Source organism: Apteryx rowi, unplaced genomic scaffold, assembly GCF_003343035.1.
Source record: "Apteryx rowi isolate R43461 unplaced genomic scaffold, aptRow1 scaffold_824, whole genome shotgun sequence".
In the NCBI taxonomy this organism is placed as follows: Eukaryota; Metazoa; Chordata; class Aves; order Apterygiformes; family Apterygidae; genus Apteryx; species Apteryx rowi.
In genome coordinates this window covers 126,734-197,266 of record NW_020451121.1, presented here as the reverse complement: position 1 = coordinate 197,266, position 70,533 = coordinate 126,734, and the positions used below count along the sequence as shown (strand labels likewise).

General features: G+C 37.8%; 4 protein-coding genes across 22 annotated transcripts in view; 3 read left to right on the top strand and 1 right to left on the bottom strand.

Moving 5' to 3' along the window:
- Positions 1-2,915: 2,915 nt before the first annotated feature.
- On the bottom strand, positions 2,916-15,065 carry KDELC1 (KDEL motif containing 1). 4 transcript variants are annotated; one of them, XM_026089652.1, is made up of 10 exons: positions 15,001-15,065; positions 12,673-12,878; positions 12,082-12,287; positions 11,193-11,270; positions 6,669-6,841; positions 5,354-5,591; positions 4,553-4,762; positions 4,032-4,121; positions 3,382-3,486; positions 2,916-3,157 (listed from the first exon to the last, which is right to left on the bottom strand). In XM_026089652.1, the coding sequence occupies exons 1-10, from the start codon at positions 15,006-15,008 to the stop codon at positions 3,140-3,142; spliced, it is 1,332 nt and encodes a 443-aa protein (XP_025945437.1). In that variant the 5' UTR covers positions 15,009-15,065; the 3' UTR covers positions 2,916-3,139. The 4 variants fall into 4 exon arrangements, with proteins under 4 accessions (XP_025945437.1, XP_025945436.1, XP_025945439.1 ...); XM_026089651.1 differs by lacking the exon at positions 15,001-15,065 and adding an exon at positions 14,547-14,992; XM_026089654.1 differs by lacking the exons at positions 12,082-12,287; positions 15,001-15,065 and having other exon boundaries at positions 2,918-3,157; positions 12,673-12,752.
- Positions 15,066-18,761: 3,696 nt separating this feature from the next.
- Positions 18,762-35,193, top strand: BIVM (basic, immunoglobulin-like variable motif containing). 8 transcript variants are annotated; one of them, XM_026089639.1, is made up of 11 exons: positions 18,762-18,959; positions 20,914-21,501; positions 23,021-23,147; positions 24,002-24,097; positions 24,184-24,288; positions 26,108-26,202; positions 27,514-27,646; positions 29,935-30,006; positions 30,852-30,935; positions 32,789-32,885; positions 33,717-35,193. In XM_026089639.1, exons 2-11 carry the CDS (start codon positions 21,012-21,014, stop codon positions 34,005-34,007), a joined length of 1,590 nt encoding a protein of 529 aa, XP_025945424.1. In that variant the 5' UTR covers positions 18,762-18,959; positions 20,914-21,011; the 3' UTR covers positions 34,008-35,193. The 8 variants fall into 8 exon arrangements, with proteins under 8 accessions (XP_025945424.1, XP_025945425.1, XP_025945422.1 ...); XM_026089640.1 differs by lacking the exon at positions 18,762-18,959 and adding an exon at positions 19,350-19,372; XM_026089637.1 differs by lacking the exon at positions 18,762-18,959 and adding an exon at positions 19,456-19,504.
- Positions 35,194-35,538: 345 nt separating this feature from the next.
- On the top strand, positions 35,539-52,562 carry ERCC5 (ERCC excision repair 5, endonuclease). 9 transcript variants are annotated; one of them, XR_003257480.1, is made up of 17 exons: positions 35,539-35,659; positions 36,833-36,953; positions 37,548-37,723; positions 38,268-38,383; positions 38,472-38,564; positions 39,264-39,324; positions 40,226-40,369; positions 41,332-41,539; positions 41,815-42,771; positions 43,240-43,472; positions 43,896-44,015; positions 45,634-45,847; positions 48,304-48,448; positions 49,239-49,439; positions 49,544-49,686; positions 50,384-50,458; positions 51,908-51,925. XR_003257480.1 is itself a non-coding variant. In XM_026089633.1 (17 exons), the coding sequence occupies exons 3-17, from the start codon at positions 36,898-36,900 to the stop codon at positions 52,448-52,450; spliced, it is 3,345 nt and encodes a 1,114-aa protein (XP_025945418.1). In that variant the 5' UTR covers positions 35,539-35,659; positions 36,138-36,273; positions 36,850-36,897; the 3' UTR covers positions 52,451-52,562. The 9 variants fall into 9 exon arrangements, 7 of the variants coding, with proteins under 7 accessions (XP_025945418.1, XP_025945415.1, XP_025945417.1 ...); XM_026089633.1 differs by lacking the exon at positions 49,544-49,686 and adding an exon at positions 36,138-36,273 and having other exon boundaries at positions 36,850-36,953; positions 37,555-37,723; positions 50,374-50,458; positions 51,908-52,562; XM_026089630.1 differs by lacking the exon at positions 49,544-49,686 and adding an exon at positions 36,138-36,273 and having other exon boundaries at positions 36,850-36,953; positions 50,374-50,458; positions 51,908-52,562.
- A 2,171-nt stretch (positions 52,563-54,733) lies between these two features.
- LOC112977365 (protein-lysine methyltransferase METTL21E-like) overlaps positions 54,734-70,533 on the top strand; it is a 19,332-nt gene continuing 3,532 nt past the window's right edge. The window contains exons 1-3 of the mRNA XM_026089657.1: positions 54,734-54,804; positions 56,670-56,818; positions 69,842-69,999. Of these exons, the coding sequence (XP_025945442.1) occupies positions 54,734-54,804; positions 56,670-56,818; positions 69,842-69,999 (378 nt within the window). The remainder of the gene's footprint in view (positions 54,805-56,669; positions 56,819-69,841; positions 70,000-70,533) is intronic.

Below are 70,533 nucleotides of genomic sequence, written 5' to 3'. Positions count from 1 at the left end.
AAAGTTAGCTTGTTACAATCTGTTATGTAAAGAAAAGTCTCTATTCTCACAGGCTCTTTGGAGAGATAGGTGGAGAAGACTATTAGATTAAAACAGAGAAAAACCAAATGATGTTTTTACCAGTGGAGGAACTCCTGGAGGAGGAAGCAGTTCTGCCTATATGATGTGTTTCACAAGGCTTTTGGCAGAAAGACTCGGAGGAGGCCTGTGGGGGTTCAGACCTCATCATCCATTAGAAGGAGGAAGTCAGGTCTCCAACACTGAACTCTGAAGATTGGACATGTACTTTGTATGTGTTTACAGCTGCAGGCCTCCCCACTATGAATAACCTGTTTGTTGGTATAGCCAAAGAATATCACAATATGCTCACTGCCTTAAGCCAAATAACCAGAAGGCTACATAATGCCAAGCTGCAGTTATGACTATAAGCGAATGTACAAAGGTGGAACGGGTTTGGAGTTAATTACTTAGTCTTCCCTGGCACACTGCTGAATTGGGCACCTGTTTGTGTATCTAATAAAAACATCCCATCCATCATTCTGAGGGGCAAGAACAACCTATCCACTGGGCTCGAAAGGGTTCCCTGCATGCATGCAAAGTGCACAGCAAATGCTCATGATCTGGACAGTGCTATCTATCTTGTGCAGGGGTCAAATTGATCTTGGAGGCAGGGCCTGTGAACCTTGAACCACAAAAAGGTATGTTCACTAGCCGCTCAATACGAATGGGGACTTTGGTAGAAAGTGTTAGGGGTATGTGTTACAGTCACTGTATTGATGCACAAAGTATTATTGCATCATTACTGTTGGTTTTGTGGGAAAGAAAACCTGTTTGTCCCAGGAGGAATTTCTGAAACACAAGCTTTGTGTGCTTTCCTGTTGTGGGCTGTTCTACAGAAGGCAATTTCTGAAATCAGAGAGGCTCTTGGGAAAGATCTTGTATTCTGAGACAACTGGAAAGCCCACTTTCCTGGATCAGCCTGGTACTTTKCAGCAAGTTGCACATCCAGAAGGTGTTGATAGTGTCCAGGATGTCCCAGGTGGCGATCAGCTATTAGCCACCAGGGACCTGCCTGAAAATGGGCCTAGAAATTTTGTGTGCTGCTCCTTTAAGCCAGTACCAATGTCCCATAAGGCCAGAAGCATGTCTTTTGTATCTTGTCTCTAAAAGATCTCATATGGATGACAACATTGTCCCACTAGGAGGTGCTCATTGGTCCAGCCGAGATTTGGCACACCTGGGCCTTGAAAAGAGCAAAGCTCAGCCATGTTCTTGTTTTACTGGGAAATGGCTTCTGTTCTCAGCTATAGTCATGAGTCCTGACCCTGAGATGAATGGCTGGTTGGTCCTGTAAAAAGCTTCTTGGTATTGTCTCCTGAGTACACGGCTCATCTCCACAACCAACAGTTTCCCCAAACCTGCTTCTGTCATTCTGTGCCTTTATGGCTTGTAGCTTGCTGCTACAGAGCAATCAGTCTGAGGTGAATAGTCAGTTCTAGTCTGGAGGTCCTTCCTGGGAGCAGCTTTTGTGCCTGACATTGCAGAGCTGCTTAAATGTACTCCGAGCCAGCCCTGGTGAGCTCAGATGATTTCTGCAATGCTTTGGTCAGGAGATTGGATTGATAGCTTTATTTTGGTGTTGTAATGTAAAAAATATCATTGAAGACTTTAGCTTATTATAGTTTTAAAATATATGGCATATGTGGCTTACCAAATGATCCAACAAAGTATTCCTTATTGTCAAGAGTAAACAACAGAAGTTACTTTTCCGCAACTATTCACAGAACCCAGATGGGGAAAGAGCAAAACCAGCTGGCCTGATTTCTTTAAAATTCTTTTTGTTTAATTGCAAATATGATCAATAAGGCTTAGTGCTTATTGTTTATTAGCCATATGAAAGAGATTTCTGCTACAGTAAAGGAAGAACTTAAGTAAATTAGATACGACACTAAGCCAGCTAATCAGCTTACTAGATAAGAACTGGCTCTATAAAACTGCTTTGCAGACAACTGTGGGTTATCAGTGTTGCATTTAGAAGGCTACTGCTAACAATATACTTGTAGGCTCATTTTTGCTATAGCAAAAGTAATCAATAGATGAAAGTTAAACGTTGGTCAGATGTAATATTCCTCTTTTGTTTCTCACAGGATAGCTCATAAATGCTGATCTCCCAACAGTAATGTTATTTAATAAGCACAGGACACATTTAAATGTTCACAGCTGTTTCCAAAACAGACACACAAGGAAAGAAGCCATATAGATTTYAAATTGACTGGCTATGTAAAACAAAGTAAAACAAATTCATTTTTGGCTGGAAACATGTTCTGACTTCGAATTTCATGAATTTAGACTTAACTGTGAATCTACCTATATAGCATTTTGAGATGATGTTAATATGCTCATAACAGTTGAGTTACTTGAGCAGTTTCAGTAGAGAGTAGATATTTTAAAAATAAAATAGCCTTGAGAAATAATGATCGGTTTAGTTTCAGTAGTCACTGCTAAACTCTACTTAATTCTCTTTATATTGCCAAAGAGACTAAGAATTTCACAAAGCATCTGTAAAAAATCCTACAGAACTTAAAATTTTTTATCTAGTATTTTTAAAGTGTCCAATAGAACTGAGCTTTTCCTTTAGGATTCTGTAAGACTTAAATATATATATATATATATATACACTAAAAAATCCACGTCGTTTTCTTTGAGAATGCTGGTTCTCTCAGAAGGAACACAGTTATGGTCTGAGAAAGACCACTTTGGATAGATGAACTGGGAGGGAGGTTTGCAATTCATATTTAGTCATTTTTGCAGAACACACCTGTGACTAGACCCAGTACACCAAGTGGTTTGTATTCATGAAAAGTATCTGCATTTCAAGGGTATCTCAGAACAAGAACACACGACTCTGATATGAAGATGTTTTTTATTTTAAAAAACATTATAAAAACATTTTGAACAAAGTTCAATGACTTCATGATAAAAAGAAAATTGGTGGTGGTTGGTTTTCTTCCAAACATAGATCATGATGCAATAAACTTCGTAATATCCATTGAAATTTTAATTCAAATTTTCCTTCTTTCGTTAAGAAAGGATTCTTAATGTGGGCAAATATTCCAAAAAATGATTTTTTTTCTTTCTGTCAGAGTTCATCTTTGGTCTGTAATCAAGCAGGAACAGCCATTTTTCAGTTAATTGTAAACTCAATTTTCAACTGTCTAGTGCTGCAAATGCACTAAGAAAAAAAAGTTTCCAAGACTGATAGGTCTTAATATTGTGGTAACTGATACTATGCATTATTGCACAATAGCTGTACCAATTTAATTGAAAATGAACTGAAGACATTCAGCTCTTGCACTACATTTAATATTCTATGTACTGTACCTTTTTTCTGTGGCAAGTACATGGAAAGAGGTCATCATCAGGCTGCTGCACTCTCTCCATGCCATCTCTGATTTTTGGCTCATTTACTTGCAAACTGGAATATTCCTAATTAAAAAAAGGCGGCATTATTAGTTCATAAACTTGTTTGTTAAATTATACATCTGGTTGCAAATACTGCAACAAYTCAGCTGAATAATTCTGTAAAAGTAATGTGGCTACACAGTCTCTTCCTAAACCTCCATACTGTGTCATGGAAAGGGTAAACAGATATTTAATCGTTGACAAGAACCCCTGCGGGTGCCTCACTGTAGTTTCAATATCTTGGTGCTAATGCACAGATATTTTCAGCTGTGGTTCACAGGGTGTATGTCTGATGTGGAATTCTTTGATCACTGCGGGCAACATATTCTTGCAGATTAAATCAAGATTTATGGGATCTGATTCCTTCTCTCAATCTGCCAACATAGTCTTAAGAGGTTTCATAGGAAATAACTGCATACAATCTCTATAATCCAGTCAAAGTTTTTGATTGCTGCTGTTTGCTTTGTGGCTTCAGTACTGGATTGGCCAATTTCCAGCAGCTCTGTCTCCCTGATTTTTTTCTGTGGAATTTCTATTTCAGTGGTAGTAGCAATTAAAAATGTACTAACCTGAAAAAGTTTGAAATAGTAACAAAAAATATGATCTCCCATGAGATTATTTCTTGCAAATTCCTGTCCAGATTTTGCAATATTTTTTGCCTGTGAAGAAAACAAAAGTCTTAAAAAATCCTGTCATAAAGTTATTTCAGGATGCTGGTATTGCTTCTGGCGTTAAATATAGTGTCGATTGTTTACAATAATTAATCATTTATTTTTACCTAATACCTACATGCCCTGAATTGAATTGTCCATAAAACAGTAACATAAATCCCCTACTGATAAAAGGAAGAGATTAAGAATTTAAGCATTCTTAATTTTAAAGGGAGGCATTAATATTTTTAATTTCTCAAAAATTCAACTTAATTTCCAAATTAAGGGCAGTATTATATATTATAAAGAAGTGTTTTTCTTATTTATACAGCTGATAACACTCATTCAGAAATCCTTATAATAGATTTTTTATTTTAAACAAACGCACTTTTTGCTCTCTTCTTTTGTCAAGAAACATTGCATTATAAATATATATTTACCTCTTCATCATGCTCTTTTGCCCACTGTAGTTTCTCTAGTAGATCACTCAGGTCACTTTTAAACGGAATATAGTGTTTCCATGGCTGCAGCTCATTATAAAAATGCTCATAGTAGATGGAGTCTTGCTTTAGCACTACACTGTTTCCTGCTAGTAGATAAGGCAATCTGTATGCTGCCACTGTGCCATCAATATTAATTTGATATTTATACTGAAAAAAATGACCATAAGTTATTAACAAATAGAAGATCTGAGTAGCTTGGTTAGGTTTTATTATTCTGAGGGCACTGGGTATTACTGACTTGCTGATATTGAGAAATGTAGGACTGGCTAGGCAAGCATCAATTTTTAAGTAGTTTTTGTTATTTAGTTTGGGATTCATCACAATGCAGAGAGTACACAGAGATGCCCTCTTCATCAATTAAGTTCTCCGGAAATTCTTAAGACGCTCATCCTCTGATGTGAGGGTAGATGTGCCACTTCATCCATTGATTTTTCCCCACTATGTTAATTATGTTAGTAGTCCTGATCACTGAATCAGGAAAAAGAAATAAAAAGGAACTTGGAGTTATTAGATTACACAAGAGGGTTCTACTGAACCTTCAGATGTAAATCAAACATAATTGTCTTCAATCTAAGAGCTACACAGCAGCTAAGCCCACTGGAGGGATGTCTAGTCACGCTTGTCTTTGGTGTTGGGGTGGAAAACTGCAATCCCTGTATTATAAATAATATATACAAAGTTATTTGATAATAAGAAACACTGAGAACCTAGTTCTACAGAAAGCAATTAGTGACCTACCTTAAAAAAATCAAAAAATGAAATGTGCTTAACAATGGGGCCATAGAGGCTTTCATCATGTTTAAAAAAGAAAAAGTTTGTGAAAGCAGCATCTATGATCTTTGGATATTTTCTGCTGAGTTTTACAAGTTCAAGCCTCTCTTTTCGGCTGTCACGTCCTCTCCAAAATGCTGTGGTATTCTTGTCCTCCCATGATGGGCCAGTATTAGCTTGAACTGACATCATATCCAGACTGACTCTGGCAGAGAAAGAAGAAGTGATTTAATAAGAAAGTCTATCAGAAATTTTTTAAAAATGCTACTTAAATTTATTTCAGTGCCATTATTTGAAAGACTTTACAGCACCAACACACAAATAACAAAAGATGAAGGTCAGTCATGGGTACACTCATATATGCATTGGCACTYGTATTTTTGCAATAATAAAAATAAATAAGGAATGTCAAGTTAACAGGTTTGCGGCAAACAGCATCAGTTCAGTGGTGACACTGTGTGTGGAAAGGATACCTATCTGTTGTCATGGGAAAATAAATGGCTGAAAGTGGATATGGTTGACAAACAGATGAAGGTGGTGCAGGATAATGCAGTGACTGATAATGGTGATGAGGCAGCCATGATAGTCCAAGGCAAGGTTTGTATGTAACTGGCTTAATGCGAGGTATTTCACTTCCTTAAAAATCTTGCTTAAACTAAACAACTGAAACACACAAATTGATGGGGAGCACATTTAGGAAAAGTCTTATCGATAAAGAGAAGGAACCTGAACTGAATACAGTGAAATGATAAATAGATTCAAAATGGATAGTGAAGATATCTTAGAAACTGATTTTCTAGTGTTTCAAGACAGCAGTACAGCTGTTACCAAGGCCAGTTATTATCAGGAATCAAAGTGGGAGATGATAAGACCTAGGCTGAGAATTTTGGCTAAGTAGGGTTTTAAAAGAAACAGATTGGATTCTAGGAAAATCATGAAGAAAGAGACCTGGCCAGTTGTCAACATGTTTACAGAGTAAAAAACAAACAAAAACCCCTTGAAATGTTCACTCCAAGTGCTGTTTTCATTGACTTGACCACATTCAGATTAATTTTGATTTCTGAAATAAAAGTGAAGTATATTTTAATAGACATAATTCATATGTTATACAATGCATAAATTGGTTATGCTAAGATATTAATTATATATTTCTAGCCTATCTAGAGGCTACTAATGTTTGAATAAATAAACAGTAAAACAGTTAATATACTGGTAATATAAATGTCTTTTTGGAAGACTATTCACTGTAATACTTTTATGAAAATTGTAAGTAATTTCTTACCGTCCCATAGTTTCCAAAACTGAGTCTGTTAAGTCGTATGTTGGCATGACAATGTCTTTTGACTCACTGGACCCACACCATGAGAAAATAGGGTGAAGGATCTGTGGAGGTTTCTTTTTCTCCAAAGGCCAATCACCCAAATTAACAAAAAATTCTACATCTGGCATTTTCACCTACACAGAAACAAAGTAGGCACAAATGTATTTTAGTACAAAGCAGTATTCTTCTGCTGGCGTCTGACATTTTGAGAACAACTACACTGAGAGAAAATTGAGCCAGGTCAATTATATACCCAATCCATCCATAATAGATGGTTAAAGTTCAGAAATGTTGTATTAAAAGTACCCAGACCAGACAGTAAAGCCTACAAGTTTTTTTTTCTTTTTTTTTTCTTTCTTTTTTTTTTTTTTTAAGAATCACACAAAATCATGTCTTTTTTAAGGGATATGAACGCCTCCGTTTAGAGGATAATTTCATGTTATACTTCACATAATTGGCCACATATTCTTTGTCCCAGTCTAGCATTGGGATCTAGTAAGCAATCATCTGGTTCCAGCATAAGTTGGACCATCTTGTTGATTGTATGGAAAACTGTTGTTGGGTGGTCAACTACTTTTCTGACATATCAGTGAACTGATCCGATTTGCCCTCTATCTGCATGGTGGCTACAGCCAACACAAGAGAAGTAACAGGAATGAACAGCCATGATGGAAAGACCACATTTAGTCAACGCTAGGGTTAATTATTAAGCATAGTATGGCACTGCATCCTCGCTTATTTAAAAAACATTGGTAATACTGAAACCATTATCTGAAATCACATGTCTCAATGTGCAGTGGCAGCCCAAAGGCTATCAAAATATTGGCCATTGCCAGGAAATGTTGTGAGAACAGAACAGAGGGCATAATTTTGCTGCTATATACAACCTTGATGCACCTACATCTTAAGCATTGTGTGAAGTTCTGGTCTTTGCATGCAAAGTAAGAGAAGGTACAAAGAAGGGCAGCTACTTTGATGGGGATGGACCAGCTGCCTTACAAGGAGAAACTAAAAATGTGGGACACTTCAGTTTGAATAGCAGAAGGCTGAAGGGAAAATATGATTGAGTTTTACAGAATCCTGAATACATGGATAATGTGACTGCAAAATGCTTATCTTTTCCTTGTTCACCCTCTTCATGACGTATTTTTTTTATATAAATCTCTACATCTCCCTCAGTTGCCTCTTTCAAAGCAAAAGAATGCTAGTCAAATTAGCCTGTTTTTATATGCAAGTCATCTGACATCTGAACACCCTTGTCACTGTATAGCTCTTTTTGAGACAGTGAAATGAGCACTGCGCACAGTATTCACAAGATAGGAATGTCACGGGTTTTATGCAATAACGTAATCTTTTCTCTTTTGTTCTTGCTTCCTTCCTTAATAATTCATAATGCAGTATTTGAATATTATGAATATCTCTTGGAATAATTCCAGGATCTCTGTCCTGAGTAATATCAGATAATTTAGAGATCATGTATGATTAGGAATATCTTGTTCATGTTTTATCATCAAATATCTTAATATCTATATGAGAAAATACCTTTTCTGAAGGAAGAACAATTCTGAATATAATATGCTAATAATTCACAAATTAAAATACACATATACATGTAAAAAATACAGYTATAAGCATAATGTTGACTCCCCGGTATATATGTGTATGAAAACTTTTTTGCTTTTAAACCCCTTTATTCTTGAAGTCAGAATGGCTGGTCATGTTCTAACATTTCAGGATTTTTCTGTGGCCCAAATACATTTTATTAAGTTTCTAATTGAATGTATCTTTCTGGACAGAAACAGGAATTAATCATTTGCCAGGTATCAAACTTGGGGTACACACTCCCAAATGCTTGAATATATTTTCTCTAACCTGATGATATATGAAAACCTTTGGCAGACAAATCCAGAAATTCTAAAGAGAGAGMCACAAAGCTATAGTTTTTGCCTTCTGTGTACACACTGACAGAAAAGGTTTTATTCTGTATCTTTGTTTCAAAGGCAGTTTGGATACACTTTCTAATCTTCAGCACTAATCTTTATTAGTACAGTGCCATCTAATGGTTATAATGGACATAAAAAAAGCTACAAATCACATTTTATCTACATCAGCAGTGACAAAGCCATCCAACAGGTTAAATTTTCTTCTCCAACCCAACGGCTGTATTGTTGTTCAATCACATTATTGAACAAAAATTCCTATGCCATCTCTTGGGGATGAAGCAAATTGTGTTCTCTAGAACCATAAATAGTTTGTCTTTGGAGTTAACAAGTCTTTTTCAACATTTAAGCTATATCCCCTTGATGTGATTTAATTCCATTGTTTCTTATCTTACACAACTGCCACAGAGAACAGCTTCCTTCCATCTTCCACAGAGCAACCTTTTAGATAATCAAAGACTATCTTCATATCTCTGTCAGTTTCTGTTAGATGAAACAATCCTCATTTAAATGAATCATTCTTTGTACATCTAGTCATTCTTACCACTTCCCTCTGTAATGTCATTAATTGAACAATCTTTCTTAAAACACAGTACCCAAAGGTAGGTACCACAGTAGCACAGCTGAGGTTTTACTAATCCTGACCATAGTGGAAAGGAAAATACTTCACATTTACTTCAATGTTTGTTCTGTTAATATGTGTATTTTTTTTTGCAACAGTATGCCACTGCTGACTCATGTTAAATTTGTGATACTATAACCTTCCCACGTTCCTGCAGAAATTACCACTCATTATAATTATCTGGTTTATCCTGCCTTTATGTAGTACGCTGCCTTTTTCACTTCATTTATATCCACTTTTTCATACAATTTCTCTTGCTTGTCAAGAAAATCTTTAATTCTGACTCTGTTCTGCAAGGTGCCTGCAAGTTCTCCCAGCTTTATGTTATCTGTAAATTTAATAAGCATATTCTCTATTTATCATTCAGTAAAAACACAACTAAACTATTAAATGGGGACTGGGCCTAGGACAAATCTCTGAAGAAATATTTGGTACATCTTTCACCTGTCTGGAACCATTGGCAACTATTCTTTAAGAAGGGTTTTCCAACCATGTTACACTAGTTTCTTCTAATCAAAAATTTCCTATGTTGTTCATGAGAAACTCAAGAGACTTACCCTCAAAAGCCTTTCTAAAATAAAAATATTTGACATCATACATGAAATCTATTATCTTGTTATAGATGAAAATTATATAGGTTTGGCTCGATTTGTTCATGATAAATCCACGTTGTCTGATACTGATAAGCATCAACATAATAATGTGTTTATTATTTTTTACATAGATTTTAAAGGAATTTAGTTAAACAACTCCAAACTTTGGTAGCTCCTGTCTCTTCTTTTCCCCTTTCAAAGACAAGTACTGTATCTTTTTTACAGTCAGAAACAGTTATTGTTTAACTCAGATATTTTCATATTTCTGATGCTACTCTGTGTACATAATAATCACATGTATTAATAATGTTAATGAATCTTTCAGTAATGTGAACTAGTTTCCACCTCCTGCACAATTCCTTATTGCATTTCAGGTCACTGGAAAGCTGGTTCCTTAGCCAACTTGGTCTCTCCCTATTCTTGCTTTGGAGAATTTGTCCTTGTGCCCTTAATATTGTTTATTAGAGGAACTAACAACTCCCTTTTTCCTGATAGTTGCCTTCTATCTTCTGTATTGATATTTGATTTCAGTTCCCTGGAGTCACTTTTCTTAAAGTCTGGACTTACAATTCAAATGCTCAGTGTTTGCATTGTGCCTTGAAGGTAATGCAACACCAAACTTGCAGCCATTTCTGCACCTCTTATGCTTGAGGTTTTTACAGGCGTCAGGACATCCCTACCATGATTTAGATAGTGCTGGAACTTGTCCAAATTATGAACGCCTCCATAGGCTGCCCTGCAGGCGTCACTGATGTTCAGAGCGCCCCAATCTGTGTGTGCTGAAACTTCAGCCCTTTCTTTATTCCTTCTGCCTCTATGTACAGAACGTTAGKTTTTTTTATAGATTCCCTAGAAAAGAGCCTGTGTGGTGCTTTTTGCTTATATATTGAGGGACCTTTCCCACATGCCACCTGGTGGGCTTTTGGTGCTCCCATTCAACCCTTCTTGTCATATTTTCAAAATATTGAATTTAATGGAGAATGATATAAAGTCCCTATTTTTTTACTTCATCCTATAAAATGTAATAGCAAAGACAGAATTTTCTGTTAGATCCTACAAGATGGCTAATTTACTCTATAGAAGAATCACACTCTTCAAGTCTGCCTGACTCTGCTAACCAATTAACATTTCTGATATTCCATACACTGATCACATAGCATTCCAGAACATCCCAACTTCAACCAGAAAAATCTGATCTTTGAGTTATTAATCAAAGAACAAAAACAGCTTTTTAACCAATACAGTAATAAATATACCAAAGTGTATTTATTGAGCCCATGTTTCTTTAAATTATGACATATAGAATAATTGATTGTATAGATGTACTCACTTTTCTTGTCAAAGAAAGAAGTATGGCATCCATGAAAATTCTGAAGCCAACATGTTCCCCGTATGTCTTTATATAAACCTGAAAATAATCCAAAGTTTTTACTGGACTAGCGTTTTCATTTCAGAGAATGGCTGGCATAATTTAGAGCTCTTTCAATCTCATAGTAAAGATCTAGTCAAACAGATTGTATGACTTTATCTATACATTTACGAATCAGCTGAGAAGCTTTAGAAATCTTGTCTCTCATAAAATCATAGGAAAGCAGAAGAAAAAAGACAAGCTTTACTTGCTCTTTGCAGACATTTCAGAGCTGTCTCGTGTAAACAGAAACTGGATGCCTGTTTCTGTTGTGATCTTTCGTTCTCATTTCCCTGTGAAACTCTACTCAAGGCAGTAGGGTTTTTTGTTTGCTTGTTTGTTTGTTTGTTTATGAAGAACTGTAGCTCTGATCCTCAATGGAGCTAGGTGGTATTTCCTTACCTCAGAATTATGCACAGCATAATTTACTGATGCATGTCACAATTAGATGATCATGACACTCCACAGCAGTATTACTCAGAGAATAGGAAACTGAACTAGCATTTAGGAGACCTAGTTCTGTTCCCAATTCTCATATTGGGATTGGTTGTACAATCTTGGAAAGTAATTTGTCTCTTCATTATGTTTCAATTGCTTCAGTTGTAACATCGACAGAATGCACTTTACAAAGTGGGACAGATATTATTGACCTCATATTCAAAGCATTCAACTTCAAGGACAGAGAAGCAAACAGAGGCAGTTTCTTAAAGAACAGATTAACACATTCCTCCGAACTGGAAAAAGCCAAGTAGCTTAACTGATCACTTGCCACCAGATCCCCATACGGACTTCAGATCAACCCATACTGTACCTCATTATCTTTGATAGTGTAATGACACAAACTCTGTCTTTGTCCAAACCTCTGTGGAATTTCCTTTGCAATCTTATCTGGATCAACAGTGGGAAAATTTGCTAGGTCTCTTTGAATCTGTGGAATGGTCTGAGGGCAGCCCATCTCTTCCAGCCATGCACTGCTCTCTTCCTGAGGGCAGTCACAGTTTTCATGGTAAACAGGTCCTTTTAGGAACACAGTTATTAGTTTATTTTTAATAAGTCATACTACGCCATTGAGATCAGACAAAAGGGTTAGACACTGAGCATTCACTGTTTAGGGCTAATCCTTCTGCAACTCTGAATGGACACGTTCTGACTCCAGTGAAGTCATGTCTAGCTGCTTCTGACTGAACACTTTACATGTACTCAATACGCATTAGTTTCATAGCATTTGTTTCTGTTTTCTCTACTGAATAGTATATGCAGGGCACTTATAACTGTCCATAACTCCAGTGGGATTTGATAGTTCACAGCATTTCATGAGAAGCTCTATGTTAGTCCTAGAAAGCATTCACAGTTTGTGAGAAAAAGCCACAATATGAAATCTCTGTGTAGTGCTGCTTCTTACCTTTTAAAATATACGGAGACTTTGCAACATGTTTATCTGTGGTTTTAATTTCTATCTTCAGGTTTTTGTAGCTTGCATACATCCTGTATCTCACAATGAAGGAACCATCTTTCCTGTCCAATACTTGCACACCAACCCGAGTGAACTGCTCATCTGGAGCAGTTATCTTCACCTGGAATGCATTTTCACCTGGTGACGAAGTGAACCTAACCAGAAAAGAAGTGGGAGCTTAATTAAAAAGTAAACACACAACAGTTTTCTTAGAGCCTGATCCACTCCTTTTCAAGCTGACAGATTTCCAGGGACTTCACTGAGCTGCACTGGGCCTTTATTAACCACATGTCCTAATGTTCAGGTAAGGAAGGCATGATTTTTCCAAAGAGAGTTTTAATACGTTACCTTGTAATGTAAGGACACAATGTCCTGTGTTGTCAGAAGCACTAGGTTACAAGCAGTTTCCACTCAGATACTTGTGAACACACTTCCAGAATTACTTGATGTTACATGTTGAACAGTATCGGAAATACTGTCTTTTTTGGCTTATATGGAAACAGAGCACATTTAAAAATGCAGTGCAGCCCTTTATTAGTAATAGCCCAGGTGCAGAGTGATGAAAAGGTAGTAAGCATGCAGATAAATGGAACTTGGTCATTATAAAAAAAATACCAGAACAAGCTTCATTTTACCAGCTTAGCACTTCCATTATTTTACATAAACGGAACCAAAATGTTTCCAGTTTACCTAACAGTCCCTGGAGTACTTTCTAATTGACTATATTGAGCTGGTGCCTACATGTTCAGAAGAAATACTGGTATACCTAGCAATGGAAACAAGCAGGAAACCTGAGTGGGCATATAATAAATTAATCATTTATCGTTAAGGTTTTGACAAAGCAAAATAAATCATAACTTGTTGGTTGGACTAAAGTGCGTGTTTTGTTAACTTTTTAAACTGCCTTTCTCATCTCATATCAAATAAAATTTGGTATAAAAAATGGTATACAAATTAAATTTTATACTAGTCGATGGAAACAAGTTCAGAGGAGTTTGGAAAAGATTGTAATTGCTTAATAAGTAAGATAATTCCCTACTTTCATCTTGCAGATGAGAAAAATCAAACCAATTAGACAAATTAACCAATGGCAGAAACAGTCTAGCTCCACTGAAGTCACCGTGGTCTTTTATTCCACAAATAAATTTGCCCTGGCATTTTGTTGAACTTTTTTTTTTTAGTCCAGTACTGCACAAGAATACACATTTCTTATTACCGCCAGGCAAACAGGCCTGCTAGAATTAATTTAAGGAGAGTGTTATGTAGTAGTTGACACCCATACAATGATTAAACTGGCTTTCCAAGTGATATACGGAACAAGCCATGTAAGGAGCCTTCAGCACCAGTAATTTCCCTTTCTGCAAGAAACTCTTAAGTAACTTCCTTAATAAAATGTTGAAGTAGTTAAGTGGGGATGCGAGTAGATAAGGCCAGTCCCACTGAGGATGCACAGATCTGAAAGGGAATTTAGACATGTGGGTGTGGCTGTGTGTTAAAGGGGAAAAGCAAGAAGCTTCACATGCTCCCAAAAAATCCAGCAATCATGATTTGGACCCAGACCCAGCAAATATTTAAGAATGTGCCTAACTTCAGGAAAACTGTACATTTGCACATCTTTTTTGGGAGGGAGTAAAGCCTGGAGAAGGACAACTAGAGAGCTCTGTAATTCTCAATGTAGATTATTTCACCATCTTGATGGGGAGAGGGGAGGTGGACATGAAATTATGCCCGTGGAGTAAGAAGGCGACATTTTAACCGATCTCTCAATTTTCTGCCTGTAACCAAAGTGCAAAGTCTCTGCGAAAAGAAGCTGCCATACTTACTTCTGCCCTTCAGTGTCCACGGCCTGCACATAAAAGTAGCGAGCGGGAAGGACGGCCTCGGCTCTCAGGCCGGGCCCCCATACTGCGGTGTGCTCCGGACTCAGCTGGCTCCCTCCACCCGTGGCAGCCCCCGCCGCAATGACTCCCACAGCGAAGCAAAGCAGCCAAATGCTACACATTGACGGGGCTTCCTCCGACGGGGAAACGCCGCCAAGGAGCAGGAGGGAGCCCAGAGGGAGGAGGCGGCGCGGGCAAGGCCAGGCAGCGGCTGCGCCGCGACCGGGCTCTGCCCAGGACAAAGGCGCCCGCAGAGCTGCCTGCTGCCCCTCACCGCGGCACCGGACAGTCCCGCCTTCGGCGCCGCTGCATGGGGCGGGGGTGGCACACGGCGCCTGGTCGCGGGGCCGCCGCCCTCGCCCTGTGCCTGCGTGTGGCTGCCGGCTCCCCTCCTCACCGCAGCATCCCGCGGCTCCGCACGGCGTCAGCGGGAAGTGGCCGGCGCCGGGGCCGGCCGCCCGGCCCAGCCGCTTCCGAAGGAGCGCGGCGGCGGGCCGTGTCGCACTTCCCGCGCGGAGCGGCGCTGCTGGGAGATGTAGTCGGGCTCCGCCGAGGGCGGCYGTTGGCTGTTGGCGGCCGTTGGGGAGCCGCGCGCGCTCTGCCCACAGCTTCCTCAGCTCCGGAGCTGCCCGCCGCTCGGGATGCCATGCTAACATAAATAATCACTTAACTAGTCCTAGCGGAGGCACTAAARCTCTGGTGATACGACAGTATGTGCTAACCTAAGCCCACCGCGCTGTTATAACCAGTCTCCTGTTGTCATGCATTATGTTCTGTATTAGTAAAATGATCCAAATTCTGGTTCTATGAGCAGATAGAAAACGTGAAAAGATACAGTTTATTGAAGCATTTCAAACCATGACTACATGGATTTTCATCCTAAAAATTATTCCACGAAAATATAAATAAATAATAAAAATATAAAATACATACACATAAATAATATAAATATAAATCATATATAAATAATATACATACACATATATACAACATTTCTAAGTTATCAACAAGAAAGAAAGCCAAGATGACTCAAGCTGGGCAAATGGCAATTATGCACTTATGTATTTCTAAACAGAGTTTTGCTATAACTTTGTGCTTTTCTGAATGATTTTATATGTATATCTACATGTTTTTATGAAGGTAGGAATGAAACTGTGAACACAAGAGTGAGTCACCCCTCTGCAGTGGAGAGGTAATACATTGCGGAGGTGGAAAGGAATCCAAATTGAATAGGTGGCTTTCAGGCTCTGTGGAAAGTCTGGCTTCTCTGTTGCCTCAGAGACTTTTAGAATTGGCTTCAAAGAGTTTCAAAGACCTTTGCCTGAACTTAAGAGAAAAAAAGAAATACTCTTCATCAATGACATAGGGTGCTCTGTACTACATGTAAGAAGCGCAGAGGTGGGACCACAGCGCACAGCAGGGAGTTCAGCTGATTCCCAGCCTCCAGCCCGAGGCCCCTGTGCACCCAGGGTGTGAGTGCGGACAAGGACAACCGCGTCAGGGAAAGCTCTGGAYAGCCAGGGTTTATTTCATTACATAGTAAGGAGTTACAGGCAGGGTAGCGGGTTGGATTGCAACAAACACGATCTTGGTGGCTTCTGAGATGATGGGTTTCATCAACCTTGTGGGTGTAGTTTGTGCTACTTACTCCCTTTTTGATTATGCCTTCCTAGAATCTGGATCCACAGGTTTATCAGTGTAAAGAGCTAAATGGAAAGGGCTTGTTGTACTCCCCTTGTTTTAATAATATTAAGGGTTTACTGTTTTTCTTAAGAAACATAGAACAAGACCTGGGTTTCCAAATAAGGAAGAAACCATGGGAAAGGTTACCAGAGTATGTAGACCGTCAATCAGATACGTTTCTTAAAGACTTTAGATGAGGCTTGAGGGATAGAGGTTTAAAAAGAGTCTTTAGTTTCTTGAAGCTGGTTGTGGTTAATACCATTGAACTCTGAAAAATGATGCAACTTCTTTTGCACAGAAGAGCAAACACAGAAAGAGTTAAACACTGACACTGTTCTTAATACCTCTGTGCACACATGTACCCAAATGCTTTCTTAGTCATTTAGCTACAGAAACCTCATCAACATGAAGGCTTCTTTGTGGGAGAACTTCAATCCTAAAAGATAATTTTAATTTTGCTCTTTATTGTTTTTCTCTTGTTAAACAATACAGTAAATTAAATCTCATCAAGGAGTCTTCTTTTGAATTCTGAAGAGATTTTGTGGTTTGCATTTTGAAATACTGAAAATATGTTTATAGAAAGGCACATAAAAAATAAATTGCTTTTAGAAAATCATAGGCTGAGAAAGGACCACCTAGGTCACTGAATTTAGTCTTTTCCGACAAGCAACTTCATCATAGAATGTCTTAAAAATTATCAAGCTTCAGCTTCTATAGAGACAATTTTTGCCTCCTGACATTTATTTTATAAACTGAAATATACTCCTCAGCTTATGTTTTGCTGTATGAAACAAGCCAGTTTCCTTTAATGCCCTTGGAAAAGAATTTTAAATATGTTTCTATTTAACAAGAAATGCCATAGCTATGGACTTCAAAGAATGTACTTCCTCTTCCTAGTAGAAGGGGATTGGCACATTAAAAAAAGCAGAATACCAATGAAGTAAAGGTGACACCTTTCTACCCTCCTGCCTTCTACCTTCCAGCTTTTCTTCCCCCACATAAATACTGCTCAGGGAATCTGTGTACACATTTGGCACTATTTTTCAGCACCCAAACAAGCTGTAAAATAAATCATAAAACCTAATTTTAGTTCTGTCTGGCAAAGCCAGCGTTGTTGCTATCCTAATGCCTATAATTTGGCTCAAAAAAAATGCTTTGGAGGCAGAATTGCTTAATTACTTCAAAGGCTGTTGGCCGACTAAGGCTCCACAGGCTTCCAGCTGGCAAAGACTTAAAGGGACATTCTCAATTATGAGAGGTAAGTCTCCTCAGGATGAAGCCATATAAAATTCTGAATTTGGTATAGGTCTTGTCTTACTTGTCTCCACGGACTGGCAAACTTGGCTGTGCCACCAAGCATGAGAGGAATTTTGCGACTTTCCTCTGCCTAATCACTGAGAACTATCAAACAACTCCCACATCCTGATGCTTCTTTCCATTATTGCTGTGCCTCTCATACTAGTTGGATTAGGGGCTCTGTGATTTACGGGCAATACGCCATAGTTAATAATATCAAATCTTTTGTTAGCAGGAGACCAACTTTTTGATCTTCCTCCAATTTTTATTTTAATTTTGTGATAACTACATAGCAAGCCATACAAGCAACCATTTAATGTTACAAATCTGAGTATTCTGAAATAAATAAATATTAAATAATTGTGCAAGTGCCCAAAGTGCGCCATTCATGTCTTCAATGTCACTGTGTTTGCTCATGTTGAAAATATGCTAACTGCAGTGAAGAAAGGGGAAGTATTTTCAGCATTTCTAGGCACTGTTTTTTCTAAAATTTTCCAGAAGCATTTTTTTTACTTGTGGTACATTTTCCTTACTAGTATCAGAGAGAAACCAAGAGAAAACTGATACAAATGAAAAAATCAGATATCTCTCCCTCCTTCCCCATGAGGAACCCAAAGCTCTGCTTTATGCCCCCACATTTTCTATACCCTGAATAGGAAGATTTAGCTGCCTTAAAAGGGTGATCCTAAATTTAAGCCAAGATTTGCCGTGAGCCCATTCTTCTACTTTAATTTAAGGGCTGTTCAGGGTAGGAGGAGCAGGCCTGGCAGCCAGGAGCGAAATCCAGGACAGCCTGCTCCCTTTGGGGTACGCCAAGCCCAGAGGAGCTGCCTCTTGCTTCATCTCCCGGCCAAAACAACCTTCTGCTCTTGGCTGCGCTGATTGATTGGGTGGGGAGTGTTTCCATATGCAATAACCTAAAATTTGATGGTAGGAGGGTGCTGAGGCCACGTTTCCCAGGCGGGGCCAGTTTGGGGGGTTGTGCACATCACACAACGGCGGTAAGAAGGGACACTCAAAGTAAAAGGGGATGTCTTTAATGAAGGTAGGTGATCCCAAAGCTGTTGAGCTAGGAATTTTGCTGGTTTACCGTTTTGGAGCTGGGTAGCTTTGGTCACCACGTATATTCGTTTGGATGATTGTCAGCAACAGGTAATTTATAAATGGAGTTTCTGCAGCCAGGCATCCATTAGTCATCATAGCTCTACTTTTTCAAATGCATCTTCCTGGCAGAGATCAAGCAGGTAAAGCCAAATTTCGGACTCTTTCCAACCTTTTTTTTTTTTTAAAGTATCTCCAACCCGTCCTTCCCCTCGCCGTCCTTCTTGCCGTTTCCGAAATCCCTCCGCTGAAACACCCTCTCCGCTCGGCCGGCGGGTAAGAGCTTTCTCTAGCGCCGCGTAGCCTCCGCTCCTCCACGTGCGCGGCGCGCGGCAGGGGGCTGCTGAGCGCCCCCCTCCCCCTATCGCCGCCGGCCGAGCCGCTCTTCCCCTCTCCCGCCCGCCCCCTGGGCAGCAGCGGACGAGACCATGGGAGCACCCATGGCGGGGGGGGGGGCGATGGGGGAAGGAAGGAAGGCAGTAGAGGTGCCTCTTACGGCGGCGCGCCGCCGTCGCCGCCCGGGCAGGAGAAGCACGGGCGGTTCTCCTGACGCACCGTGAGGGCCCCCGGGGTGTGCGCGGCCGCTGCGCGGGGCGGCCGCCCGCGGCCTCTCCCCGGGCAGCTGCGGGAGGTGGTAGCTGCCCGGCTGCCGCGCGGCGGCGCAGGCGGAGGGGGAGGAGGGGGCGCAGGTGAGCCCCGGCGCGGCGCGGCTCCGCGTCCTGTCCCCCCGCGCCCGGCGCGCAGTGGGCGTTTCCGGCGCGCTCCCCCCCCCCCCGCTCCGCCGCGGCCGCGGGCAGGCGACGCAGGCGGGCGCCATGCAGGTAACGGGCCGCGCCGCCCTCCCTCCGCGGATGCGGCACCGCCGGGCGCTGGCAGGCGGCGGAAAGGGGCGGGCTGGCACTCGCGGCGAGCGATGGCGCCCCCGGCGGGGCCCCTGGTGCCCCCTCCCCCATCCCGCTGCTGTTAACTCTGGAACCGACTGGCGGCAGCAGACCAGAGGCTGTCGCCTCTCCGCGGCCCCCGCTGTGGCCGGGCCCGCGGGGGGGGGGCGGTTTGGGGGCTGCTGGCCGCTGCTCCGAGCCGTGGGCGGCCCCCCAGGCCCCGGGGAGCTGTGCAGTGCCCCGGGTGGGTGAGCTCCTGGCGGCGCCGCACCCCTGCGAGGCTTAGGCCAGCTGGAGCGGATCTTGCCGGTGGAGTGCTCTGCAGAGTGGGCCAGCAGCAGTAACGCCGCTACCACTGCACTTATTCCAGGCAGCTAATAAATGCACATATGTGTTTTTCTACTTCCTTGTGATCTTTGCAGCTGCTGAAATCAGAGCTACAGGCTTGCTGGTATTTACTTACAAAATGCATTTCTGTAAGAGGAAGGTTACTGCACTGTGGGTTAAGTTCAGAAGTCAGCATTGCAGAAGTCTGCTCTCCAATACAACTTTGTGCAGTGTTTTCCATCTGTGGAATGTGTCTTTGCACCATAGAAGCGCAAACTGCTGAAATGACAGATACTATCAGCTTGCTTTAAAAAAAAGAAGATAATTAAAAGCAGTTCATCACATGTGCTTCTAAATCTGTTTCTGGTAATTCTTAGCTACTGTAAACAAAACCTGACACTTTTCTTCCTGCTGTTCTGAAGAATGGGAGGCATGCAAAAAGAAAAGAGAACCTTTAAAAACCATACAAAGAAAGCAGTGAAACCAATTAAATCAAATGTTGTCAATTCATTATAAGCAGAGATTATAGTTACCATCATTTTCTGTAAGTTTGAACTTCACTTGCATCAAAAATAGGGAGGATTTTTCAGTTATGTGACCTTAAGTTGCTGTCTCTGTAATTTAGTAATTTGCATAAATTATTTTATGCTCCACATATGTGAGGTATTCTGACTGTGAAGGAGCAGAAGTGATCAACCACAATTATGTAAGTGTAGGAAACTTATTTTTTTTAAATTCTATGCTGATTTAAAAAACTAATTTCACATGATGTCATCATCGTAGTATCACCATAGGGTGTGGTGTTGGCATTTCACAAATAATAAAAAGTTCCATTTTTAGAAGTCTAGAGATGCTTGGGAAAAAATATGTAGCAGTGTGTGCAGTGATATATCTTGAAGGGTATTTCAGCTTTTATGGGATGTAAGTTCAAAAATAAGCTTTGTATATATTTGTATGTTGATTGATTATCAGCTGAGGCACCTGTACTAACTTTTCTTTTTTCTTTTTTTTTTTGTTTTCAGGTACCTCATCAATAGCTTGCGATGACGTAGACTGTGTTGTAACTACAATTTAAATACATATATTCTTAGCTGTATAATACTTTTTTCAGTATCATTCAATGCCTAACATTTCAGAAGATGAAAAGGAGAATGGTTCTGGAAACAATGGAAACACTGAAAACAGACCTGGGAAGGAATCCCCAGAAGCTTCTCTTCATGATCCTATAAAGCCATACTGCATGTCGGATGCCTCCACTGCATCACTGGTTTCTAGGGGAGATGGGCATTATCCATGGGGATGTCCTGTGACTCATACAAGAGAGAAATTTTATACCATCTGCTCAGACTATGCTTTTTTAAACAGAGTAACATCTAATTGTAAAAGCCCAAGTGCTTCAGTTAGTGCCTGCCTGTCAGGCAGTGCAGCCTTAAATGTTGGTGATAACACACCTAGCTTAATCGGCATTCAAACAGGTGTTTCGGAGATAATCTATAGCGAAGAAGCTGACCTGGAAAGCTTGTCTAGCAGTCTTGGCAAGCTTCCACTGGCATGGGAAATCGACAAATCAGAATTCAACAGCATGACCCCAAATCTGAAGAACAAAGCAGGTAAGAGGCTGAACATTTGGAGCTGTGACAGAGAAAGGTTTCATGTTTAGAACTTATTGTGGAAGGGGAGAGTCAGCACTTCTATCTCTCAGTGAAGTGCTGTAGAAGAGCCTATAAGTCATTTCTCACAACAGGAGGATCTGTCTGATAGAAAGGGAGTGGGTGAAGAAGGAGGAGTGAAGGACAAATGTAGCTAGCTAGGTAAGCGCCACTAAAACAAGGCTGGCTTTTATCTAACTGTTTGCGTGCTTTTTGGCATTGTTTGCAGTTTGCTTTTTCTTTTTTTTATTAACAGCACCCAGTGCATCAGTAATTTTTTTAACTATTAAGTACAGATTTATGATTTGCAGAAATATTACAAGGTTCTTCAGAGATGGAAGAACAATCTGTATTTTGCACTTATAAATAAAGCCCAGCTCTTCTTTAATAAGTAAGTGGAATCATTACAGTTATCTAGGAAAGCAGCTGTTTTCTGTAATGAAACTGTGTATATTTTGTTTTGCTGTATGTATATGATGTTAGGGAACCCATTTCTGTAGAACTGTTTCCTTTACTGCCTCCTATAATCTTTCTCTACATAGTCACAGATTTCAGCTGTGAATCAAGCATTTGCACACACGTGGCTTTCTTTGTCCTGTAATCCCTCTGCTTGTCTAGAGCCGCTTGCAGCTATTTCATAATGTGTTGGCTACCTAGGCAGATTGCTGTTTTGTCTACCTTATTGTGAAACCAGTTTAGCAAAACTTAAATATTTTTTGGCTAATTGCAGTTGTCTTTTTACATGTACATGTAGTGTCCTTAAATAAAAATAAGAAACAATGATAACCTCTTACAGGGAGGTCAATTTTGCTAAGATATATGCAATATATTTCATTCGGATATGATGGCTTCAGAATGGGACAGAAATACTCCTGCTGTGACGTGTGGCTCAACTGTTTTAATTTGCCACTGCCTCAGTGGTTTACAAAAAGGAAAAGACCTTGGGGGTATATTATTCTTACTGAATTTGCATAGTAGTTTCCATCAGAAAGTGTAGCTGGCTATGCAGCTTGGCCATGAAAAACAAATATTTAATTATGTTTCCCCATGTATTTAACATTATGTGATGGGAAGTTTATGCTGGTGATCGCTCCCTCCCCCTGTCCCCCCCCAGTGGGACAGCATTATGATAGCTGTGTATGATTTTTCAGAGAACCTGTTTCTGGGATGGCTGATTTAACTTGTTAGAAAGTAATCAGGTTGACTGTCCCATCCAAACAGTTGAGCAGGTGATCATTACTTCTGCTCAGGAAAAACAAGATGCTGTTTAGGTGGTTCGTGTGTGCTTTACAAACCTGTTGACAGTCTTGATTGCTGATTTAAGCTTTTTCTTCGATTAATGTTTGGTCCCAGTTTGCATTTAATGACACAGCTAGCATCTCTATTTGAGATGCATGCTATTAATAAAAATTTTCAAAGAGAAAGATTCAATGAGGAAGGTAAACCAGCAGTTTGTTTGCTTCTGAAATCTCTTTTGCAGGCAACATGAAGAAACAAGTAACAAAGAAAAAATCTTTAGACAAAAAAAGCAAACARTGCAGAGAGTGTCCTCAGCGTTCTGCTCTTGAAGAGGTGAAAGACAGGAAAGTGTTGGACCTCCGGAGATGGTAGTATTTATGACCTGTATTTAAGATTATCCCCGTATAGTCTGTTGGTAAACGCTGTTGCTGATTATCTTATTTAAAACTTATTAATAATATTTTTTTAGTAGAAATATTGTGTGGGGTATGAGATTTAGTCTTTATATGTTTAACATACTTTCCACAGGATGGTGAGAATAACAGCTTCCCTCCCATATGTTAAAATACTAGGAGCATTTTGCTTTCTAAACAATTTTCCCTTTCAATAGGAAACAAGTTATGGGGGGCTTTGTTGCTAATAAAATGTAAGTTCACTAGCATGGTCAGGCAAAAAAATAACCTTGCATGTAATCGTCTTACTCACGATTTTTCTTTTGGTTTGGAAATACTTGAGCAAAATTTATCCGTTCTACCCAACCTATGAATGTATATCATATGGACGTAGTTCACTAAGTTCACTTAATTTAGTGAATTCATCTAATTCTAACTTGCTGTATTTCTGTGACATCAGGAAATTAGAGTCCTGGGAACCTGTGGCCCAGAATCACATTCATTAGTAAATTGGTAGAGATGCAATTTACTAAAAGCTTGTGTGTTAAAAGAGACTGGCTGAAACTGTATATTATATTAGTATGCAATCATTTACCTACAATATCATTAGCAGAGAACTTTTTAGGGGCTGCTAAAAATTTGATGGTGACTCATTTGTATGAAATAAGGTTGTTGTGTCTGACAAACTTGAAGGAATTGGGTTAATGTATTTGCTCCAAATTTTTTAAAAATAATGCACTTTTTATTAAAATCATTATCATACACAGAAATACTTCAGGATGCTCATGTGGCTAGCTCAAGAATGCTTACTGACTTTTTTTTTTTAATAGGTATTGTATTAGCCGACCGCAGTACAAGACGTCTTGTGGAATTTCATCCTTAGTGTCTTGCTGGAATTTCTTATATAGTACACTGGGGGCTGGAAGGTAAGTCACACTTAGACCACTTTACCTCCAGAGAGTCTAAAATATGTTTTTAATTACTTTATCAAACAAAATAAAATTTTTTTCAGCTTGCCACCTATTACTCAAGAGGAAGCTTTGCACATACTGGGTTTTCAACCACCATTTGAGGAGATTAGATTTGGTCCTTTCACTGGAAATACAACTTTGATGAGGTATGTCTGGTACTCTTGATGCAGCTAAAGTGTTAATATATGCAAAAATAACATGATAAAGCTGAGAGTTAGAATCTCTAAAAACACAATAGTATTGGTGTATTTAAAAAAAAAGGGTGTGTGTGTGGCTGATACAAATTAGTCATCTAAGTTTTCTGAATAATGAAGAATATCTGGTGCTCTGACAGAGCCCAAAGGAACTTTTCAAAAAGAGCACTAGCCATTTTATATGGTACTATGTTAGTACAGAAATCATGAGAACATGAAATTCTGTTTGATTTTTGGTTCAGTTTGATTAGTGACGGTGTAATATTCTAATGAATGCAAACACTTTCCTGATTAGGAAAGTTTTTTACACTCATTCACCTGTCTTCAAAAGCCATGCTAAATACTTGTTAATGTCGTTAAAATAGCCTGTAAAGGCATTTCATATAATAATAGCTCTATGTAAAAATTCATTTTAGAATTGAAAATGAGATTGAGTGTTCCCTGCACCTTTACCACAAAAGACTTCTTCAGGGTGGGGCAGGGAAGGGGAATGGGACCGGAGTCACAAAAGCGTTTAAACTTTAAAGTTCTGTTTAACTTCTGCTCTGCTGCTCCCTGGTCTTGGGAAGTTAGGCCTAAAGTCTGTGTGCTTTTTTGTTTTACTAAACTCATAAAAAGTCTTAGAATTAAACAGGGCCAGAAACATATTTTGACAGTGCTGAACATCTTGACAGGGCTTTAATGTGTTATCCATTTGTGAGATTAAAAAATGTTGCAGTCTTTTGCCTGTTCCATCAGTAGCATCTTATCTCGTTAGTATATTTGGAAGGTAATATATATGGTTTGGCACAGCATATGGGTGCTGGATTAGAAAATGTGGCAGCAATCTGTTCTTAAATAATAACATACTAGCTAGATTGTTGAGGGCAGTCATGAAAATTTCCTTCTCTGCCTTGATAGACTTATCTTATTTTGTATCTCTTAGGAGTATGTCAGGGTATAGCAGTCCTTTCAGAAGAAGCTGATAGACTAGTCTGTCTCTTTATATTAACAGTATGTAGAGCAGAAAGTAAAACCTAAAATTCTTCTTTCTTTTCCTAATGTGAGTGTGCTATGCCCTGCACTAGTTATCCTAATTTTTTTTTTCCCACTCTCTGCCCAATCATTTTTTAAGTACTTGTCAGACTGGAAAACGGGAGGGCTGAGAGGCAGATCCATCCTAAGATAGCTTTATAATTCAGGTGCTGTCTTGAGATGTGAATTTGAATCTTCTAGTGCAGAAAAATGCAGTGAATATCTGAGACCAGTTGTTACTTATTGCTGCTGTGAAGAGTTCTGGTATGGGATTCCTGAAATGCTTTGGGATTGTGAATTGTATGTGTTAAAAGCCAAACATGACATGCAGGAAGTCTCACTAAAGAGTCGTGCCTTTTAATGGCTGTCTTAGAAGGTTCTCTTCATGTAGCATGCAAACCATATTTAAAGTTTAGCACTTCAGAAACTGAACTTTTTTCTGAAAGTTAGATGGAACTGGACTGAACACAATAGGATGAATGTTTTCAAATCTAGCCCTTTGGTTATTATGCACAGATCTGTGCCAGGTCTGGAAAAACAAGATGGAGAAGGCTTTAAATATTTATATAGCTTTCTAGGAGATGTTATGTTTTATTTGTATTATGGTAGCATGGTCATCTGAGATCTGTATGCCTGTGGTAGGTACTTGGTACCACATTGAGACTTCTTTCCTAAATTGTTGAAGAGTGGGAGAAAACAAATAAAATTGTACTTACTAATTCTTGAGATACTAAAATCTTTAAGCTTATTGTTTCAGATGGTTTAGGCAAATAAATGATCACTTCCATATAAAAGGATGTTCATATGTTCTGTATAAACCTCATGGGAAGAACAAGACAGCTGGAGAAACTGGTAAGTAGCTAATCCTAAAGCATTCATCTTCCAGTATATAAACTGGAAAAGTCCTACAATGTGTAAGATTTGACAGAACAGATTATGTAAATAGTCCTTATTTGCAGTTTCAGATAAGCTATCAAATAGCTCCAAATTGGCTGGGTTTTTTTTATTTTACTTTTTCTCTTATTTTACTAAAACTTTATTTATACTTTTCTTTTAATAAAAATATATTCTGGGCTGTGGAGTTGCTGTGAAAGAGCTGGACTTCTAAGGTATCCAGGAGGATGCTGCATTTCCAGTTTTGTGCTGCTATCCCTGTTTGCTTTAAAACACAAGAGAAGAGCACATTTCTATTTCTGAGTTTTTTACACAGTTTTCTAAAATGATGAATATACAGCATCCAAGCTACTAATACCTTTATTAAATGTTTTTGCCTTTTAAAAATGCAGTTTTGAAGTTAGTAAGCTCATCCTTCATGCCTGACTGTAGCTAGCATCTATCTCTAAAATTTAGGTGATTACTCTGAATTAGCTGCTGAAGCTACATTTTTCCATTGGGTATACTTTARGTGTGCTAACTAAAGAAAAACTATATTTTTGTATACAGATTATTAATCTTTGAGGTAGTCTGGGTAATTATCTTCAGACCGGAAGGGTAATTTAAAAGAATTGGACTACTGACAAGTTATGGGGAATTTCTTAAAATTTAAAAGCAAACTGCTCTTTGCTGTTGGAATTGTTGTATTTTTCAGGCATCTTTTTTTGTCCTTAGTATCCCATTTGAGAATTCTTTCATATTCCAGTGCTTTTTCTACTCTTTTCCTGAAACTGAGCACTGTAGTTGTGCAACAGAATATGGCATGGCCATATCTGGGAGGTGTTTCCAAGACTATGAAGCTTTAAGAAGCTCATGATATGAAAATGTTTGAAAGCTTTCAGGAGTTCCGGTTTTATCACTGCTATGTGCTACATCTGACTTAGGGCAGTGGGACTGCTTTGTATTGTAGTATGTTTCCTGAGTTCAGAGATACTTTTGGTTCTTTTTTGCAAGGCAAGTAATCTTTAGGGTGACTTTGTTCTAAAAACAATGTCTACTTTATACTGTCTTTCCGTAGTACCCACTCATGTGGCAGATGTTACCTTTTTGTACCCTGCAGGAAATTGAATCCTAAGCTACAAGTTTTAAGTCAAAAGTGTATTTTGTATGTGCCTGTCGGTTTAAAAAAAGCTTTGCAACTATTTTATATTATCACATAGATTTTTTTCTGCTGAATGCGTAACACAGGATCAAAAGCACTTTGAAGTGTAACCTGATCTTTCTTTATAGCTGCAGGGGCCCTGGCAAAGCTAACACGTGGACTGAAAGATGAATCAATGGCCTACATCTACCATTGCCAAAATCATTATTTTTGCCCAATTGGATTTGAGGCAACTCCTGTAAAAGCTAGTAAAGCATACAGGTAAGATATTGTGCTTATTTTTATTTTGGTAGAGAAAATCTACAGAGAAATTTACTGCAAGTTGATACCATTTTTCTCCCTCAATAGTATTTCAGTGCAAGCTGGAAAAGCATTTATATCTGAACTAGCAAAATACTACTGTGTACTTTGAAAGGCTGGATTTTACAAAACTAAGCACAGCTTAGATAACTGGATGAGAGAATTTAAACAGAAAACTATGAATGGTATTAACTTTTTAAAAGACATTTTAGACAGGTGTAGAGAGGGTAGTTTCTTACCTGAAGGGCAAATGAAGGCAGCTTTGCTGAAAAACAAAACTATATAGACTGAAAAAAGCAAGGTAATTTTTTTAAATGAACAGAAAAAAACAAAAACACAACTAATTAGGTGGGAGAGTCTGTGCCCAGAGAGCTTAGGGAAAAGAAGTGTGTGTTTGGGGATTTTCTTGATAAGCTAGAAGTAAAAAGAAGCTTAGCTATTGATTAATCCATTATGAAATGGTAATGATGAAACTTGCCATTGCAGAAATAAGTGTTTGTGTATGGTGAGAATATAGAGAATATTGCAGTAGTGCAGGATGCTGTCCACATACTTTTTTGCAGTGATTACTAAGAATAATGATAAACTGCAACTCCTGGAGTTTAAGGCTTTGAAAAAATAAAGAGATCTGAATAATTTATTACCAAGAATCTTAAAAAAAAAAAAAAAAAACCCAAAACAAAAAACAACAAAAAATAAAAACAAAAAAAAACCACCACCACCAAAAACCTCCTAGCTGATCTGCTTGAAGAGATCACTAGAATATCATTGTGTTTATCTCTTTTAATCGCTCTTGGAATGCTGGAGCACTTCTAGAAGACCAGGAGAAAGTTAATATGCCAGTTATGACTCAAATGTTTTCAGGTTTTTCAGGGTGACAAACCCTGACAGGATAAAATAATGGAATAGTTGATATGGGTTTCAATTAAATATGGGTTAAAAGATAGTTAGATAATAGAAGTTAGAAGATTAGATTATAATATTGATATTCATATTGGGTTTATAGAAAGCCTTGCATAAAAATACAAAGTTTGGTAAGTTTGACAAATTTTGAAATCTTGAGGCAGTGTATCTGAGCTTTTTGTAAAGCTTTTAACTTGCCACTGTCTGATACGCTGAAAGTAGTTCATGTTTTACATCATTCAAAGAATCATACTAAATTAAACTTTTTTGTCTCAAAGTAGTTGTAAACACAGTATGTTTTGGATGTTTCTGTTGGACTTGCTCATGGTTCAGCTGTTGGTAAATACATATTATCTATGAGCACAAGAAACCAATCTCTGACAAAATCAGAAGATACTGACTGTAGGGAATGCTAAACAATGAAGAGAGTAGGTCGCTGATGTAAGGTGAACCTTTGCTTACCAAGCAGTCTACATTTGGCTGTTTTGAAGAAGTAGTGTCACATCAAGGAATGAAGAATGCTGGCTTGACTTCTAGAGTTCAAAATAATTGTGTGGAGGCAAGAAAGTGTAATCATCTAAGTCTGATCTGCTCCCAGTGTGAGACTGAGACCAAGGGGTCAGTGAAAGCTTTCAGTATATGAACAAAAGAATACAGACATTTTTACTAAGGTTGCCTTCACTGACATGCCGTGCGAGTGAGACGAGTTTGGAAAATATGCCCCAAATGGAAATTCAGCAGCTCAGTCTACTTATGTTTACCAAAAGGTTAATGGCTTGCTTACCTGATCAGATATTAAGTATCTGCACAGGGAGAGGAGAGAAGTAAAGAAGACTTTTGCCTACTAGATTGGAAATGCAGTTAAAGAAATAATATGGTCCAATGGCTGAAAACTTAAGATGCCTTATAGTTTGAATTCTCATTGTTTAGTAGTGAGAGAGATCAACAATTTGAATACTTTAGCAGTGGTTGAAATGAGTTCTCAGTTGTAAGTTTTAAGTCAATATTGGATTTTTTTTCCTAAAAACATCTCTCCTAAAAATGTAATGTGAAATATTGAGTTGGAGGAATGTTTTYAGCCTTGTGTTAGTCTGGAGGTCAGATCATAAGAGCACCATGTTCTCTTCATGTCTTCTAATATATGATTGGGAAAAATGTTTAGACTCCAGAAGCTCTATTAATAGATTCTGCAGTAATTCTTACTTACCTGTTTTTGCATTCTAGTTATGAGGAAGGTTTTTATTTAGAATCGAAACTAAGATTCAAAATAAATCAGTAGATAGGTTGCTAGCCTGAGCTTAAGAGATAGCTCCTAGGTCACCCATGGACTTCCTGTATGATCTTAGGTTGCTGGATTTGGACTCGGGAGACCTGGGTTCAGTTCCCAGTTCAACCACAGACTTGCGGTGTGACCTTAGGTAAGTCAATCTGTCCTGTGTCTTGGTTTCCCATCTGTAAAATTAAAGTCTGCATTATTATTTTACAGGGTATTATATGGATAAAGCATTGCAAACAATAAGGCCATATGCTGTCTAATCCCGTAGGTAGAAAAATCTCAGTTCTTGTCACTGTTGAAACTGAAGTAGTTTTCACAAGCTAATTATGCGCATAAGGTTGCAGAACAGGACTCTGTCTCATCACTGTGCCCTGATGTCTGTCTCAGAGCATCCCTGGGAAAGTTACTGCAGGCTTTGTGTTTCTTGGAAGTTGCTCACAAACTTGAATTACTATCAGTTGAGGGTTTTTTGTTTTGGTGTTCTTTTTTTGCTTAATATGGGTGGATGAATGTTTAGAAGGAAGCTGTTTAAGTCACCAGTTGATTTCGTATACGTTACTTTACAGCTGTTAGTAACAACTGTCATCTGGGATGCAGTTGAGCAGTGAAAGGGGCTCTTTGACGGGTTCTTTTGAGGTTCCACACTCACACGTCTTTACAGAATTCTGTTTCCATTGCTGCATATATATTTAGGTCTTACATTAAGACTGCCTTTCAACAGAGTAAAATTATTTTTGATGGAGATTTTTCTTTTTTCCCGACTAACGAGCAGTAGGTTCTATCTTGCTTCCAGGTCTTGTGAAACTAAAAGCTTCCGTGTATGCAGTTGCATACATTATTTGTAGCACAGGAGCTCATTTTTTTTTTTGGCTGAGGAAACAAATTTAAATAATAGAAAAACCTAAAAAAAAGATAGAATGTTAATCTTTTTTTTTCTTTTTAGTATGCACAATAAGTCTTACTAGGATTGTATCTTCTATTGAACAGAGGTCGTGTCTTGCAGCAAGAAGTGGAATACTGGATCTTAATTGGSGAGCCAAGCAGGAAGCATCCAACAATACACTGTAAAAGGTAGGTTACTTGGTAAGAATTTAAAACCATGTGTTTTCTTCTAAAAACAACATGCATTTCCCTAGTAGGGACCATAAAGTGACTTTTCAGTTCTTTCAAATGAATATACTATAGTTTTAAGAGAATCAAGTGCTCTAGTGAGAGACTTCATGTTCTGACAGTTTATTTTATTCCACTTGAGAAACCAATAATTCTTGCAATTAATATGTTAGCACAAGGGAGTATCCAAGGCCAGATCTGCTGACCCTCTACTCTGGTTATTTGTTCTTTCAGTAACCTCAAGTCTGGCTCTAGCGTTTTAGACCATGTAGCAGCACACACTGACCTATACTGCACATAGGCATGTATAGGCTGCTGAGAGCCAAAGCAATTTTCTTCTGTGTCAGTGTGATGCTGCTGACATCAGTCAGACGGAAAAGACACCTAAGCTCTCTGCAATAATGCCAGTTGGAATTTATAGGCTCTATGAACTTTGGTTGAGTTTAGGCTGCTATTGTGAAAGTACATAGCTGTGTCTTGGGTAAGCATTGGATACCGTGCTACCCTTAGATCTCTTTGCTCAGCTGTAAGTACAGCCTGCAGTCTTTTACAATAGTAGCTTAAATGTGCATTAAAACAAAGAATTTATAACAAAATCTGAGTCAGAAGTTAATTTCCCCCCAGTTAATTATGGAGTGATTTTCTTTTTTCATACATTAGGAAAAAAGCTGTTTGGGGTGTGAGGGGAAAGTCAAACAACTTCTTTGTTTCCTCCTCTTTATTTTCCTAAATACTTAGAAAAATTCTTTTAAAGTACTTCTCTGTTTCACAGTGTGTCAGATCTATTCCAGTACCTAAGACTCAGATAAGTGTCTCAGATCAGTAAGTCAGTGATGTGACTATGTCAGCAACAGCTGGCTATTTTGGACTAATGAGCATTTAAGTGTAACAAAATAAAAATTGCACTATGCATGTGGTTGCTGTACTGAGAAGTGGAGTACTGATATCCCACTGACAGACTTTTTCTCCTGTGGTATAATAAGCTACAAACAGCACAGGAAAAGCTTCCTGAATATGGAATACAAACCTCTAATATTATTTCTGATTATGGAGAAATTTTTCCTCCCACTTCAATCGCACCAGAAGCCAGCAGAAAGTTGTGTATTTTAGGTAGGAGGGCAAAAAGGTTGAAGTAGAAATGTTTTTTCTGAATTTGGAGGGTGATGTTAAAAAAAAAAAAAAACGTATTTGGAGATTGAAAGAACTGAAAAGGTGGTGTGTAGGCTTAAAGATGTCTTGAGTATGGGGATATGTTTCAATTGGGCTAAAAGGAGCTATGAAACTCTGAAGAGCTGAGTGAATGGGGAATGATTGAACTGATAGCTTATTACAGAGGGGAATTAAATGGAAAAGAGGAGTGAGTTATGGTCAGAGCAGCCTGGTAAAAACAGGTTTAATGGGTGAGGAAAAAAGGATTCAAATGACATACTATAAAAGAGTAAGAGATGGTTAAATACAATAAAAGGTAATGTGTTTCCTTGCCTAAACACCTTTCTTCTTCCTTTTACAAAGTGGCAAATTGGTAAGGGTAAGGAGAGCTGATAGTGACTCATGGTGCTCTTACTCAGTTTGGAAGCTGCTTCCCAAGAGTAGTAATGATCACTCTGAATGATGTAACTAGAACTGAAGCCTTTATATCTAGCTTGATGTCTCCTGTACTGAGGCTTTTATATCTTTACACATTAATTTACCTTTAAATCACTGTTAGGCTATTTAAAGATGCAAATATGTATTTATTCGTGTATGTGAATGAGTCTTACTGGTGCTGAGGTTTTATAAATCTCAGTTGGGTAATAATATATTTTATTCTATAGGTGGACAGATATTGTTACTGATCTAAACACTCAAAATCCAGAATACCTAGATATTCGACACCTAGAGAGAGGATTACAGCATCGAAAAACAAAGAAGGTAAGGTAAACTTTATAAGATGGGAGAAAACTCATAGATATTCAGCAAACATACTCATACTTCAGCAGTGTAAGATAGATTAAACTTCTTTTAGTAAAGCTGAAGTATTGCTGAAAACAAAAGTCAAACAGGTATACTTACAGACTTGTCAATTACATTTACTTGCAGGACAAGACATGATGCAGTAGTAGCTTGGTATATGCTAGGATGAACTGGGATGTCTGTATATACAATATTTATGGTTGCAATATTTACCCTTGTTGGCTTAAAATCTAGCAGCAGCAAGGGCAGAAATAGTCTACAGATAAATAATAGACTGATGCTTTTGGTGCATGAACTGCATGTAAACAGGAAAGAAAGTACAGTGGAGTAGGATCAAAAAGAAGAAAATGCATGTTCTGTGGTTTTATCATCAGTGCGTATAGCTTTCTTTTCTATCGATAGGGCTGGTGGGGAATTTATTTTTGATTAGCAGATTGAAAGCCTATATAAAAGTAATAGGCAGGAGGGATGAATTCAAGTGTGGATACTATATGGAAGATGAAGTCAACAAGATGAGAAGGGACCAGAAGAGATAATTTGTGTTAAGGTGGCTGGGGAGTAAAAAGACTAGCAGAAGATAAGTTATATTAGACCATGAAAAGTAAAAAGGATAACTTAAATGATGGGAAAGAAGACAGTAACTGAATTAAAAAAAAAAAAAAAAGCAGAGAGTTTGTGGGGGGGGTTTTTTTGGTATTCTGTTAGCCACGAAGGTCTTTATTTCAAATATCTACTCATGTTATAAATTGCCTATGTGCATTTAACAAAGAACTTTTTTACTTTCATTAGGTTGGAGGAAATCTTCATTGCATTATTGCCTTTCAGAGACTTAACTGGCAAAGATTTGGTCCTTGGAACTTTCCATTTGGAAATGTTAGACAGGATAAACAATCCCAAACACAAGGACAGGGAATTGCCAAATCTGAGAGTGAAGACAATATCTCTAAGAAACAGCATGGACGACTGGGTAGGTCTTTTAGCGCTGGTTTCCATCAAGAATCTATGTGGAAGAAATCTAATCTCCGTGAGAGGAGGAACAGTGGATATCAGAGTTACAATGATTATGATGGAAATGATTAAAATTAACTTTAGAATAAGAGAGCTCATATATTAAAGTTAGTTTTAATCAAGATATAGTAGGGATCTATTAGTCCTAGAATACATATGAATAGAAATTATGGTATAAGATACAGCTTCATAATTATTAAATATATCTGGTTATATGGTTGCAGTGGATGAGATCTGATGTATAAACTGACAGATAAGCACAGATTATTGTACTTTTGTAATCAAAAGTATATATGATAGCAAAATCAATCATTTCTTTTGAAATAGTTGTACTGTGTCCTGACCTTTGAAAACAAAAAAGCAGATTGAAGTGTAATAAAGGGACTTCATTGAAAATACTTAGTATTTAAAAGCATGAAAATTTACCATATGACTTTACAAAAAGGGTTATTCTGCATATTGTATAAGGATAGAAGTAAACATTGCCTTCCTTTTTAACACTCCATTTTATTAAGGCTGTCAGTATCCAGTAAAAAGAAAAAAATCATGTACGTTAAAAACCCTTGTCAGATTCATGGGGTGAATTAATGTTCTCAATTCAGTTCCTAGTAGACTTTTGTCAGTCAGATAATCCTATTTTGTCAAGTGGATACCGGTTACTTTTCTCTTAGCTGGGAACCTATGGTAGGCTGTCAGGATAGCCCGATGGCAGGAAAAGCTTGAGGATGGCCATTCCTTACTGTTTTTCTTTTCTGGTTATGGTAGTTGAATTCTTATGCTGCAATCTCTTGAGAGCACTGATTCACTTAACACTTACTACAAGCTTGTAAAATGCAGTTTTTTAAAAAGCTGCACTTACCATTAGCCAAATGAGCTAGCTGAACACTGTGTTCTGTTGGCAGTTCTTTTCCTTGCTCCTGTCAAACTTTTATGCTGCTCCTTTAATTTGTATGAAGGTGATGCAAGTGCCGAAAACTGTTGGCAGTCCTGATGATATACCTCTAGGCCAGCAGACAACTTGTTTTTTCAGGTGTTCATGTGCAGTCCTTTCTTTATTTGAAGGTTTATATAATTGTTTGCCGAATGACATCTCAGCAACTTTGACTTTCTGTGTACAAACGTTCATACCTGCTCAAGGATTAATTTTTTGACATAAAAAGTTTGTCATGGAATGCAGGGGTTTTGTAGCTTGCTGCTTTTGTTAACCAAAAATGGGAGACTTTTAGACTTTTGTTCATTCAATAAAATCTGTTTTCTATTTTGTTGTTTGGGTTGTTTTTGTTTTTTTTTTGTCTCGGGAWCAACGACCTTACATTCAGTGAAGACTTTGGTGTTAGGTGACTGAAGGATCTGAGTTGCAACCCCTGCGTAGCTATGTCATCCTGCTGGTGGGATGCAGGTGGGACCACTTGGGTGTGCAACCTCTGTCACTTACCCTCTAATACTTACCTGGCCAAAGTCTGTAGGCTAATGGTAGCTTTTGAAAACGCAGGCATTTTTTTAAATGAACTATCTGCACGCTTCATTTTTGCAAGCTGAATTTGCGAGGCGGCCCTGAACTACACTTCCCGGCGGGCAGTGCGGCACGGGGGCGGCGCGCGTGCGCACACGGAGCGGGGAGGCCGCCGGGCGGGAGCGTCCCAAAGCCGCCGCGGCGGCACTGGGAGGGGGCTTCTCCGCGTGACGGCGCCGTTCCCCCGCCGCTGCGTGCCCGTCGCGCGAAGGTGAGTGCCGCCGCGCGCCCCAACCCAACGGACGCCCCGCGCCGCCATGCCCCGAGAGCCTGCCCCTCGCAGCCCGGGCGCCTCGGCCGCGGGGTGGCGAGCGGCGGCCGCGCCCGGGCCTGCCCGGCGCCAGCCTGGGGGAGCGGCGTGCCTCGGGAGCGCGTCGGTCGCGGGGAGCGTGGGCTGGGAGGTGGCGCGGGAGTAAAGAGGCCGGCTGCGGCCTTTGTGGCCCGGCCGCCAGCTCGGAGGGGGCGGGGTGCCTCGGGGGGCAGGTGCCGGCGGTGTGAACGCGGCTCGGGCCGAGCGGGGCGCGGGGGTGCTTCGGGTGGGATCGTCGTGGTCTCTGCGGAGAGGAGAGCTCCGGGGCTGCTGGATCGGAGCAGCTGTCACGGTGTACCCGACCGGATTTTCAGGGTGTTCACGTATTAGAATCAGAAGGAGTAAAAACCTCAGAAATCACTTGATGTATTGCTCGCAGCGTCCATGGCAGATTCCAGCAGCATGCACCAGTCTAACCAGTTGCAGCGAGGAAACTGAATCCCTTCAACTGGAAAGCGTTGCCCTGCGTAGTGGAACATGACAGACGATGCAGCTCCTTTCAGCACTTCTTTTCTGTCAGATCTGCTTAAACATTGTCTGTGTTTACCTTTAGCTAGCTAGATGTTCCTGTTTTATATCAGCAGTGCTATATGTGAGATAGAAAGGAAAACTCTCTTGGTCTACAGATTTCATAAGCTAATTGAACAAGGATAATATCTGAGACAAGTCAGTTTACATTCTGTGTTTCTTTTGGTGTCTGTTTTCTCTTGATAAACCTGCTACACAACTTAAAAGGAATGTGAAAAAGGTTCAGRTCTGATTTTTTTTCCCAGAGAGCAGATTTTACCATATGTGATATATTTTCTGTTGTTTGCACAACAAAGCAGAATATTGCTATTTTAAATCTCACATCCATGGTTTGCCTGTGAGAGAGTTGGGGCAGAGACCTTGACTTGCAATTACGTGTCTGGCAGACTACTTTAACAGCTGGGATTTAATGTAACCCTGCTTCAGTTTTGGTGACCTTGATGTGTTTTATTTCGCTATTTCTATTTGCAGTAATAATGCATTGGGTTTTCATTAATAAAGTGGATCATATAATTTTTGGTTTATATTTGCATTTATTCCTCATAGATTCTCTTCTCTCAAAGGAGCTAAGAAAGGACAATGGGAGTTCAAGGACTTTGGAAACTGCTTGAATGCACTGGGAGACCTATAAATCCAGAAACGCTAGAAGGGAAAATTCTTGCTGTTGGTATCCTTTGAAAGTAAAGCTGATGCACCAAATTTGTGAGGGAGGTTATTTTAGCTATTCACTTATTTCTATGTGATTTATTGTGTTTTTTAAAATTCTAAATCATGACAATATTTTGATAAGATAGATTTTATGCTTTTTAATATGCAGAAAACAAAAATCTTGATATTTGTATATATGAAAAAAATGAAACTTCTGTCATAAATTTCTTATACAAATGTCAGGCTGTAGGATTTTGTGCTGCTCTCAATAGGACTAGAATATGAAAAAGTTTGAAATACTTTTACATCTGCTTTCCTATCATGCATACATAATTAAATGCTAGAAAGATGTTACCCTTCATTTTTTTGTAAATAACTGGGGAGGTACTGTTTGCACAGTTGTTTCATTCTGTTCTTTATTCAGGATGATAGGGACAAGAATTTATTCTTCTTGAAGTTCACAAGCATTTGGATAACCTCAGCTTCAATATACCAACTTAAAAGAGTGTGCAAGAGTCCACTTGGTTGTATATACGCGTTCTATAGAAACTGTTAATATGATGTATGTGTAAGATTGCATCTTTTTTTTCCTTTTTCTTAACTATTCTTCAAGATATCAGTATTTGGTTGAACCAAGCAATAAAAGGAGCCAGAGATCATTGTGGTAATTCCATACAAAATGCTCACCTCCTCACTCTGTTTCATCGACTCTGCAAGTTACTGTTTTTTCGAATTCGGCCTGTCTTTGTTTTTGATGGAGAGGCACCACTTCTAAAGAGACAGACCTTGGTATATAACTTTACTGACTTATTTTGTAGACTGTTCTAATATTGCCATGCAAACATATGTCTGTTGGTGCTAAGTAGCTGTTTTCAGATTCCTTGAATACTGCTTATGCTTTCAAGCCATGACAACAGATGGGTTGAAATACAGTGCTGTGCAGATGTTTTTGCAATCYCAGTCTCAGCTGCTGCGTGTTCCAACAGCTAACTTCCTTTTGATTCACACATTCAGGTTTCCTTTGCATAGAAATCAAATTGCAGAGAGGTAGATGACGGCATAAGTCTGGGTCTTGCTTCAAGAATGGAGCCTGAACACAGCTCTTGCAAGCATTTGTACTCAGAAGCTGGTAACTAGTCCTGAGTCCCACAGTGACCAGACAGAGAGATTTAGAGGATCTGAAGGCTCTGACCCCCACTGATGTAGTATGAGTTAGGAGTCAGCCACAGACTCAGCATGCACAATTATAAGAATAATTCACTGGATGTGTATCTTCAGTATCCATCAAATGCTGTTTTAGTAAAATTATGTTGCATTAATTTTATGTTCACAGGCTAAGCGAAGACAAAGAAAAGAAGTGGCAGTCAGTGATTCCAGAAAAACTACAGAAAAACTCTTGAAAACGTTTTTGAAGAGACAAGCTATCAAAACTGCTCTAACAGGCAAAAGGCAAGAATAAAAATTATTTTCCTCTTGTTTATAAGGGGAAGATAAGTTTTTATTTCACTGTTAATCACTTTTAATTTTTTTCCCTAAGCAATGAAGCTTTGCCTAGTATTACGCAAGTTCGAAGAGAAGAAATTGATGATATATATGTATTGCCTTGTTTAGAGGAGGAAGAGAAGAATAGGTAAGTAGAATTAAGAAAAATGGCTATAACAAACTTGGATAAAAATATAAAATACTGTTTTTGAAGGTGCTAAGAGATCTTTGACTCATGTCTCCAAAACATATACAGTATATTTCTTTAATTTATGTTTTATTTCAATTTCTTTTTGGAGAAGTAGGGTTATAGGATTCAGAAGCCTTCTAGTTATTTGCTGGAAAGTAACTAACAGAACAAGCTTTCTTACATCAGCCTATAAATTAAATTTCTACCCTGGAATCATCTTTAAAGATGAAAATGCTATCTCACTCTCTCTGGCAATATCTCTACTGCTAAATGAACCTAACTGTTCAAGCTTGGGTAGCTACTGAAGTGTGTGGCAGCTTGCTTCCAGTTTGTGTCTCTTCATTTAGGTAGCGTGGACATGTTTAGCAGTGGTAAACTTCATATGYGCTTGTCAAATTTGTGTCATCTTCTTAAATAAGACTAAGTGGGAACATGGAGCTGTCCTTTATAATAGTCTTTACACATTTTCAGTGTTAAAAGATCTGCGCTAAAACGTAAATGCCAACCAAGTACACAGCAACAGTTGTGTCAATATAGATTTAACTGAGCAGTCTGCCCTCTTGCTTTCTGCTCAAAGCTTTTTGAGAGAGGGAGAGAGACGAGAAAGGGAGAGAGGAGAGGGAGAATCTATGTCTTTTATCTCTTTGTGATTTTTAGCTCAGAAGAGGAAGATGAAAAAGAATGGCAAGAGAGAATGAGTCAAAAGAAGATACTGCAGGTAAATGCATCCTAATTGCCCTGTTATTTTGAAATATMCTGTTATTCATGTGTTACGCTTTAAAAAATATTTTTAATAGTGTTTGGAGGTATAAATCTCAGAATAGCATTACTTGACAAGCAAATAAGTTAATTTTAAGAATTCCATGAATTCTTACTAATTGTAAAATACAAATGTAATTTTCTTCACTGTAGTACAACAGAGTAGGAATACCCTGGAGGTTCCGCCCCCCCCCCACCTGTTTTCTCTGGACTTGTGAAGAAAACAAACATTGTTTTTTGCAATGGTAAAACATAACAGTGCACATATGTATGCAAAAATAAGACAGCATATTTAACAGAACTCCAGTGCAACACTTCAATTCTTTTTTTCATATATAAATATTTCCTTCTGAATCACTGATCTCAGGGGAATAGGAGAAAATAGAAATAACTCATCTAGCAGAATATCTCTGTGAACAGTAAAGTTATTATTTTTGCTTTCAAGCAGTCATCAAAGTAAATAAAATAAAGAAAAAACTCTCTTGGAAATATTCTTACTGTTTGAAGTAGTCTGTGTTCAGAAAGAGAAAGTCTTTGGAAGGATAAAAGTTAGAATTACTGGGCAGTAGGATCTGCTTCTGTGACTTGCACTAAATATCTTTTTATGCAAAAACCTGTGAGTTTTTAAGTAGTAGTTTCTTTATATATTGTATCTCAGTAATTATGGAGATTAAACAAATTATTTAATTAGGTAATAGTTACTTTTTTTTTATTACAGTTTTCTTCACAGTATAAGTAGTAGCAAAAACGTTTTGTCTTTTTTTCTTTAGATTTGGAGTGGTGCCATAGGTATTTTCATTTTTATTGTTGGTCTGTAATACAAAATAAGTGTTTATATATGTTGTTGTTCATTTTTATAGGAAGAATTACTTGAAAATCCTCATTCTGTAGATATTGAATCAGAAGACTTCAGCAGTCTTCCTCCAGAAGTAAAACACGAAATCTTGACTGATATGAAAGAATTTACAAAGCGAAAAAGAACATTATTTGAAGTAATGCCAGAGGTAAAATTTAAAATAGTTTCAAGCCATTACAAAGGAGTTACTGTTGTTAATGCACATGAAGACTACATAAGAATATCACATCTGGAAAGTTTTAACCCCAGACCTATTCTACAAAAGATGTTTGGGAAATTTTGGGGGGGAATTTTCATGTCTAGGGAAAAAAAAAAAGGCAAGGTAATAATTCTTAACAGATCCTTCCCATAGGTATATGCAGAGTCCTATCTCCTGATTTCTACTACAATTGGCAGAACTAAGTCCTTTTGGCAAGAATGGAAATATCATACTGTGTCTCATGCCTCATCAGCATTATGTCCAACATTTCAATTATGAAAACGTATTACTGGTGTGGATAAATCATGCAGATTTATCACATGCTTGACTTCCAGACTCTCAGTTTGAAGGAACTGGTAGCTGGGAAAAAGGTCTTTATATTTGTAAATTAAGCAGATGTGACACCAAAGCCATTCAGAGACAAACAGGGAATCCTACAGTGCCACTTCTAGAATAGTTTTTCAGAGCAGAGTAAGATTTTTAAAATACAATATATTTCTGATCAAATGATAGCTTGTATCAAAGTGTAAGCTAAGAACCATTTTGTGATGGGCAACATCTTAAAACTACCCACACGTGGCTTCTGTTATAATTGAGTTGTATTTGAGATGGGGTCCAGCTCTATTAGCCAGCTGTTTTTTGTTGGTCATGTTATTTAGATCTCACTGTGTTTAATCAACATTCAAAACTATTTAGTGATACCTTTTAAAGTTCTGTTGCATATTAATATGTTAATATCACCATCACTTGGGAGTGCAGCAATCAGTAAAGATATGTGTTCTCTGGTTAAAAAAAATAAGAAAATATTTTTACCGAAGAGCTTCCCAGAGCATAGTAAATACACTTGCTTAAAAAATGCAATTCATGCCATTTTATTTAAATTAACTTGTATTGATTTCTTTTTTTTTAAGGAATCCAATGACTTTTCCCAGTATCAGCTTAGGGGTTTGCTTAAGAAAAGCAACCTCAATCGATACATAGAAAATGTAGAAAAAGAATTGAATCAGCAGCACTCAGGTCAAATCCAAACACAATATGAAAATGAAGGTGGTTTTGTGAAAGAAGTGGAGTCTAAGAGGGTAATCTCTGAAGATACTTCTCACTATATCCTAATAAAAGGTGTGCTGGTTCTTCATTTTATAAAACTTCTCATTGGGTGTGTGCAGTCTGCAGCTGTAAGTTTTAGGAAAAACCTGAGTGTTGTTTAGAGATGCATGTACCTGATGATTATGTGGAATATGTGGTATTGGTTAGACATAATTAACTGTGATAATAAACATGTAGAAAACTGGTTTATTAATCTTTAATTATGATTTTGATTCTCATTATGTAAAAAGAATATTAGCATAAAACAGTTATGTATTAAAAAAAATTAACAAAAAACTTTTTTTCAGGTATTCAAGCAAAAGAAGCTACTGATAGAGATTTGGAAACTACTGCGGCACACTCATCAAAAAGGCTAGAATTTACTAAATCTACTAAAATATTTAATGAATCTCCTGCTAATACAAACCCTGTTGAGTCTGAGAAGTTGCAGACAGAGAAAGATAACAATGGGGTGACAGCACCACCGTCTCCCCAGACTTTGCTTGCTATTCAGGCAGCTATGATAGAAAGCAGCTCAGAAGAAGAACTGGGGGATGAAGATAAAGGACGATTGAATATGGACCAACCTAGATCAGAGGAAGGCAGTGTATCTCCGAGAACTTTACAGGCAATTCAGCAAGCTCTGAGTGATGATGATAAAAGGGAGGAAGTTGTTACCTCTAAAACTGATGGAATGATAACAGAAAGGTCAGAAGAGAAGGATTTTCTCCTCAGTAGTTCAGATGAGGATGATCAGATGCCTAAAGTTTTGGAGGGAAAAAAATTACCTACATCTACAATTCATTCATCAAACCCAGTGATTATTCAAGATACTGAATTTGGCCAGAAGAGTCACGAGCTGGAAAAGGTTCATATCGCAACCAAGGACATCAGTATTGCCAGAACTGAAAATTATTCTTCTGTTGATGATACTAGAAAAGGAAAAGATGATGTAGACAAAGAAGAAAATGGTTCCAAAATGGACTTAAGTTCTTTGGAAGATAAGAATATAAACATGTGCATGCAGAACCCAAGCTGTTCCCCTGCACAGACAAGTACACAAGCTTTGATTCAGGCTGAAACAACAGGCTTTTCTAAAAATAAGGAAAATCTTAAAATCTGTGAAGATATAGAGGAAGTAATTTCAAAAACAGAAAATAGTGTATCTGAGGTACAAAAGGAACTTAGCCTTTTTCCACAAGCAGAAGGTCCTAATGAGGAAAGAGTAGAAGAGATATCACAGTCTGAAGACAGTGATTCTGATGGTATCTGCTTTTTAGTTGTGTATTTGTGTTTATGATCATTCTTGACTCCAGCCAGGGTTTGAAGACTTTTGTGATGAACAGTTCTGTAAGAAAATAGGGCATTATTATGTTTGCAGTCAGTTGAAGTCAACCTTTTCTCATAGTAAAAAATGCTTTATAATTTATGTTTTAGATGAGGAGAAAATCTGAACTATATTTTTCCCCTGATGTTGTTCTGTAATGCTGAAATATGAGTATACAAAATGGAGAAGCTGGAAAGCATGCTGTTCTGTAGCTTGAACTTCATTAACTGGTGTATTAATGGCCAGCCACATGGTTTCTGTAGTTTCACAGTCCTTATGTCTATTTACTGCACATAGCATCTGTTGTGGGTGAAAAAACATCACAGCACAAATTAAGAAGAGATGACTCAAACATTTCTTTTTAAACTAGCAGCAAGAAGCTGAACTCTTTATTTTTCTTTTATAGGAAGCTTTATTGAAGTGGACAGTGAAATCAGTAATGAGGCTGAGTTTCGTACTGAATATGATGAGAAACTGGGTGATAGAACAGCACTTACAGAAATGGAGAAAGACAGACATGATATTGTCACCAAGGACATAGTAGAGGAATCTGATGAAGTGCAGTTCACAAACCATCAGAGTGTTGAAAGTGAAAATGATGGTAAAGATGCAGTGGATGAGTGGCAAGACATCAGTTTGGTAATTCCTTATTATTTGTTTTAAGTTAGTAATGAAGTGCTCTGTAGCTAAATATATATTTTAAGGAAAACTATCTTACAACTATCTTACAGCTACTTACAGTAGCTGCATACTGTTTTATCACTTTTTCATGCATTTGTTTATTTGAATTGTATGGAAAATGGTTTTTTTTGTTGTTTTTAAAGATGAGAGTTAGCCATAATTGCCACTGAAATCAGAGAGGAATTGTAAGGTTTTAGCACTCTGATGAATAGACCTAGTTATGGTCTTATAATTTACTGCATTAGAGAAGCTATGACAACTTACAGGTGTGAATTAATGGAGCATATACTCTTAGAATAAATATAGTTGGAGGCTTAAGTATACTTAAGTAAGTAAAGCACTAAATTGTTGTAATGACCAAAATCTTGTCTTATTATTCAGGAAGAACTGGAAGAACTGGAAAATGATCTTTCTGCTGAACAAAATATTCTTCAGGCTCAAAAACAGCAGCAGGAACGTGTTGCTGCTTCTGTAACGGGACAGATGTTCTTGGAAAGTCAGGTAGTGTTTGTTGAATCATTTTGACATGATGTGGGATAAGAAGTAATCTCCACCCTCAGGAGTAAAATGTTTTCTCAAAAGCTGTTTGTAATTTTTTTTAACTGTAGGTCACCTTTTTCCTCGTAGGTGGTTGTTTTCTTCAGACTGCTTGATTTAAAATGCTGAGAGAAGATTAATCTTCAATTCCAAGAGTTGGAAATAACTGTTATAACACTATTAAATATTCATTCATTATGAATGAAAATATTTCCACTTTTTAAGCACCAAACTTTTTTAACTGAATAGGAAATTAAACTCAGCAGTATGGAACTGATCTAATTGAGTTTAGGTAAATTGTGATTTCCCTAGGGATTAAAAGATATAAGCATAAAAGAAACCTTTATTGTAACGCAGGTTGACGTCCTGGGTAACTTATTTTAAAGAACTTTACCAGTAATTCCTGGACAAACCTGTAACTTCTGTTTGAGTATTAGCATTGGGAAGATAACTCTGTCTAATGCAAAGAGTACTGCATTTTAGATTATCCAGTCATAAACAATATAATGTGTTGAATTTAATATAGCCATAAGATAGTAGACAAGTGGTGGATCTATGACATAATACATATATTCAAAGAAAATATGAACACTTACATATTTCTTAGAATAAAAGGGATAGTTTGGATGTCATTAAGATGACTGAAATTTTTGTTTCTATGTTAAATGTTTGCTCATACTTTTATCTTCAGATGATTTTTTTAAAGGCCAGTAACTTACACTTCTGTAGTATCACATGCCATATATTGGTAGATATGCCATTATAGTTGTAAGTCTTCTGACCTTGTGCTTTTACTCTTTATTACAATGAAAGTTTTAAAACAACAATTTCAAAGTTGAATTTGTTAGGGCACAAAAGCCAGTTTTTGCAGTGAAAAAAAAACCCCTTATATATTTTTTTAAACATAAAAACTTTACACCTAGATTTTGCGGTGGTTATTACATCCAAATTGGGAACAGAATAAGTGGAAAGCACGGAGATGAAATAATTCAGAATTGTGTAACCAACATTAGTATGTAAAACTAGTGCATGTGGGATATTTAACCGAGATTAAGTAACATATTCCATAAMAGCAGGTTGTGTGAAGCATTTCAAAACACATGTATATCAAAACACCGTCCAAAGGATGGCTAGTCTGCCCACTGTTTGTTGCCTGATGTGTGTTTCATACTTCTGTTACCATTTTCTGTGCTAAAATTGTTACTGACTTTGTTTGCCTGCATCTTTCTTTCATGCATCCTACATCACTGTAATGCATGAACTTTTCTCCATGTTAAATCAGCAGCGGTTATGGAAAGCAAAATACCTGAATATGCTTGCATAATTAAAACAGCAGATTCTCAAATTGTAGCGATAGCATGGTCAAATAGTGCTTGACTTACATGGCATTATCTGCCTGAGATGAGTAAGTGGGATTTCCCCCTTAACTTAACAGCGTTTAGTGCTTTTCAGGGGAAATTTAAAATTTGCTGTGAAAGATTAAACACCTCCCAAGTGTGAAACTAGCAGTTCTGAGTCAAGCAGTAGTATATTAGAAGCTCATTCTCAGATGAAATACTAACTGTTTTCTTCCATCCTACAGGAGCTTCTCCGTCTGTTTGGCATTCCATATATTGAAGCTCCAATGGAAGCAGAGGCACAGTGTGCTATCTTGGACCTTACTGATCAGACCTCTGGGACAATCACCGATGATAGTGATGTTTGGTTATTTGGTGCACGGCATGTTTATAAAAACTTCTTCAGTCAGAACAAATACGTGGAATATTATCAGTATGTTGATTTTCAAAACCAGCTAGGTAAGGCTCAGATATAAGTATGTTAGTGTCACGCTATGAAGGTTTGATAGCAACGACTGAGACAGTAACGTAATAAATAAAAAATATATATATTTATTTCCTCACACAAGTTCTTGGATTAGTAACATCCGTTAAAATAATGCGATTACTAATTTAGAAAGGATAACACAAAACCATCAGTTACTAATTTAGAAAGGATAACCCGAAACCATCGATTACTGCGCTATTAATTGGAAGCACTGCTTATCCCTGCTTGAAAGCTTTCTTGTTCACTCTCCTAGTGAGAGGACTCTCAACGTCGAGGAGTTACCTTAACCCAGCGTCCCTGGGAAAGGGGAGGGGGGGGAATGCTCATGGTCCAGCCGGAGAGGATGATCAAGTCACTCACGTTCCATCCCTGCTCAAACTCTCCTAGCTCCCAAGTCTCTTTTTATATGGCTGGGGCTCTGGGCAAACACTGCTTTTGCTGACTTTTAGCRAGTTTCACAATCACAGGACTGTYTGTTTGTCTGCTTGGGAGGACCCTGCTAGCGAGGCAAGACCACAACACCTCCGTATTGTTTCTTCCCTCCCTGGGGCTTCGTGCAGATTCCAGGTGGCAGACCTCTTCAGTCTTGTTAATTCTTCTATTCCGCAGCCTTGCGCGTATCAATCCTTGCACGTATCAGTTGGTAGACTTCTTTAGTCCTGTTAACTCCTCTGTTCAACAGCTTTGCAATTGCCAAACTTCAGTCCTGTTAACTCTTCACTCGCCGGTCAGTTAGAGAGACTCTTTGATAAGACAGCTTTTACCTGTATCTTTTCGAAGATGAATTTCCTATGGAATTTCATGTAGCCATTATGATGATGTCTGTTCTTTAGAGAGGACATGCAGCCGGGTTATTGGTTTTACTACCAGATGACCTATCTGAACTTGCAGCTACTAGTCACACCTGCATTTAATACACTTAAGTTAGTTTGATGATAATCAAGGCTGGAAGCATGAACTGTGGTACCAGTAGGTATATGTCAGTATGACTTTTCTGACATGGTGAGAAAATTATATTCTGATAAATGTCAGCAGATTTTAATCTTATGTAAATAGAAGTTTAGTTTGGACATACTGACTCATACTGTATTAGAAAAGGATGCAGTGTATTTATACACTCTGTAGAAAGTAGAAGTAAATTTTTTAATATTGACAAGATTTTTACTTCTTTCTTGTTTTTCTTGTTCTAATCTCATCAAATTGTTGCTAGTTGAACTATTAAGCTTCAGCGTCGCGGAATGTATTAAAGAAAATAATAGCAAATTCTAATTTTTCCTCATGTTTTGCTTAGGCAGAAGAGATAAAGTCAGTTTTGAAATTTCTGAGCAAAGTAGAGTTATGAACTTTGAAATAATATTTTAATGCCTCCAGCACGTAAAATTTCACAGTTCGCAGTAACTGATTCACAATTTGTGAAATGGAATTTCACAAATTTCATTTTTATGTGATAAAAAATAAACACGTCTTTGGCTTCTTTTCCCAGCAAATTGGATGAAGCCAGTGTAGCTTACATGGTGGTGGTGGGSGGGCAGATGCTCTAAAAGCTCCTGTGATTTTGGCTGTTATTCTGGTCATAAACCAGTGCTTCTGTTTCGTTTGTTTTGTTTTAAAAAATAGTTACCATCTGTCTTGGTGTCATCTCTCTCTGCAGTATTTTACTACTGCTTCCATGTATTGGGCAATTTTTCTTTCCTAACAGTCAGTGGATATCCTTACTAGCATTCAGGTGGTCTTGATTTGCATACATAGACACACTTCCCTCCTTTTCTCCACTGAAATAATGTTTTGGTCTGAGGTCCTGAAGCTAGTCCCTAAGAATCAGTCTGGTTGCCTCGTATCTTACAATGTAGTAAGCAGAAGTGGTCAGCTGGGTTCTTCCTTCTTTCTAGTTGTTTCACAGGCTCTTTTGATCTATAAGAATAACTACAGTAGCATAGAGCAAATGACATGCAGTTTGGGAATTCTTTTGAGAAACAGAGTCATGAATATTATGGACTAGAGTTCAAAAGTGGGGACTGGGGAATACTTTAATTTCTGCTTCAGGAGTTATTAAATTCAGGTCAGCATTAGATGAGAGCTGGACTGTAACTGCAGAAGTATATGTCAAGTAATCTCTTAGCTTTCAAAGACCTGGTTTGGGGGAAAACTAGGTTTCTACATTGTAACATTTTAATTTTGRCATCATTGTATTTGCACAAGTTATCATATTTTAGTACAGTTACTGGTACTTGAACTAGCATAGCATAATGATGTTGCTCCAGAAAGTAATTTAGCAAATTCTGATGTTGAAGAAAGTATAATTTTACACAGTTAATGCCTATATGTTCCTTTTGTTGTTTGTCTTTCAGATAATATACTTCTGTTAATTTGTAAGAGAATAGAGGCTGAATTCACTAGGTTTATTTGGTTTATGGACTTTCTCTTACAGGGTTGGATCGAAGCAAGTTAATTAATTTGGCATACTTGCTTGGAAGTGATTACACTGAAGGCATCCCAAATGTTGGCTTCGTAACAGCAATGGAGATTTTAAATGAATTTCCTGGTCATGGATTGGAACCGCTCTTAAAATTCACGTATGCTATGTCTGATTTTTTTGTTTGTTTTTCCATAATACGAATGTTAGTGAATATATTTTTTTGCTGCTTTACCATGCACCAAAACATGGACAAAACTAAGGAGGCTAAATTAACTATAAAATATGTGATTCCATTATGTCACTATTTGAAATGGCTGATAAATAGGGTGATATGTTGACACAGCAATTACAACAAAACTAGTGATGACAATAGAACCAYTTCCAAACTGTGCAACTGCCTCTGAGTTCATTGCAGAGCTGGATCCCTAGTGGAGTGGAGGTGGTTTCTCCCCAAGTTTGTGAGAAGGTGCTCTAGCTTGCTCATAAAGACACTTGATGAGTGAGGAGTGGATGTCCGGGAAAGAGACAGACAGGTAGGCTGTGGGGGGAATGGGGTTTGAAGAGCACCAAGCCAATTTTATTGGCAATGGCAGGATTGGTCAGAAGTTATTTTTTGTTTCAGAAATCCTCCAAAAATGATCATTATGTGTGGAGCATCCTTCTCAAGTGAGACTGAGTTTAGGGCCTTCTGTTTGGCTACTTACGGGGAATCCAGGTGATGTTTGCTACTGTGGCTGCCAGATGGCTACATTTACTGTATATGTTTTCTCCTTTCTACCTTTAAATTATATGCCCCTTAGGTCATGTAATTTGGAAATTTCCTACCTTGTCTCATACAGTAACTGAAATAGGGAATCTAAAGAAGGCTTTTTAAGTTAGTATGGTAGCTCTTGACATTCCAAATTTTATTTTATGGATACAAATGAAATCTTTCCTCTGTTTTTCAGTGAGTGGTGGACTGAAGCTCAGAAGAATAAGAAACTGAGACCTAATCCACATGATACCAAAGTCAAGAAGAAGCTGCGGGATCTGCAGCTTTCTTCAGGTTTCCCAAACCCAGCAGTGGCAGAGGCATACCTGAAGCCTGTGGTGGATGAGACAAGGGGTTCGTTCATCTGGGGGAAGCCTGATGTAGAGCAGATCAGAGAATATCCTTTTATGATATGACAGGAATTACTATTTAAAAGTACTCAGACTACAGTTCATAAGACTAGTTCAATAACAGAGAGCCAAATTCTTAACATTTCATTAGTGTGAGAGCCCCCACCTGAGGCTGTATGTGCTCTGCTACAATGATATCAGCTCTGGAATTGAGAAGAGCGCATCTATGTGTGTACAGCATCCAAGTCTGCTCTGCCTTCCTGAGAGGCTGTGCTGCTTCTCTCTGAATGCAAAGTGAGTCTCTTAACTGGACTGACCTAGCTTTGTTGTGATGTTACACTTCTGTAACTGTACCATGCCTGTTTTTAGACTTAACATGGGATTGTTTGCATGCTCCTGATGTATCTGTTAGCCATCTTTCCACATGTAGGTTTCGAAACCTAATCAGAATGAGTGATTGACACTGTGCTTTATCCCTAGCTATTATTTACCACATTCCTTGCACTAATGCATGTTTCTTGCATCAGTTGCAGCTTGAGCTGCAGTGAATTGTTGAAAAGTAGATGATGATGCACACAGAGCTAATATTGTTTTAAACTATAAATAAAATTTCCTCTGTGTGTATGTGTTTGTGTGTGTGTAAGTGTAAAAATAAGGTTTATTTATAGGTATTGTGTTTTATGGCAGTACTGTGTAGCCAAAAGGAGCTTCACTGAAAGACAGTCTCGGAAATGATGGTATTAGGGTTCTGTAAATAATAGAAATGTGACATGATGAAGACACGTGGCGTAATACTGGAACCATCCACATAGGTCAGGTATAATAACTTCTGGTATTTTCTTTTTTTTGTAGTTGAAAAAACTTTCAGCTATAGTAGCTTTTCTCCAGATGCTGGTTATTTGAGGAATTTTCATTTTGTGTGTTTACAGAATACTGGTAATAGCTTTCTTTTTTTTTTAAAAGATCCTTAACTTTCTGTACATTCTGTCAGGATCACTTTGGCTGGACTAGAACAAAGATAGATGAAGTCCTTTTGCCTGTGCTAAAACAGCTGAACTCGCAACAGGTAAAGTATAAAACTATGTATAATTTAAGGCTAACCAGATAACTGTAACAGAAACTTTTTAAAATGAACAATGAGGCTTTAATCTAAAGTGATGCTTAACTAACTTGGGTGAAACTTCACTGTAATTTATGCTTTCATAATTCAGATAACCCATACTGTTTGTAAAATAGCTTGTCATTTAGCCATATTTTTTATTTTATTATATTTTTAAAAGTCACTAAACTTTGAATTGTATAGATTTTGTTGTTGTATAATTTGGGTGTACTGTGAGGCACTCTACATAATTTCAAAGGTTGTAAATGCAATAGCTGCTTTAAAATCTTGTTATCTATCAAGCATCTATTTCAAGTCCAGATTGCTGTTTGTTCTGCATGTTGCTGATTACTACAGGTACCTTAAGCACCTTTAATGCTTTTAAAAAACAGTGCCCTATATTTTAAAATGATTTATATAAGTGTCTCTAAGATTTTGGTGAAGTCAGACTGACCATTGAGTACCATCCATAATCTTTGGGGAGAAATGCAGACTGAGCTATTGCTGTTGATTGAGCACCTGTTTATAATACTACTCCATTTTATAAATAAATATGCTGTCAACTTTAATACAATTTAAAAGTGAATAGTGATGCGTGTGGTGACACTGTGAAAGTCGGTTGTAAAACTGATGAGCCAAGATCAGATTCTTTTCTTCTTTTGCTATCAGCAAGATAGATTATGTAGTCTAAACCAGTCTTCTAGGTCCTCTCTATTAGTCAAAGGAGTGAAAAGTACCACAAAAACTGTTATTAGATCTGTATACTTTCAGGTTGACTGGAACATCCTTTGCAAGTGTTTCTCTCGGTCAATTTTTGGGAGAACCGAGAAGACTGGCTTAGTCTATACTTGGCTATAGTTGAGTAAAACAGATCTCACTGTGTGTGACTACTACAAGTTCTACTGTTAATCTTTATGCTGTAGCAGCCTGTGTTACAAGGCACTTGGGTCAAATTATAGCATTTTGTTGCACTGGCCCTGTGCAAAATATGAGGTGCACATACAGCATTTGCTTAGTAAACTTTCTATTGTTTTAATAGCTTGCAGCTGAGTATGTGTTTGTAAGGACATACTTAAGAGCACTACAAGAGCATCTTGGTTTTAAGGTTGAAAATAGCAACCTATGTCTAATCATAAGCACAACACAGTTTTTAATTTTTCACAGGTGTTTGCCCATTACCTAGTTTCTTTAAAGAGCAGTGTAAAGGTTCTTGCTTTAGAGAAGGTAAAACTTGTTGCATAATTTATAGCTATAACTATGATAATGCATCTTGTAGTCCTCATCTATTTAGACATATATTAATTTCATTAGTCTTTCTCCTGCTTAATTTAGGATACTGTATAATATAGCTTGGATGACTATTGAATTCCTGTCCCCCAAAAATCCAAAGCTGTTTCATTGTTTTATTTTTGATAGACTCAGCTTCGAATTGATTCATTCTTCAGACTAGCACAACATGAAAAACAAGCCATTAAGAGCCAGAGACTTCGCCGAGCTGTGACTTGTCTGAAGAGAAAGGAAAAGGAGGAAGAAGCCAATGAAATTCAGGATGCTACTGCAGTTATGGAGGATGAACTTAAGCAGCATAAGGAAAGGAAAGGGAAAAGTACTGTCGATTGCACAGATCATCAAGTGACAACACAAATAAAGAGAAAGAAATGTTCAGATTCCAAAAGAGAACGTTTATATGGAGGTGGTTTTATTGGGAATTTGCATCTTTCAGAAACCTCTAGTGACTCCTCAGTAGAGGAACTGGAAAGCAGAGATTTAGACAAGAGCAAGAGGAGGAAAACTGTGTCTCAAATTGAGACAGCAAACCATAATGAGAAAAAAGGGTACAGTAGCTCAAGTGGTGAGGATGAAGAAGTGGGAAACATAGTCATGGTGACTGCCAAACCTGTGTTTGAGGGCAAAAAACATAAATCGCAGAGTAAGAGAGGAAGAAAAAAGAGGTCTTAAAAAAAGAGATAGTCTTAGAGAGACTGTGGGGGGGGGKTTTATGACTTAAACTTTGTAAATATTCTAATGAATTTTCTGATAGAAAAACAATAAATTATCCCTATTCATTGTGCATTTGTCTTACATTGCCTTTGTGTCCAGAATTTATGTAGGAGGGATTTTAAACAATGAAAAAATATTTTTAGCACAATTACTGAAAAAGCCCTAGTTTGGCTTGGTAAAAGTTTTCTGTTTGAGATCATAAAATTAAGCCAAAAAGTTACTTGCATTCATTTGCCCTCTAACAGAAGTGGAAAAAAAATCGCGTGCAGTCTGTTGCTTCCTTAACATGAAACTTGAACGAAATTTTGAAAGTGATTTAGATAATTTCCAGGTACTGAGAGAAGGAAATTCAGTTCAATTAGTTTTGTTTTCCTTATTCTCTTCAGTATGCCTGTCTTCAAATCTTTGTGCTCAAAGTAATGTTGCATATTGAATCATTCATGATACAACATGAGGCCTTATAAATCTCATGGAATATAGTACAGTGCAGTACATTCTTATATAATCTGAGATGGCATAATTGCTTATGCTCTAATGTAAATGTCATGTTTCTAGACTTGGAGTTATATAAGCATGCCCAAGGTCAGAATTTGTCTGCCAAAGTGATGTTCAGCAGTAGTACAGATTTTTTTTTTTTTAATTCCCTTGGGTTCCACTTATCACTGGGCATAATCTGTAAACTGATACAATGTGTTTTCTTTTGCTTTCCTGCCTAACCCCTTCCTTTATCTTGCTGCTTCAGCTAGTCCTATGACTAGGTCACTACCTAAATGCAAGCCAGATTTTTTTTTTTTTGTCCTTCTTGTGTCTCCATGAAGAATTCTGTCAGTCTGATTTTTCTGATTTTTTTTTTTCCCCCTCTAGTTAGCCTTCCTTCCCTGCCTGCCCTCACCTTAGTATCATCTGTGTGCGCTTTGGTATTAACAGTACAGGGTCAGCTTCCTGGAAAACATATTTACCTACTAGTGCTTCAGGAACCCAGCAGGCAGATCCACTGGTTGCAGCATTCATGTCAGATTAATTTGTGAGAGAAACAATTTGTTAGCTCAGACTTTTTTTCCTCTTCTCTCATCTATCTAAATATTTACAGAATTTATTTATAGCTTCTGTGGATTAAGATGGAAAAAGTTGAATGCTGCCAGTCCTACTCATGTTCTTACATTAAATTTTGGTCCTTATTTGTGGTTGTTCAATGCTTTTATTTCATTTCTCATGGTTTCGTTGTCTGTAAGTCCAAATCCCCACAGTCAATTTTATATAAAACATTAGTTAGCCCCCCCTGTTAGGATGAAGGACTGAGGTGAACTGGATAGATTTGGCCTTTTTAATTTCAGAGTGTCTAGTATTTCATGTACTATGTTTACGGAGCATAAAATATCCCTCTTGATGGTACCTTTATAAGAGATAAGTATATTTGAAGGATATTCTCAGTCCAGACAGCCAGTTTACAGCAGAGTTTTGCAGATCATCCTTTAGCTATTGTTGAAATTGCCTTAAAAGTGTAGATCAGCTCTCATTGATTTGTTTGACAGCTTCTAAGTGTAAAGAGCTATGAATTTCTTTTGCTGAGTACAGGACCTTCAATTTTTTGTAAGGCTTGTTTAGTGTTCTCCTGCAGTAATTCATTRTCATTCAATGGCACGTAGAAACCCCAGTTGAGGTTGGTGTGCCATTTTGCTAAAAAAATTATGAAATAAGATATGGTTCCTGTCCTGAATAGATTACAGTCTAAATAAAGGAAGTCTTACAGATACCTGTATTTTGTTCCAATAGCAGTAATTGACTGGAAGCTGTTGAGAGATTAAACGTCTTGGATATAGAAAAGAGGGGTGATACATGTATTTATATGTATGTTGACAGCTGTTTCATGAATTTAATATTTGACTGTAAAGTTGACTAGGATTTGTTTGGGTGTTGTACCTTGTTAAGGTTTTGCATTCTAATGTGAGCATGCATTTATATATCCTTGTCACAAGTATAGCCCTGCTGTTTTGTGAATTGGCCCTTGGTGCTTTGTGCCAAAGGAAGAATCCTTTGTCTCTGATTTTTTTTTTTTCTGTTCAGTTACTTTTCAATAACAATGAGAAGTTACTAAAACTGTGCGGCTACCTTATTTTTGTGGAAAATATTCCAAAATTTGGTTACTTTTCTCTACTGGTTCAAGTTCTCTTGACTAGCTACCTACTGCTGTTTGGAAATCTTCCATTCCCTTATGTAAGGGTATTGGGTTCTCTGGGCGACATGGTATGTTGTATCTACTTTGTGTTCACGCTGCAGCTGTCAAGATTTATTATTCCTTCTGCTGTGGGGATGTTGGCAATATATGACACACATATTAGAGCTTTTCTGTCTGGGACTGCTGGGGAGCTAACTGGGAGGAAAGGAGCTAGCAAATAAATATCTTTTGTTTGTTTTTGAATATCATTTTCGGAAAACTAAAAGAAGAGATTCAGGTAATGTTAACTGAAATACAGTAGATGTGAGTTGCCACAGTATTTCAGTTGCCTGTGTTTCCAAAATGTGTTCTCTTAATCTGAATTACTTAGCATTCTTTATTTTAAAGAGTGTAAATCAGTAACTGAACTGTTCTGTACTTATGTTTTTAGTTACTTGTAGTATTATTGAATTAATATTTTTAAAGTCAGGCAGGTTGTTGTGTAGTTCAGTGTACTTCTAGGGTATTTTTAGAAGGAAAAAATGTATGGGAGCAAAATGCAAAGGTTTTTCCCTTTAGAATGATTTTATAGTGCAACTTGATCTGTTCTTCATGCAAAGGGATTTATTATTAAGCCATTATTTTTATCTTCTAATCAGAAGACAATTTGTCTTTTTTGCACTTCTGAGGTAGTGAAAAGCTGATGAATGTATATAACATTTACTACTTCATGTCCAGTAGTTTATAATGCTACTTGGTATTCTGAAGATAGACACAAATAGATAYAAAGATTTTGAATTCCATTGAATGGCTTTTCTGTTCCCCACATAATAGTGTTACTATTGGTAAGTTCATAGAAGGACAGAGATACAATAGCAGTATTTTTATTTTATATATTATGGTATATGTAGAAGCTCACTAAGCTATTTTTCACCTTCAAGTAAGTTAATGACTTTTGGCACTATGGTGGTAGGGTTAAACCTGCATATGTATAAATACAGGATAAAGTCAGAGAGAGTATGATATTTCCTCTGTAAGAAGACAGGATTGTTCTATACTATACATTTTTCATCCTCAGGTCTTGAGAAGTAAATCTGTCTAAGGCTTTGCAATGTGAGGATTTTTTTTATGATATTCAGTCCATTTTTTTATTTTTAATTTTTTTTCCTTCTCTATCCATTGCCTTATTTAATTGCATCCCCACTGGTGTTTAGATATCTATAAACTATTAGCTGTATGTTGCCTATAACTATTCTTGCACAAATCAGTCAAATTTCTGAATAAGAGTGTAAGGGTATTAAAAATTCTCAGAGTACTAATTTTTTTTTTATTCTGCAATCTCAGTGTTTTTCTGATTGTAAAATGTCAAGAACTTGAGAGCATTGATTGTCTCTCTTCTACAGACAGGTGAAAATTGCATTGTTCTTTTTTGCTATGATATTGTGCTGCAACTTTTTGTATAAATTTTGTGCTCTGTCATTCCTTCTGCATTACCTTTTTCTACTGAATATGCATGTTCTGAGTCTATTTATATAGACACATGCACATTCTGTGTCCTGTATAATGTCTGTAATTCCTGCTTCTTACTTAATCTCATGTGCAAATTTTACTAATAGGTTGTTTCCTTCCTTTCCAAGCTAATTAATTCAAATAGGATTAGACCCTTTGGTGTAAGTTTTCTTTTCCTTCAGACATTTGATGGTACCTTCACTTTCAATCAATTATAAATCTACCAACCTTCATTTGAATTAGTTCTAATTTTAAAATTTCATGGAATAGTTTTAAACAGTTATCAAAGCTTTTCTTTTTTTTTAATCTACTTTTTTTCTGTCTTGGGGAGTTGAACAGTTAAACTGGCTTGAGATTTTCTTAGACAGTTTGCTGCTATGGTTCTGTTATGCTCTGAATACTGAGTGATTTTTATGTGTCTCTAGGTCTCTCATTATTTATTACTAATGAATAAATTATAACATAATAAATGTAAAAATAACTTTTTTTTTTTTTGAGAAGTGTTATGTGAAGAAAACTAGAAGTAAAGTCATTTTGTTCATTTTACCAGGTAGGCAGGCTTGTGTTTCTCTGCAGTGTTCTGTGGCACAGTATGGATTTGACATCATCACAACCTAATCATCTGCATAATGAACTGAGAAGAAAAATAGAAGGCCAAGAAGGTAAAGAGTTTATTATCCACCGTATTTTTTGTTACACTTCAGAAAATTATTGAATAGAAGGAACAAAGGTGCCCTACTGATAATGAGCTATTTTCTCATTCATTTTTCCTGAAGAGTTCTGTTTATGGCATTTATACAGAAAATACAATAGATAGCACTGTTGTGGTATTCTAGCTACATAGCAAATTTCTGCTCTGCCAGCATACTTTGGTCCTGGCAGTTTCCTACCAGTGTTTGGCGTCTTGCTTCCGGCTATTTGCCCATGACTGGTTCCAAGGAATGAAGCTGTGACTATGATCAAGCTATTCAGAAGAGGTTTCTGTGTGGGCTGTCAGTTGGACAAAAATCTGTTATTACAAGCTTGGTTTCTGTCTAGACAACCTCAAACTTAATTCTCAAATACCTTCATCAACAACTGTTAGCAGCTTTTTCTCTTAAGCAAGTCCATGGCTGCACATCTTTCAAGATGCATCAGAAGTAATCTCAGTTTTTAGGCCTAACCAGGGTTTAGGGCAAGTTATGTGTATTGTTTTGAGGTGGGGTTTARTTATATTCTACAGCTGAATGTGAAGGAAGTTTTCCAAGTATTTTTTATTTTATTTCATATTTTAAAATCTCAGCTAATTCATGGTCCGTTTTGGCCTGTGGCTTTTGGGGTTCTGCTTTTTGAGAGAGCTCTGGACTGGTTTTACATCACCACTTATTTAGCAATGCAAGGTGGCCCTGAGTGCCTTTGGCAGAGATAGTATTGACTGCTTGCTCTTGGGTGCGCGCACTCTCTCTCTCTCACAGCTGCTAGCTCTTGGCCTGTGAGTGACTTGCTTTTTCTCTTTGGTCTCAAACATTAAAGAAGAGATCTAAAATTTTCTGACAGTGTGGAATCCTTAGAAAAAATTAATTTTTTTTTTCTTCCAGAGAGAGAGAAGTGGAGTTTTGGCGATGGCTGCAATACTTAAAATGGTTATTTGCTTATGGAAACTTTTTTATTTGCCTTTTTTTTTTTGAGTGATACATGCATTCTATACAGTAGCACATCTACTTACAGATGTACAGATACTTAGCAGAATTTTTCTTGGAAAAAGGTCTTTTCAATAATGACAGTGTTAAAGAATGGATATAATTGAACTGAACAGAATGAAATAGAACATTGTGTATTAAGAGATTTCCATGCTCTTGACTATTAAAGTGTCTGTAAAATGGCGTGGGGGTGGGGGGATCAAGCTTTAAAAAGGAAAATATTGAGGCTGTTGACTTATAACCAAAAAGGAAAGTAAGTTTTATAGTAGCAGTTTGTAAACAGAAGCCTGAGATTATAATGTAAATAAAGATGAAAATCATGCGCTTAAAGAAAAAAAGTGGAGAATCTTGCTTATTTGGAATCATTATAAGGTTGGTCTAGAGGAGAGGTAAATACACATGTAATATATATACTCTGCATAAGCCCGCTGTATTTAGGAATTGTAACTGTCTAGCACTGTAAGTTTTGAAATAATTTCACTTGAAAAGTTTGATAATAGTAGAAGAGTTTTGAATGACTGAGATGAAATTTAAAAAATTGCTCTAAAATATTAGTTTTCTCAGAACACCTACTTCACATACGAAAAATTTAAAAGCAATATGTATCACACCTGAAAAGTTAGGGGAAGAGAGAGAAAAACAAGTTCTTCCGGAAAATTTCTGTTGTCTTTTGGAGGGTTTTTTGTTTGCTTTTTTCCTGCGTCTTCGTATTTTTCGCAATAGGAGCCCTAAGAAAATTAGGTATGCACAATTGATGACCATCTCTGGAAAGCTGACACTGCACAAGAAGACGGCTCATAGAGATTGGTATAGATTGCATTTCCACAAAGCACTGTTTAAATGCCTTAATCTTGAGATTTTATTTAATGCAATTCCCTTTCCTATTGTGTAATTCTGACTTGAACAAAGAGCTCAAGTTGATCTTATGCTATAAATGAGGCATGATTGTTAGGGGAAGAAATCTCCAGAAGTATAAATATTAAAGATAAAACTACTAAAGACTGAAATATTAATGACTTATGTGTTCTATAGTACACAAGCGGGCTGAGTTAAAGTTGCATAGGCATTTCTATGCTTCTGCAAGCTTGGTTTTCTAATATTGATGTTTTCTTCATGCAGGATTTAAGGCAGGGAAGAGTCTGCCTGTAAATTCTTAAGATTTGGAATTAGGAATATAAATTGAATTCTAGGACATTAGATCAATGTATGCTAAATTAGTCAGTATGGCAGAATCTGTAGATCAGCTGCAGCTGCTCGCAGGTTGAAAAAGGTGATCACCCCCCTTTACTCAGCACTGGAAGGCCACATCTGGAGGGCTGGGTCCAGTTCTGGGCTCCCCAGTACAAAAGAAACATGGATTTACTGGAGAGACTCCAGTGAAAGGCCACAAAGATGATGAAGGAGCTGGAGTATCTCATATGAGGAAAGGCTGAGACAGCTGGGACTCCTCAGCCTGGAGAAGAGAAGGCTCAGGGGGGATCTCAGCAATGTTTATAAATATCTGRTGGGAGTGAACAAGACAGAGCCAGACTCTTTTCAGTGGTGCCCAGTGACAGGACAAGAGGCAGTGAGCACAAATTTAAACACAGGAAATTCCATCTGAACATAAGAAAACACTTTTTCACTGTGAGAGTGGCTGAACAGTTGAACAGGTTGTCCAGAGAGACTGTGGAGGCCCCTGTCCTTGGAGATACTCAAAACCTGGCTGGTCACAGTCCTGAGCAACCTGTTACAGCTGACCCTGCTTGAGCAGGGGGGTTGGACTGGAGGAGCTCCAGAGGCCCCTTCCAGCCTCAACTATTTTGTGATTCTGTGAAATATATTCCACTTAGCTAACAGAGTAACTGAATTGATAGCAATAGCAGGTGTTCCCTTTTGTGTCTAGCAACACTAGTTTAAGGGGATGAGGAGATATGAATGAAAAATGGGATATATTGACAGTTTCACAGTTTCATCTGACACCAGGCTTCGGGTTATTAAATTCCGTGCCAAGCTCTGGAGGGAAGGGCACTGAACCTTCTTCGCAGGGACTTAACTGGTCTACCTCCTCTGCCTGTGCCTCCCTTATTCTTATCCTTTTCTTCTACCCTGTTCATTAAAGTTCTTTAACTTTACCTACCTGGTCTCAATCTCTGTTTGTCAGGATTCTTGTTCCAGCTCAGTTTCTCAGCAAGTTCTGCTCCAAGCTCTTTATATTCACTGTCTCCACTTTCCTTCCCAGCCAGGCTCTGTTTTCCTAATTTAGAACTCCTTATTCTTGCTCGTGGTTGCTATTACTACTAGTTTCCAATTTACAGGTGGATCTTCGCTCAGTCTGGTCTTTCCTGATGTGTTTATCCTGTCAGTTTTTCATTATGTCTGCATAATTAGATGTCTCTTCTCTCCTCTTTCCTCTCATAATTTCTCTTGATCACTCACTTTTACTTTCTTTAGCTAAACTTTTCTGAGCTCAGACTCTACCACTCCCTTCTTCCTTTCTTGGGATGCTGAATTTGTTTGCCACATTTGCCTTATTTGGATTCACCTCAGAATAATTTTGTCTCTGAGACAGGAGGAGGAGAGCATGTTTGCAAAACATACTGGTCCTTGGCACTTCAGTGTCTCACTTCACTTGGCCAGAGCCCAGTATTTAATCCATAAATATCTGAGAAAATGCTGACCTGGTAACCTTCACATATCTTCCAGCATTTTATGAGGGATACACTCCCTCTCCTTCCCCTGCTTGACAGATGTCCTCATTGATGGCAGTTACTCCCATAATTTCAAGTCTCTGGGTGAAGTCCAGAAAGATGCCTTAAATGGGGCAGAGTTGGAACTGAGACAAGTGAGAAGCAGCCTAACCCTGTAACTTGGAAGATAAGATATTCAGCTGGGAAGATGGGATGAATTACTGTCCTGTTCCTATTTCCTGGGTTACTTCTAAAGACCCTTATTATTTTCTCCCCTTCCCACTGACCCTTTTCTGTTGACCTCAAAGACTGTACGATATAAAATATAAAAAACATTCTGGGACCAGAAACTAGAGCCTAAGACTGCTTCTTCCCAACTGAGTGTCCAGTTCGTAGTTGGGCTTTTCCTTGCTTGCTGGCTTTTCTTGGTTTCCTTATGGCTCACCTGTAAGGGTGGTGGAAGGGAGGAGATGCACCTGACCACACGATTCTGTAGAATGGCTAGAACCACCCCAAGGATGAGAGTTGTGTGCATCTGAGTCACTCTGAGGAAGACCCAGGACCCAATTTCTACATATTCTGAATGAATGCTTAAAATGCCAAACCATTCTCTAAATGGTGGACTTTGCTATTAACAGTGCTGGTAAAAAAAGAACATATTTATGCTATGTATAAATGACTGTTTTACTATATCTTCCCACCACCTGCCTTCCCTTCTTTCATCTTCCTCTTTTCCTGTCTCTTAGCCTTGAATTATGCTTCTATCTTTAAGAAAGAAATCTGTTACGTTAATTCTTATCTCAAAAGCATTAAATAATAAAAAACCTTCTTAAGAGCAGTATGTTTGTGTTAGTTACCTACATTTTTGTTTTCACTACAGGATTCACCTGAAATACTGGAACTCAAATTCTACTCCTCTTAGGTGACAAGCTGTCTCCAAATGGAAAAAGACTAAAAGAGCTAATGTGGAATAAGACTTGGGTATAACTCACTTTATGAGTGACTAGAACTAAATTACACCTTCACAGCAAACAGAACACACTCAAAAATATCTGCTCTCTAAATTCATACTTTGACTATCTTGTAGTAACTTATCTCTGAGTTTGTTTGGAAGTGTCAGCATTCAAAATAGTAGAGTAAACAGATTAGCTGTGGTACTTTGAACTAACATTTTGCTGCTCCTTTTCTCTCCCCGCAACAAGTAAACCTACTTTTGCTGAAGGCACTACTAACCTTGAATGAAAACTTCTTGTGTATGGATAGAACAGAAGTTGGAGTCAAAGCTCAAGTAATCATAGCACGGATTAACTCTATAGAGAAGTCTGTAGTATGTTCCTCCCTTTCAGCCACATGCCTATCTTTTCTAACATCTTTACCCTTTCTTCTTGTCTGGTTTCTTCATTGCAGTAGATGCATTTCAACAGTAAGTGAAATATTTCTCAGCTGCCACAAGAAAAAGTGGCATGTTCTCATGGACTGATGTTGTCAAATTACTTTCTGATTCTTTCCTCAAAGAAAAGTTTTAGAAGTCCAAAATTACTGATAGGGGAAAATTGGTAGGCATTTTTGGAGTCCCTCCCATTCTGCTTGCCATGGTACCTAGAGTGCCCTGGTATGATTACAAGGAAGCAGGAACCTTCAACTGTACAAAGCCATCTTCACCAGGCAGGGTAAGAAGGGTGGAAGTTTAGACTAGACATGGCTTACAGGGGGTCTAAGTTATGCATCCAGATCCTTCCTGTCCATCAAGAAATTGGTTGTCAGCCTCTTGTACTTTAGACCATCCAACTTAAGAATGTAGCCTGCTTTTGTAGTCAAAGGGAAGTTATTTAGTTTTCTTTTACAATTAAATTGCTGCTGATCCTAGACCTGCAGCTGTTTTCCACAACAGAAAAATATGATTGAGTAAGAAGGGGAGTACTTGCCACATTTGGATTGATTGTGCTCATAAGATAGTCTGACTACGATGCTTTTATTTTCAGGCTTCTAATGGTTTTGGATGACCAATGATTTGTATGGGGCTGGGAAATGAGTAGTGTGAATTTCAAATTGAAAATGCACTTCTAAAACCTGGATAAATCCATAGATTGTATGCTGTGAACATATCCTCACTTCTGTTCTTGTCTCCTCATACTCTGAGCTAAATGCATTTTATTTCTTGGCTGAGATGTGGCTGTCCATGGGTGCCACAGTTCTGTCCTTCTGCATTTCAAAGTATAAAGTTTCAAGCATTATATTACACTGACGTAGTTTCTCAGATTAATCGATATAATATACCTTGCCATTGCCATCAGTTCATCAGCTTAGCTTGGAATGAATGTACTAGAATGTTTATACTCCGTTACATGGTCATTTCTCCCTTTGTAGGTAAGGATGAAGCCAGGGAAAATTAACCATTTAGTTTAGGCAAGTGAATTTTCTGGAACAGCGCTTTGCTTTATATTCTTAGAAAGGTATAGATTACCTCTGACTTTTGGAAAGTCAAGGGCATGGCTAAAGTTCCCTCCTATCCCCTTCTTTCAAGGATTCTTAGGCTGTGATAAGGACAAATGGGTGGAATGAAATGAAGACACTAATCTGATGCTCCCCCAAATGTGGGGAATATTCTGTGATTCAGTATTACATATGTTTCCACGGAACTATCTGTAATAGTTATAATAATTTCAGGACCAGGGCTCTGATCTCAAGACACTAGTAGCTCAGTAAAAATGTTGAGGCTTCAGGGTCCCTTAGCACTGGGGCCTAATACAGATTTGAGTAGCGTTGCTCTGAGCCTTTGGAAACAGCTGGATTCACAGGGCTACCTTTTCAGTGCAATAATGTAGCTCTTCTCTGGTCACCTCTAACAGTGACAGAACTAACTGCAGATCTGTGCCTGTACTGGTATTTCTGCAGCTATCTTCTTGGAGTTGGGCCTTACCATGTCCTGCTGGAATTGAGTTTGCTGATTTTCTTACTAATGACTCATTTTGTGAGTGTATGTCCCCAGGCTTAACCCACAGGTCCAATGGTATTTATCTCTTGTGAGCTTTAATTTTGGGAAACTAACCAGAACAGTGATTGTAATGATCAAACAGCTATCTTGATCCAAAATATTGTCTGTTTGCCGCAATAGATAGAGAACTAAGATAAAGAGAGGAGAAAAGTATTATAAAGGAATAGAGCTTTTTTTTGTTTTTAATTTATAGACTTATCACCTTCTTTTGGCAGCTGACCAGCTGTCCCAAAATAAATTAACTTCTGGAAAGAGAAAGTCTCTTTTTACAGCTCATCTTTTGGCTTTTCTATTCACAGGATTTTAGCCCCCCCTTTTTTTTTAAAAAAGCGGGTTCTGTCACCTGTGTGACGATCAGAAGTACAGTCTCCACAGACGACATCACAACATGAAATAACATTCTGAATAACAGCAGCTGAGGCACCYGTATTACAAGTCATTACTTCTTGCCTGCTTTTCACACTTCCCTATTAAACCCAATCACCTGACACCCACATGTCAGTCACACTGTCAGCCCATAGGGGTTAGGAGATTAGGAGAGAGATGAAATTATTGATTGAATATTTCAATCTGTTACTGAAAGAAAGTAAAAAAATGCAGGACAATGTTTTTCAAACAAAATGTTAAAAATTGCTTGTCTTTCTGCTCCCCTCCTCCTTCCCAAACAAAAACATATCCCCACACTAAGGCCTCTGTATTTGTGAAAATGGAAAGTTTGAAGAGAATCCACTTCAGACTTACCTGAAAGGAGTTTTTTAATCACTGGAAAGCACATTCAAGGTAAGGCTTACTCTGTTTAAGACATCCACCAGTAATTGTGCTTTTTGAGAGACGCTGTCTGAGCAGGAACTGTGAGCTGCTGTCCTCTGAAATGTGGAGTTCTATTGCTTAATACCAACAAATATGAGTGGTGGATAACACTGCCCAAGCCTCTACAGACAGGCCATGCTTGCAACCCCAGTAGAGATTGGTTTTGGAAAAGAAACCAACTTTGTGTATTTGGGCACTACTGAAAAGAGAATTTCTGTGAACTGTGCAACCAAAAGAATTACAGATGAGGTGACGCAAATAACTATCTTTTATATTATTTTTGAAATTTATTTTTGAAATTTAACTAATTGCAGGATAAATATATAAACTATGTCTTGAATTTTTATTTTGGATGACTCTGGTTCTGCRTGTCCAGATTGGAGAGTTCTGAAAAGGCCTGTTGATAGTGAATTATTAGTGCTTTATCTCATGTATTACTCAAATCAGTATGTCAGTGTGGGTGGTCCTCCCTGTTCCTCAAGCTCACAAAAACAGTTGCTGAGAAGTCTTAGAGAAACCATGTAGATCTTCACAATTGTTGATACATGGTTGTTACAATATTTGTAAGTACAGGCTTAAATGGTAAATGTGAAGTCTAAACYCTACAGGTGAGAGAGTATATTGCTTCTGAAGGGAGAACGTCTTGCTCTAGAACTGAACTTTGTCAGATCAAGCTCATGCTGAAGGCTTGGATTTCATTACTTTTGCCAACTGGAAAAGATCCATCAGAGTAGACAGAGTAGACAGTCGGGTCTTATTTCATTTGCGTGCACTCCTATCACCTTGGGCTGTGACACCATTTGACCTTAAAAAATCAAGTAGGATCAGGTCAGCACTTGGAAGAGAGTATTCTATAATTTTTTCCTGTAAACTGTTTTGGTGAATCATTGGGTGAGTTTATGGCTTCTGAATTAATGCTGTCCTGATCCATTAGCAAAGTAGTCAGAGGATGTTTTGTTACTGTATGTACTGAAAATGGATGGCTAGTATATTCTTTATAGCTTCCATGTGGAAGGGTCATTTAACTTCCTTTTTTGGCCACATTCTAATTAGGTATTTAAACAATGTTATCAATATTCTTTTTCAATTTTAATTCATACTCCTTGTCTTTACTGCTTTTCCTGCATTTTATGTGCTGTTTAACAGTGCCCATCTTTCTTCTCTCTTTATTCAATTAAGAGCCCATTAATGTAGGGAGTATCATTAGTTATACAGTAAGAGAGATTTAACATATGCTAATAACTGATGGAAGACACCCAACTGAATTTTAAGGTTGCTGCTTCCTGACTGAGCAGTATACTACCAAAGTGGATGTTATGTTTACAATTAGTGTAAACAGAACAGCCGATCATGTAGCATATTTAGAAATAGGTATATTTCTACTGATTCCAAGCAAAAGTGTGCAAATCAACTCAGCATAAGGCCTGTTCTCATGATTTCCTTCATTATTAAAGATTCTGTAATTAGCAGMTTGTTACTTTCTGACTTGATCTGTCTCCTGTTATTTTCCTTCTCCCTTGCCCTCTCCACTTGAAGGACTTCTCCATCTCAGCAGAACTCATGTCCTTTTTCTTCAGGTTTTGTGCTAATATAAAACGTTTCATATGACATTCAAATGTATCAGCAAAATCCTCTGTTTCTCTATACAAGATTGTACAGTTTGTCACACATTTTTATAACTAACCTGCCACTAACTTAAGAACTCCAGTCTTCCACATGATTTAGTATGTCTCTTTGGAAAACTGTGTTCACATTTTAGTTGTAATAATGATGTTTGCTGTGCCTTTGAGAATGATATTTATACTGTTTTCATAATGATGTGGTTGATAGAGTGCAAAATTATGTGTCAGCAGTATATGACTATCTCGCTCATGCCTGATGTTTGCTGAGAACCAAGGGATTTCAAAGAACATGCTCCAAAGACATCAGACTTTTATAGTAAAAGATAAAAGAAATACCTGAAATATTTCAAAGAACACTGTAAGTCATTAGCCTATTAGGCAGAAAGCCTTAAGAAACTTACCTAAATTCAAATGTTATTTCAAGAAGGATTTGGGCATATATGGATGGGAACTTCTGCGTGAATACAAATTCAAGGCCAGAGGAACATGATCTGTTTCTCTAGTAGAAAATTATTTCAGTCACTGCATGTTAACTGAATAGGATCAAACTATCACATCTTAATCTAAATAAGGTTTTCCACCTGAAACTCCAGTAATATCTATGTGTACTTGCTTACACCAAGAGATGAATAGTTTGAAGAAGGTAATTACACGTGTATACCACTTCCATGCCTCTCCAAATCACAGAGAAGAAGAATTATGGAGAACCTACCTGATCAGACTCAGGTAAATGACGAAGGGAGGAACCAGTTCTAGTTCTTTAAAGTTTTGCCAGTTTGGTATGGATGCTTGAGTAGTATCACTGGAAATGGCCCATATGCACTTCCATTCTTAAAAGAATTGAGACTCAAATCAACCCTCTTCTTCCTTTGTCTGCCCCTATTCTACTGATGAGTCAGCTGTTGCTATCTTAAAATATCATTAAAATTGTTAAAATCCATTCACTGAGTCATAATCTCAAGAAGTTATCTTTCTGAACAAGAGAATAAGGACTGTAATACATCGATAAATACCTCCAGGAGAATAACTTCCTATCAGAATTTTAAATCTGGTATCAGGAAACCTGAGTTTGAGTGAAATAGCAGAACTTTCCTAACATTTGCAGATATTAAAAGAGACTTCATTTGGATTTTGTTTACTCTGATAATGATTTTTTTGTTGCATGAAATATTTCCTGCTAGTTTGTTATTTTCTGTTCTGACTGCTCTGAATGCAGTTAACAAACAATTACTTCTTTCTTCATACAGTGCCAGAAGGAGTTTAGCTATTCTGAATGATATAAAGCAGAAAATAGAAGAGTGTTTTTGGAGGTATGTAGGGAGATTTACATGGAACCAAGCAAATCTGACTAAAGGTCTACACTCATCGTTTTGTCAGCACTCTTCAGAATCATTAGTTTCTTCATGCTGATATAATTTCTTGTCATGGTTTTGAAGTCAGTCTACTATGTGATGTCCCTGATGAAACAAATGCTCTTCTTGATTCCACAGAATATTAGGATCTTAATGGGAAGAAAAAAAAAAAAGAAAAAAAAAAAAGAACCCTAAAACTGTTAAGTTAGGTTCTCTGGAAAACCCACGTGTGGGATCACCAAGTGGTGATAAGATAGCTGCCCACTAAGCATTCGCAAAAGATGGTTAGTTTTTCCAGATTATCCAATACAAAAAAAAGGTGGGAGATGTATATTGAACACTAGCGGGGTAGCTGTAATACTTCTAAACTTGCATAGACATTTTGCCAGAAGCTTTATAAAGTTAAGTCTTAATAAATTAGGGCTTTTAATGAAAGTTAGATCAGAAGCATATGTCAGAGCAGAATCAGATCAGAAAGGAAGAAGAATCTAGAAAAATGGTTGTAGTTGAAGGTAATAGAAGGAACGAGCTTTTTGCTTGCACAGCCAGTACTGATCACAGAACAAGATCAGACTGCTCTAAGCAATCAGAAAATACTAACAGAAGGTTAGTTTTAGCATGCCTAGAAACAGGATGACAAATTAAATACGCTTAGGTTATTTGTAATAAGGCAGCTTCATATCAATTATTTGATAATAAGAATGAATTTTGCCCTGGAGCAGCATTTTTCTGGCATTTAACTTGTGTTTGCACAGAGTTTTCTGCTTGGAGGCACAGTATGTGCGCTCTCCCCTACTCAGTATGTGCTTTCCCCAACTTAACATTAGAGCCTTGCAGAAGACGTAGTGGGCTGGCCACATACTGGTATTTCCTAACATCTTAAAGTATCATAATTTCCATGTCTTTTCTTTCTGTTAACTTTATAAAATTATGCTACTTATATGTTTCTTTACAGTAATATATGCATTACATTATTTTTAATTTTGCTGTGTCCCATGGTTAGCATTTTGGGTTACCAGATCAATCTTGGTATCAGCAGAACTAAGACTGAGCATAAACATTTTTGCTCTTTCTTCCTTGTGTTTATTGCCATTCTCTAATTTTGTCTGATGCTTAGAGTCAGTTGAATTACAAGCTTCAAGCACTGGCTGATGAGCCTGAGCATCTTTCTGATCTCTTTTTGTTTGTTATCCTTCTTTCTTTGTCCACCTCTGCTTTTGCTCTGCAGTCCTTCTACAGCTGGAAAGGGAGAGGGACTTTTTCAATAGGTTATGGCCATGAAAGTACTGAAGCATATGGCAGAGTGAATGACAACAATTGAGGCTCTGATATCCTGTGGCTACAGTGATTCCAGGGGGAAGAAAATGTGCAGAATTTTCAGTAGTGCCAACAGCCGCCATCCAATTACTTTGTGGTTTATGTGAATTTACTAAAGGATGGTAGACCAATGTTTTCATGCTGATGAGAGAGCATTTGCTTTCATTTTATAGGCATTGGGAACTGCAGTTTCTGCATTATGTAATATGCAGATCTTGATATCTGTGATTTGGATGTTAACTGCAGACTTGAAATAGAAACTCTGCTTTGGAAAAGATGGTAACCCAGTTATCTAAATCTGTAGCATGCTCTCTAGGGGATGTAGCTTGTAAACATGGTTTGCTTTAGCTAATTTGCCAAGAGATTCTAATTGGCTGTGAAAGCAAATTTACTAAGAAAACTTGGAATAAATCTAAACTTTGCTAAGAAAGTGCTCTGGAGAGATTCACTTATCTATTTCATTACAACATTGTGGAGCAGCTTTGTGTGATGATGGCAAAACTGAAACTGTCTTTGTACTCGGCTAGAAACAAATGAATCTTCTCCTTTAGAAGAATTATCATGGATTATGTTAGCCATCATAAATATTCTTTGCATAGCAACAAGGATGGTATTCAGGATATCAAGCCAACTGGAAAGAATCCCTTTTACTAGGCTCTGTTGGGGTGGGTGGATAAGCTTTCCTAACAACAGTAGTGCTTTCTCTCCTGTCCATCATAATTTGCATTGCTAGGATCTGTTTCACAAGTTTTGTGACAGATTTATAAATGATATTACAATTCCTTTGTTTACTGTCAAAAAGAACCATAATGTGCAAAAAGTGAATAAGAGGATACGGGAAATAATAAAAAAACCCAAGTGCATAAAAGCATGAAAATGAACAGTATGGCAGCTGCTTTCAAAGTGAAAGGGAAAATTTTTCCTTTGGATTGCTGGAATGGAAAGCAAGATATGATAAAATGCCACTTGTTGTCTTTACTTTTCCTGAACTTAGCTTCTTCAGCAAAACAGGAAAGAAATTACTTTGTGTAGTGTCATAAACTGAAAACTTAAATTAGAATTCAGGAGACTTCCCATGTATCATGATAACCATTAATGGTAAAATGCATTTTCATTCATGGACATAATTCAAATTCTTGCTTCCATACCAGCTTTTTAAGATAAATTGGTAGTTTCATTATCAGCCCACTCAGCTTTTATGTTTTTATAAGTTATTTGACCTTTTATACTTTCGCTTCCAGGGGAAAAAGAAGATGAACAGATAGTTGCAGAAATCATGAGACGGCGTTTCTTTCCTGCTGTTGTAACTCATAGGGCCTGGGAAGGCTTTCACTTTGCTGGCCATGAGATAAGAATTACAGAAGCCGCTGACTGTTATGGGGCAGTAGTCTGGCCATCGGTACAATATTTATGAATTTTTTTTTTTCCGTTTCTGAGTCTTCTATCACTTTTAATTTATTTTGCATGATAATATGTTTTGTTGGATGTTGTAAAGACAAAAGATGACTTCCTACTTTTTCTCTGTCTCCAGTCTACAAACAACAAACCTGTATTTAGCCTGCTTTCCTGTGGGTTCCTGGTTCTCAAAGCTTAGACAATATCTCTTGTTTATTCCCCCTTTCCCCTCCTCTCCTGCCAATAACTTTTTATCCTATTATCCAATTACAAGCACATTTTGAAGGAAAGATGGCAGTCTCAAGAAGATTACATTTCTGTACATTTTATAAATACAGATGGCTGTATAGCAGGCAGATCCAGATTGTGGAAATAGTTGTGGTATGATCTCACCAGGTATTACCCCTGAGAGAATCTACTCGGTCTACTCATGTGAGAAACACATTAACCTTGTAAATATCCAGTCATGGGAAAAGGTTCAATTGAAGCTTTCAATTTTTTAAACCACAAGCAATCTATGTGGTGGAGAACCCTTGTA

Excerpts from the sequence above, each read along its gene's own strand:
- KDELC1 (XM_026089651.1), bottom strand. The coding sequence starts at position 14,725 with ATGTGTAGCATTTGGCTGCTTTGCTTCGCTGTGGGAGTCATTGCGGCG. Across the intron at positions 6,842-11,192 it reads TTCTTTCTTTGACAAGAAAA|GTGAAAATGCCAGATGTAGA; the intron begins GTGAGTACATCT and ends GTTTCTGTGTAG. Across the intron at positions 4,763-5,353 it reads CATTTTTTGATTTTTTTAAG|TATAAATATCAAATTAATAT; the intron begins GTAGGTCACTAA and ends CATTTTTTTCAG.
- ERCC5 (XM_026089629.1), top strand. The coding sequence starts at position 36,866 with ATGGGAGTTCAAGGACTTTGGAAACTGCTTGAATGCACTGGGAGACCT. Across the intron at positions 41,540-41,814 it reads TCACTATATCCTAATAAAAG|GTATTCAAGCAAAAGAAGCT; the intron begins GTGTGCTGGTTC and ends ACTTTTTTTCAG. Across the intron at positions 42,772-43,239 it reads TGAAGACAGTGATTCTGATG|GAAGCTTTATTGAAGTGGAC; the intron begins GTATCTGCTTTT and ends TTTCTTTTATAG.